General features: G+C 46.5%; 5 protein-coding genes across 5 annotated transcripts in view; 2 read left to right on the top strand and 3 right to left on the bottom strand.

The window, feature by feature from the left end:
- Window positions 1–9,263: 9,263 nt before the first annotated feature.
- Window positions 9,264–10,147, bottom strand: diras1a (DIRAS family, GTP-binding RAS-like 1a). Its single transcript, XM_070832813.1, has 3 exons — window positions 9,971–10,147; window positions 9,715–9,885; window positions 9,264–9,554 (listed from the first exon to the last, which is right to left on the bottom strand). The coding sequence occupies exons 1-3, from the start codon at window positions 10,106–10,108 to the stop codon at window positions 9,264–9,266; spliced, it is 600 nt and encodes a 199-aa protein (XP_070688914.1). The 5' UTR covers window positions 10,109–10,147.
- Window positions 10,148–25,886: 15,739 nt separating this feature from the next.
- On the top strand, window positions 25,887–48,484 carry apc2 (APC regulator of WNT signaling pathway 2). Its single transcript, XM_070831608.1, has 13 exons — window positions 25,887–26,027; window positions 27,530–27,620; window positions 28,509–28,860; window positions 29,669–29,777; window positions 30,447–30,560; window positions 30,835–30,909; window positions 38,568–38,663; window positions 39,437–39,842; window positions 40,378–40,476; window positions 40,561–40,700; window positions 41,171–41,365; window positions 42,207–42,421; window positions 42,934–48,484. The coding sequence occupies exons 1-13, from the start codon at window positions 25,887–25,889 to the stop codon at window positions 48,482–48,484; spliced, it is 7,584 nt and encodes a 2,527-aa protein (XP_070687709.1).
- Window positions 48,485–52,691: 4,207 nt separating this feature from the next.
- On the bottom strand, window positions 52,692–55,321 carry c6h19orf25 (chromosome 6 C19orf25 homolog). Its single transcript, XM_070832327.1, has 3 exons — window positions 55,191–55,321; window positions 54,476–54,652; window positions 52,692–54,230 (listed from the first exon to the last, which is right to left on the bottom strand). The coding sequence occupies exons 2-3, from the start codon at window positions 54,615–54,617 to the stop codon at window positions 54,049–54,051; spliced, it is 324 nt and encodes a 107-aa protein (XP_070688428.1). The 5' UTR covers window positions 54,618–54,652; window positions 55,191–55,321; the 3' UTR covers window positions 52,692–54,048.
- A 2,967-nt stretch (window positions 55,322–58,288) lies between these two features.
- On the bottom strand, window positions 58,289–66,826 carry reep6 (receptor accessory protein 6). The gene is made up of 6 exons (XM_070832977.1): window positions 66,694–66,826; window positions 61,747–61,840; window positions 60,408–60,546; window positions 58,691–58,859; window positions 58,472–58,606; window positions 58,289–58,371 (listed from the first exon to the last, which is right to left on the bottom strand). Exons 1-6 carry the CDS (start codon window positions 66,824–66,826, stop codon window positions 58,289–58,291), a joined length of 753 nt encoding a protein of 250 aa, XP_070689078.1.
- Window positions 66,827–67,828: 1,002 nt separating this feature from the next.
- LOC139202235 (tetraspanin-33) overlaps window positions 67,829–70,233 on the top strand; it is a 4,426-nt gene continuing 2,021 nt past the window's right edge. Inside the window, exons 1-4 of the mRNA XM_070831616.1 lie at window positions 67,829–67,885; window positions 68,861–68,918; window positions 69,404–69,528; window positions 69,603–69,677. Coding sequence (XP_070687717.1) covers window positions 67,829–67,885; window positions 68,861–68,918; window positions 69,404–69,528; window positions 69,603–69,677 — 315 coding nt within the window. The remainder of the gene's footprint in view (window positions 67,886–68,860; window positions 68,919–69,403; window positions 69,529–69,602; window positions 69,678–70,233) is intronic.

Genomic DNA, 70,233 nt, shown 5'->3' with positions numbered 1-70,233 from the left:
TGAAACCAGAAATGCAGAAATGTCGCCTGTGTTTTATTTTTAAAACAATAAAAAGTATTTTTATAAAGTTTTTCTGTTTGGATGTGATTTATTTGTCTGTGGAGGAAATGAGACGTCTGACGACTGCTGAGTCAGGACAGAGGGGACGAGTCTGTCTGTCTGTCTGTCTGTCTGTCTGTCTGTCTGCCAGTCTGTCTGTCTGCCTGTCTGTCTGCCTGCCTGCCTGTCTGTGACTCATGTTGACATTTGGTTGTTTTTGTTTCCCTCAGCAGGTGAATCAGCTGACCTGTGATGTCACAGCTCCACCTGGTGGTCAGCAGGTGAATCAGCTGACCTGTGATGTCACAGCTCCACCTGGTGGTCAGCAGGTGAATCAGCTGACCTGTGATGTAACAGCTCCACCTGGTGGTCAGCAGGTGAACCTCCACCATCACTTTCAGACCCTCTGAGTCTTCGGCCTGGTTTTCAGGTGTTTTTAAGGGTTTCCCACCTGCTCAGACTCCCAGCAGCCTCAGCGGCTCCTCTAAAGGTGGAGATCAGGTGTTTCAGGTCAACCAGACGCTTCACTGGTTTATTTATTAATCTTATACCGTTGCCATGACAACAGTCATCCCCCGTTATAACGAGGTGACGGCGTCTCTACGAGGGCTGCGATTGGTCGGTCTGGACGGCAGGTGTGTTTACCTGTTCTGTGGTCCTGCTTCAGGATCTGGTTACAACTGGTTCAGTGTCAGCAGGTCGGGGCTCCACTCCACACTCTGACACCTGGGTCAGGTGTGACCACCTGGTTAGCAGCTGGTTATCCCCTGGTTATCACCTGGTTAGCACCTGGTTATCCCCTGGTTACCCCCTGGTTATCACCTGGTTATCCCTTGGTTACCCCCTGGTTATCACCTGGTTATCCCTTGGTTATCCCCTGGTTATCCCTTGGTTATCACCTGGTTATCCCCTGGTTAGCAGCTGGTTATCACCTGGTTATCCCCTGGTTATCCCCTGGTTATCCCCTGGTTATCCCCTGGTTATCCCTTGGTTATCACCTGGTTGTCCCCTGGTTAGCAGCTGGTTATCACCTGGTTATCCCCTGGTTAGCAGCTGGTTATCACCTGGTTAGCAGCTGGTTATCACCTGGTTATCCCCTGGTTACCCCCTGGTTATCACCTGGTTATCCCTTGGTTATCCCCTGGTTATCCCTTGGTTATCACCTGGTTATCCCCTGGTTAGCAGCTGGTTATCACCTGGTTATCCCCTGGTTATCCCCTGGTTATCCCTTGGTTATCCCCTGGTTATCCCTTGGTTATCACCTGGTTGTCCCCTGGTTAGCAGCTGGTTATCCCCTGGTTAGCAGCTGGTTATCACCTGGTTAGCAGCTGGTTATCACCTGGTTAGCAGCTGGTTATCCCCTGGTTATCCCCTGGTTATCCCTTGGTTATCACCTGGTTATCCCCTGGTTATCACCTGGTTAGCAGCTGGTTAGCAGCTGGTTAGCAGCTGTCTCTGATCACTCAGACTTCCTCCTTCACATAAAAGTGACCTGAACCTCTCAAATAAAAAGTTAAAGGTCTGCAGTCTGCATCACCTGACAGATGCTGAATCATGATCCTGCACACACACTCTCTCTCACACACACACACACTCTCGCACACACACACACTCACACACACACACACACACACACACACACACACACACACACACACACACACACACACACACACACACACTTACTTCCCGGAAACAGTGAGAGGAGGGAAGGAGGCGGTGATGCTCGTCTCCTCACGGCTCTTCCCGGCAGTCAGACTCCTCACGAGATGCAGCGCACCATCACCACGGAGCGAGCTGATTGGCTGCAGCGGCGGGCCAATCAGTGAACAGCTCTGAAGTGTGTCGACCAATCAGACGCAGAGCAGAGACGAGGAAGATAGAAGAGAGGGAGAGTTCCCGTAATGGATGTCACAGACAAGGACAGAGTGTGAGAGAGAGAGAGAGAGAGAGAGAGAGAGAGAGAGAGAGTTATGGGACAGATCAATATTAGTGTTTCTGTGATAAGAGTTTGATTTGTGTTTGATGTCCTGCACACACTCACACACACACACTCACACTCACACTCACACACACACACACACTGACCTGAATTCAAGGAAACGGGACAGTTTGTTGTCAGGCGGCCTGAACTTTTTACTAAACTAAACAATCCTCGCCGTCAGTTCCCGGAGACGCTCCGTCCTCATCAGGACGAAGGACTTCCCGCCTGCAGAGCATTACATCACCGCCACCTCACATTTATCTGGATGTTTTCACCCAATATGGCGTCCGTGAGGCCGTGGTGGAGCTGCAGCCTGTAGGTGGAGGGAGTTAGCAACATTAGCCCATTAGCCGGTCTCCATGGCGATATAGTGGATCAATAATATCAGATCAGTTTACTCACAGCAAGGTTCAAACCTGGAACCTTCCTGTGTGGGTTCTCTCTGGTTCTCCAGGTTCCTCCCACAGTCCAAACACCTGCAGGTTACCTGGTGGCTCTAAACTGACCGTCAAACGTTCCACATCAGCGGCAGCCATCTTTGTAGTTTATAAACATACTGACAGGAAGCCAGAGCACCAGGAGGAAATGATGTGGGAATAACAGATTACGTTGAACGGAGGGAAATGCTAATCAGTGCTAATCGGTGCTAATGCTAATGTGATCGACGTGGTTTTAAATGATAAACGGTTTGCTGACATGAATCTATGTCTTTTAGATGCTAAGCTGAACTTTTAGCTAATGTGATCTACACTGTTTGGGCTAATAAACTGTTAGCTAACGTTAGCCAAACTCTTTAGCTGCTAAACTGAGCAGCTAGCTAACACTGTCTTCATTCTTTGAGCAGGTAAAGTGCTAACTAACTCTTTTAGCTGCTAACCTCATCACAACTGTTTAACCACCCTAAACTGAACGTGAGCTAACGGTTAGAGAGCAGAAAGAAGCTGAACCACCAGTCTATAAACTCTTTTAGCTCTGTTTTTGGTCTCCACCGCTCTCTGAGGACAATATGTCGCTCTGTAGCTGCTAAACGCTCCACGACATTTACCGTCTGTTGACATCGAGGCTTTAATAACCTCGTTTATAACCATTAATTAATCTAAAGTCACTGGTTCAGTTTTAGAAAATAAATATATTATAGTGTTTTCATTGTTTTGTTTTTCTTTGTTGAACGCTCCATTCTGATTGGCCAATTATTTATAACCATCAATCAAATCATTTTAAAATCTATATTTTATATCAAATTAAATGTTAATTTAAAATGTGGAGCTTTCTATCACATCACATGATCTTCCTCAGTGCTCCTTCAGTCCTTCAGCCTCTCCTCCACCTTTCAGTGATGTCTAACTAAAGAGTCACGTCTTAAAGGGCTATTACACCTCAGTGAAGCAGAAGAGCAGCAGAGGAGGAGAAAACACTGGATCCTACATTTCCCATAATGCATCTGGATGGAATATTTCATTTGGGCCTCCTTGCCTGGGAAAATCTCCCAGAATCCTTCAGTACATGACCAGTTGACAGGCTGACCACAAGATGGCAGCAGAGCTTTTTTATCTGTTTTAACAAGCAGAGATTCAGTTTACATGATTAATATTATTTTTATTATTAATATTTTCATTATGGCACACAGGTGCTGAAATTACCTTTAAATGGTATCAAAGTCCCACAATGCAACAGGAGAGAAAAACAAAGATCTTAAAGCTGTTGAGGAGTGTTTGCTCCCTGTTGGAAGCAGAGCTTTGAGCACACCTGTTCCCTCAGGTAGCAGCTGCCTCTGGTCCTGGTTCGGCCGTGCCGGACTTCCTTATTACCTGTGAAATGTGAACTGTTGAAATAATCTGGTTGGAGTATTGAACAGGTTGTGTGTTAAAGAAACAAGACTCCATTCAAAGTTTGTCCAAAATAACATCTGAGGAGGAAAGAAGATAAAAACAGCCTGAAATAAATAAATCTGACAGTGTTTCAATTACAAACCTGGTGTGAAGAAGCTTTAAAAGAAAAGACTGTCACCTGTCCCTGCACACGCCTGCCGGTCCCTCATCAGATCACCTGAACCGCGTTCAGCCCCTCAGGACATGAACCAGCACAGACCGTCAGCTGAATGTCTCCACTTAACCTGCAGCAGCAGAGTTCACTGAAACAATCAATTAATCAATAAGGGTCCTCTGTGTCCACATCCTGGTGTGTGAGTGACTGGTAGGTAGTAAAAGTGTTGGAACTGGTCCAGTAGATCACCTCAGCCAGCAGACACCAAACGGGCTGCAATGGCTGCAACGGGATCCTTTGGGACAACTGCACCTGATCACAGTAGGTCCACTAAAAGAGCTTGTTTGATCCACTGACAGGCTCAGAGTGTTATTCTAAGTGTGTGACAGCATCATGGAAAGGATCCCTACAGAGAGAGACCTGGAAGATCCTTTTGGTTTAACCACAAACAGCACACACACCAGACTACATTCACTAAAACAGGGATTTTAGCTTGAAGAACTTCAGTGTCATGCCTTGATCCTCTTTAAAGCTTCTTCACACCATTCGCACAATAACAGACTAACTAACCAATTGAGGTAGTGGTTGACCATTAACTGCAATGTTAAATTTGTATTTTTGTCAATGGAGTCTGGTGTCTTTGAATTTTAACATGTTATGTTCCTGCATCAGGTAATGAGGTGATCATTGTCATTTCATGTATTTCTGTTAAACTGTTTCCACCAAACGTAAATACAATATTGACGAGTTTGATCGTTTTTACTCCAGCAAGTAACCACACTGACAGGAAAGCCAGGAGCCAGTAAGTGCTAACTGAAGCTAATGCTTGTGCTAACTGGAGCTAATGCTTGTGCTAACTGGAGCTAATGCTTGTGCTAACTGAAGCTAATGCTTGTGCTAACTGGAGCTAATGCTTGTGCTAACTGGAGCTAATGCTTGTGCTAACTGAAGCTAATGCTTGTGCTAACTGGAGCTAATGCTTGTGCTAACTGAAGCTAATGCTTGTGCTAACTGAAGCTAATGCTTGTGCTAACTGGATTTTCAACTTGCTTGGTAACCACTTTCATGTCACTCGCTGTAATTTAGCATCTTCTGCCATCTTCTTGCGTCTTCGCAGTGACTCTGTATGTAATTGGTCCGGAGGAAAAATTCCCTTCATGTTCCCTTCACACCTTGAGACGGAGAACAGGTAGCCTGAGGAGAAAAACCACAGGAGCTCGGATGATGAAAGAAGTTTTATTACAGTTGATTTTCTGCTCAGCACTTCATCAGGATCATAAACTGAATGAAAACAGAGCCGACGTGGCCATTTGGTGAACTCGTCTCTTTTTAAAAGAGTCCTTCACAGACCTGGAGTCAGTTTAATGAAAGAAAAGGATCCAAATCGATGCAGCAGAACCTAAACTGTCGTCTCTTTCACAAACTAGGTCACTTCTCTCCAACCAACACGGTACGTCACATCAAGTCAGCTACAGTTAATTTACAACAAATCAGGTGCAATTAATTAGAAAAGGCAGATCATGAAGACTGGAACAGAGACCTCCTCTGATTGGTCGGGATCAGTCAGGACCCTCCTCTGATTGGTCGGGATCAGTCAGGACCCTCCTCTGATTGGTCAGGTTCAGTCAGGACCCTCCTCTGATTGGTCGGGATCAGTCAGGACCCTCCTCTGATTGGTCAGGTTCAGTCAGGACCCTCCTCTGATTGGTCGGGATCAGTCAGGACCCTCCTCTGATTGGTCGGGATCAGTCAGGACCCTCCTCTGATTGGTCGGGTTCAGTCAGGACCCTCCTCTGATTGGTCGGGATCAGTCAGGACCCTCCTCTGATTGGTCGGGTTCAGTCAGGACCCTCCTCTGATTGGTCAGGATCAGTCAGGACCCTCCTCTGATTGGTCAGTGAGCCTCTTCCTGGTGTATTTTCCTCTAAATGGACCATCACTGACAGTAAACTAGAGACTGAGAGCAGAAACTGTTCACTGAGCTGATAAATCAGGAGAGAAGTCGCCTCATTTCCTCATTGACTTCCATCCAATCAGACTTCTGTTTGGAGCCGGTGGAGTCGCCCCCTGCTGGACACTAGAGAGGAAGCAGCTTTAAGGCTCTTCACATCAAACTGACCTGTAGTTTATCGTTGTCCGTCCTGTGTCTAAGGACCAGGTGTAGGTGTGTCCTCTGTCCAGCTGTGAGACCTGTGACCTGTTGGTCTACGTTAAGGCACTGTGAAGCCTCTCCCAGACTCTTTACCTCTGAGGCCTCTCACGTCGCCGTTTCTTCTGTTTCAGCTGGAAAATGAAAACATTCGGTGACCTCCTAAACCATCTAGTCTGCTGTTATCTTGTATTTCTAATGTTTGTTATCATCTTATTACATTTTACATTCTGTTTTGTTTTATCAGTGTTTCACTATTTTGCAGTAATATTTATTTTCTGTAGCGTTTTATTTTTACTGTTACTCTTATTGCTGGTTATCTTTTTATTATTACCTGTCTTTTATTCTCATCTTACTCTTTTGGTCCATTAGTCAATTGATTGTAAAACTTTTAATTACTTTGAAAGGTGCTATATAAATAATTTGACTGATTGACTGATTGATAGTCTTCTCCTTCTTGAGGACATAGCCAGACTCCACACAGCTTCCCTGCAGACACGAGAACTCTGGAAACACCTGGAAACACCTGGAAACACCTGGAAACACCTGGAGTTCAAGTTAAAGTTGACCTTAAAACTGACCAAGTACATGAAAGCCATTTATGAATGTCAACCTTTTTAGAAACCATTTTCTACGTCTTCTCATCTAAAGCTGAAAATTCAGGGACGTCTTAAAGGTGAAGTTCTGAGTGAGCTCACATAAAGTCCAGTGTCCCTGCAACAGGAAACAAACAGCTGTTAGCGGCTAATGTTAGCCGCTAGTCCCCGGCAGCAGTTTAGCACAAATGATCAACGATCGCTCTCCAGACTTCACCTTTTTAATGCTACACCTTTAAAACCTTTCACTCACAAATCCCATAAAAGATTCCAGGTCATTCTGGGGTCGTTTAGCTTCATGTAGCAACACGAACATCAGAAGGATCATTGACCGAACATAAAGATGGAGTACATCACAGCCAGACTAAAATGTCTGGATCTTCCACGTGGGCCAAACTAAGAACTCAAAGCAGACGCCAAAAAATGTTTCCCAAAGATGATGTTTGTGATTTTCAGTGGTTCTTGAAGGGTTAATGATTCTGATCAGTTTGGTTTAAATGAGTTATTTGATGCTATAAAGTGGGCGTGTGACATGATGATTGACAGCTGACTCTAGCCTCCATCTTTATGTGCAGTCTAAAGAAAAGAAGCTGTTGAAAGGTGGATTTTCTCTCTTGTGACAGAGCTAGGCTAGCAGCTCCCCTTTTGTTCCCAGTCTCTATGCTAAGCTAGGCTAAACACATCCTGGACCTCTCTGAAACGTCTCGACTCTGGAGATGATTCCCAAAACCTCGGACTGTACCTTTAAATCATATGTACAGTTTGTACAGCTGCATGCCGGGGCGCCAGCAGCTAGCTGTCCATGCTAGCAGATGTTGTGTGCAGCACGTCTCCCGGAGGTGAGGACGGGGCGAAAGGCCGGCTTGTGCTTATGAAAGTCATCGAATCCTTCTGGAGCCTCCTGATGCTTCAACACGACAGCGTCTGTTGTTTCCACACTGCACTCAGTCCACCTGGGGGGCGGCTGAGGACCGCCAGCCGCCATGTTGGAGAGCAGAAAACATCCTGTTGTTCACAACCACCAAGAAGAGCGTGACGGAGGAAGGTCGTCTTACTAGATAAAGGAACACTTCACTGGTTTTCAGCCTCATCTGCAGCTGATTAATGGTTCCATCTGATCAATAAGTGGGGAAAAGTCAACAATCCTGAGCAGATTTCAAATATGAAACACATGCTCCCCTCCTCCACTAGGGGGCACTGCCCAACCTGAGTTAGGGGTAAAGCTTTGGTCCCTGGTTGGGTTCAGGTCTGGGTTCAGGTCTGGGTGTCTTGGACGTCCCCTCTGGACCGGCCGACAGTGAACCCAGTGTGTTCGGTTAGCCGAGCGAGCTAACAGTCCTGTGGGTGCAGGTTCATTTCTACTATACATTATATTATTTATAGAAACTGAGGGTTTGTCGTCAAAATATGCATAAACATCAAGAAGAAGAAGAAGAAGAAGAAGAAGCTTGTGCATAAGGACAGTTTTTCTGTCTTTGCATTCTGTCGAAGATGAGTCCTGTGACTGTAACGGTGCATCCATCTTGTGTGGAGCGTGTCTGTGATGCATACAGTCCACTGTGGCGTCCACCAGCCCCCCCAGGACAGTATCCAGGCTCTGAAGCCACTTTTACATCATCATGGCCAAACTGTGTGATTACTACAGTTGGGCCCAAAAGACTTTATGTCCACAGGCTCAACCTGTGAAACGACTCATTTCTCCTTCAGAGTTTGATCCATTCAGTCCGAGAACATTCGGAAAGTCTAGAAGAGCCGAAGGATTAAATAATTTCATCACCATTCCAGTTAGGGGGGGCTAACAGGAAGTTAGCGGGGTGCTAACAGGAAGTTAGCGGGGTGCTAACAGGAAGTTAGCCAGCTGAGCAGGCCTGAGGCTATAGTACACCATGCTCTATGAGGCAATGATGAGGATCTGGGTACTTCTATTCCCGGGAAGTCTAACTGTGGCTTCATGAAGCCCGGCGGCTCCGATGCTGGATCCAGGTCTCAGTATGGATCCTTGGATCCACTCGTGTAGCTAACAGGACACACGTGCAGAGTGTGAGTCCAACGTACCAGATTAAATAAAGCTAATGTAGAGCGCTCAGGCTGGGTCAGGTGCTGGACAGGTCTGTACAGAACTACATGTCAGCGTTTGCAATGAATCCTGGGAATTGTAGGAGCTGCTGAAACAAACTGGAGCTGGACTAGAAATGTACTGTTTCTGTCAGTTCTTCTGAACCTTCTCCAGGCAGGAGCTCGATGAGTCGGTGGAGTTCCTTCATCGTGGCGGCTAACGGTAGCAGCAGCTAGCTGGTTGGTTACATGTTTAAAAGTGTCTGCCGGCCTCCTGGTTTTGTTCCTCTGGGCTTCAGTGTTCAGGCAGACGGAGGAGGACGAGGACCACCGAAGGTAAAGACCTAATGTCCTCCGTCAGGTAGAGCTGGGGAGGGACGAGGGGGGGGGGTCTCATCAACGGACTCCCCCTCCCCCCTCCCGCATCTCTACAGCGAGTCCGCCTCCACCGTCGGCTCTACATGACGCTGCACTTCCCCTTGAGCTTGTCGGCTCGTTTCTGTTTTCCCGAGCGCTTGCCGTCGATGCTCAGGCTCATGTCCCTCTTCTTCTCCAGCGCCAGCAGCTCCTGGAATAGTTCCTTCACGTTGGAGTTCGTCTTGGCCGACGTCTCCATGAAGGCACACTTCCAGGCGGCGGCCTGGGCCTCGCCCTCCTTCATGTCCAGCTCGCGCTGCGCCGTCTCGTCGCTTTTGTTGCCCACGAGCATGATGGGAATGGACTCCACGGTGCCTTTGATGGCCAGAACCTGGAGGGACACAGGACCAGGTTAGCCAGGCACACACAAGCTAACATTGTGTTAGCTCATGTAAGCTAACGTTAGCTAAGCACACACAAGCTAATACACTGCTCTGAATTATCATGTGTTTAAAGCCTGAGGCTGCCGTCAGACATGGGAGGGCTGGGACCTGCTGGTAAATGGGTTTGAGCTCCTCCAGTGACTGGCGGCTGGTGATGGAGTAGACCAGGATGAAGGCGTGGCCCTTGGAGATGGAGAGGCGCTGCATGGCGGGAAACTGGTGGCTTCCTGTTGTGTCGGTGATCTGCAGCGTGCAGACGCTCTTATCACAGCTGATCACCTGCAGAAAGAAAACAGGTCCGATCAATAATGATCAGCCGTCAGAGGGTTTGACGGTGGATCTTAAAAACAGCGTTGGGTCCTGCCTGTCTGTACGTGTCCTCCACAGTGGGGATGTAGGTGTCTCTGAAGGTGCCTTTGACGAACCGAAGCACCAGCGAGCTCTTCCCCACCCCGCCGGCTCCAAACACCACCACCCGATAGTCGTTACTCTGCTCGGGCATTCTGGGAGTTGGAGGCCACCTGCTGCTCTGGATAGCTGACCTGTACACTGTGGAGGAGGAGGAGAAGAAGAAGAAGAAGAAGAAGAAGAAGAAGAGGAGAGGTTTTCACATTAGAAATGTTTGTTTCAGCTGTTTAAACTGATTCGGTCTCTGTTCTGCTTCTGTTCGGCTTCCTGAATGAATCTTTATGGAAACAGTGTGAGATCATGTTTATTATGAGGCTGTTTAAATAAAGATACACACACAGGAAACAGGAAGCTGCTGTCGTGTGGATGGACCTCCACGTCACCGTTCTTCTTCTGCTGTAACAAACTCTCTCTTCTGTTTCTCTTATCCAGGGTCTCCTAAACTCCCTGACTGCAGGTGTCCTGTAGATGAGACGTAAAACAACGAGCTGGACAGAAGATCACTAACGTTAGAGGAGAAGTGGGAGCTACAGGTCCAGGTAATCAGATTACTTTCCAGTCTTGAATAGGCTTTTTAATTCACTGACTGTCCAGGACCCCGACTCCCTCCAGGATCACCGAGGAGCCCATGACTCAGGTCTGTGGACGGAGCTGCAGCTCGCTGACATTTAAGGCCCGAGACACAAGGATGCTGCATCTGACGAGCGCCGCGTCCTCTCTGAGCTCAGAGCGACGGACGGGAATGAATTACAACGATGGAGCAAAGCCTCCGGGGGAGTTTCCCAGCATGCCGAGCTGTATTCCCCCTCAGGATGACGAGCGAGCATCGATCACACAGGCGCTCTGACATGATCTGGTTTTACACAGGAAATAAAATAAGAAATGACTTAAGAATATCAATAATAGGAATTTATTATTATTATTATTATTTTCTACACCAGCAAAAGGTCAAACAACACAAAATTAAACTTATTTTTTTAAACTTAGTTTTTATTATTAGAATAGAGTTTTATTAGTTTTACAGTATTGATTATTTTTCTGACTAATCGATTAATCGACTGCCTGTTGCAGCTCTACTCTGTTTTCCCCCTCAGAGAACTAAATATCTTTGGGGACAGTTGGAGGATTAAACGACACACCTGAAGACGTCACGTTGGACTATGATGATCATTGCTTTTCCCCCTCAAACTGACAGACACACCAGACTCCATGTAAAAAACCAGCGATTCTCAGCTTCAGATCAGCTGCTGCTGCTCAGACGTCAGCGCTCGCTCCTCATCTCAGCCACACGTTTAGACTGATAGAGCTCGTTAATCAATCTGAGCAGCACTCACACACACACACACACACACACACACACACACACACACACACACACCTGCCTCCTGATAGCATCCATTGTGTGGATGTAGCCATGGCAACACCTGAATGTAGTGTGATTTTGTGTGTGTGTGTGAGAGATGGTGTTGTCTGGTTGCCGTGGCGACAGGGCTCGGAGGAAAGAGAGAGAGAGAGCGAGACAGACAGACAGCAGAGATTTATACACTCACGGAGGAGCGCAAACATGTCATCATCAGCAGGGCCGTTGTCATGGTTACCTGCCTGCCCACCTCACGCCGCATTACTTCCTGTGCGGAGGCGGGCGGCAGGGAAAACACCGCCGAGCCTGCCGACAGCGTCAGAGCTACAGAAATAAACCAGAATAACACGAATGATTCCAGATCATTCTGAGCACTTAGACCTAATCACATCAGCAGGTAGTAGAATCACTTTTCTGTCGGTGAAATGCACCCTGGGAGTCGTAGTTCACTCTCTTTTCTGTAGCTTTAATACATTTCATCACAATGGTTCATCTTCTGTCAGAGGTACATTTACTACGGAAGTACAAGGTCGAGGTACTTGTACTATACTAGAGTATTTCATTTGATGTTACTTCCTTCTTACCAAACCTCAGAGGAAATACTGTCATTTATATAGCTCTCCATCAGCGTGACACCTTTAGGTCCAGATCACAGCTCTTCATTAGCTACTCTACGTTAGCGTAGCTGTTAGTTTAAACATGTAGCTGATAAACACCATCTCTTCCTCCTCCGATCAAACCATCCGTCATGTTGACCGTCATCAATAACACATATTTTGATTGGTCAGAAGGCTACAAGTCCCACCGCTGATGTGAAGACTGGATACATGTCTGAAAAATATGTAATAATGTTTGTGCTAACTGGGGCTAATGTTTGTGCTAACTGGGGCTAATGTTTGTGCTAACCGAGGCTAATGTTTGTGCTAACTGAGGCTAATGTTTGTGCTAACTGGGGCTAATGTTTGTGCTAACTGGGGCTAATGTTTGTGCTAACTGAGGCTAATGTTTGTGCTAACTGAGGCTAATGTTTGTGCTAACTAAGGCTCTCTCTGACGTGATCATTGAGCTCCATGTTTGATTCGCTGCCAGGGCTTCAGGACAGCCAATCAGAGCTCAGATTCTCCTCCAGGATACGTTCACTGACGCCGTCTCTGTAGGAAACCAGATCTATATAATATTTTCAACGGGTGAGTTAAGTGGAATTTCCCGACTGCTCTGCATCACTTTTTCTGTAACTCAGCCGAAGGAAAAATTGACTTTGCATAAAACACACCTGAAGCCTCAGCACGCTACAGAGCTCAGAGCAGAGGAGGCGGCAGGAAGTCAGACAGACAAACAGCAAAGAGAATCCGCTCAGTTTTCAAAATAAAAGCCCCCCTGCAGACTGTCAGTGGTATATTCCAGCAGCACATCAGTATTATTCTCTAATGGGGGGGGGGCACCAGGCCAGACGTCAGCCGCTCAGAGGGTTTTTAACACCATGACGACCAGAGGTTCATCTGGGATGGAGAAACACTCTGACTGTGACTTTAGCTGCTGTCTGTAGCTGCAGCACAACAAAGCAGGAAGTACATCCAAGAAACACATTTAAAGCAGCAGAAGAAGAAACGCGGCCTGTTTGATCCCGTTAGAAACACATTTAAAGCAGCAGAAGAAGAAACGAGGCCTGTTTGATCCCGTTAGAGACACATTTAAAGCAGCAGAAGAAGAAACGAGGCCTGTTTGATCCTGTTAGAAACACATTTAAAGCAGCAGAAGAAGAAACGCGGCCTGTTTGATCCCGTTACAAACATTTAAAGCAGCAGAAGAAGAAACGCGGCCTGTTTGATCCCGTTACAAACATTTAAAGCAGCAGAAGAAGAAACGCGGCCTGTTTGATCCCGTTAGAAACACATTTAAAGCAGCAGAAGAAAAACGAGGCCTGTTTGATCCCGTTAGAGACACATTTAAAGCAGCAGAAGAAGAAACGAGGCCTGTTTGATCCTGTTAGAAACACATTTAAAGCAGCAGAAGAAGAAACGCGGCCTGTTTGATCCCGTTACAAACATTTAAAGCAGCAGAAGAAGAAACGCGGCCTGTTTGATCCCGTTACAAACATTTAAAGCAGCAGAAGAAGAAACGCGGCCTGTTTGATCCCGTTAGAAACACATTTAAAGCAGCAGAAGAAGAAACGCGGCCTGTTTGATCCTGTTAGAAACACATTTAAAGCAGCAGAAGAAGAAACGCGGCCTGTTTGATCCCGTTAGAAGCTCCAACATCAGTTTAAGGACCAAACCAGCTGAACCTGAGCTGAAACTAAACTAACTAACTAATGAAAGAAGTTATTTAGTTATATATAAGTTTGACGGCTCTGGTTGGACTTTAATAGTTCTGATCTAAAACAGTATATTAATGAGGAGAACATTCTCTCCTGTAAGAGCTCCATCATGATGAAGATGAAGATGATGAGGATGATGGTGTTTGGCGGCAGTGACAGCCTCTCGTGCTCTCTGTCGTCACGACATACTTACACAACACACACGCACGCGCACGCACTGACTCGTTACCTGCTCATCACTCTGACTTAATGATATGGGCGGCTCGGGCACGCGCACCCGGTAGTGTGGATGAACGCGCACACACGCGCACAGTGATGAAATGAGAGCCGCGGCAGCACCGGGCCGGTCTGTGGGATCAGCCCGGCCACGGAGCTCCGGCGCCGGGCAGCCGTCTGTCCGCTGTCCGTGCGTGAGTGTCGGGGTGATGTGTGCGGACTCACCGAGCCTCCTCCGGCGGGTCCTCGGTGTCTCCGTGTGCGGGGCTGGTCTACTCTGGAGCGGCTGTGAGCATCCTGGACCCTCCGCTCTCTGACTCACAGCATCAGCATCATCAGCATCATCATCGGCGTCAGACCTGCTGCTGATCAGCACACATCAGCCTTCCTCCTCCTCCTCCTCCTCCTCTTCCTCCCTCCTTCTCCACCTCCTCCTCCCTCTACTTCAACGGCAAAAATAGGAAACACTTCCGCTTGGATTTTCAGAATAAAAGCCCCATATAATAAAACCTTCCGGTCTTGTAATCTTCCATAAAAGATATTCATCATTTCATAGAAATAATAATTTCTTTAAATAATAATTTTTTGGTTGCTGTGGCTTCAGTCTAATTTTACTTCTCATCAAATTCAACATCAGTTTGTGTTATTGTGTAACTGTGTGATGGTGTTTTAAAGGGTTAATTCAGACAACACAGTAACATACTGACTGATGGAGGCAGCAGCTCTAAAATCCCTGTTTTAGTGAATGTAGTCTGGTGTGTGTGCTGTTTGTGGTTAAACCAAAAGGATCTTCCAGGTCTCTCTCTGTAGGGATCCTTTCCATGATGCTGTCACACACTTAGAATAACACTCTGAGCCTGTCAGTGGATCAAACAAGCTCTTTTAAACAAAAAAAAAACAGTTGACACTTTTCTTTGTGTTTTGAAGCCCTGGTGAAATAAAGCTCACAATAACTGAACCATTTAGTCTGAAAATCCACAATACGGTAGAGGAAGTGTTATTTTCAGCCTCCTGCTCATCATCATCATCGTCCTCCAAAGTAAAAATACATTTTCCCTCCACAGCTTCAGCTCCATCAGCGTCACTCAGACATCACTGACAGATCACACAGAAGGTGTTTAAACCATGAAGGAGATTTAATCAACATGTTTTAGCTCCCTGTGCTAACTCCCCATTTTATTTACCGACGTTAACAAAGAAAATACAGCTTGGCAGAGGATGAGGAGTTATTCAGCTAGTGGACACTATGCTAGCTAACGTTAGCTTCTGTGTATTACTAACTAATCATGTTTACTAGCTAGTACAGACAATTGTTACCTATGCAGCTGTTAGTATGCTAACAGTTAGCTGTCAGTATGCTAACAGTTAGCTGTCAGTATGCTAACAGTTAGCTGTCAGTATGCTAACAGTTAGTGTGTTATTCAGCTAGCTGACACTATGCTAGCTAACATTAGCTGCTGTGTATTGCTAATAAAGATAAATGTAATAAAATAACTAGATTTTCTGGAGAAATTGAGGTGTGAATGCTTCCCTGCTGCCGCCCTCACTCTGCTCCTGACACCCTGCTCCTGTCCTCCTGCTCCTGTCCTCCTGCTCCTGTCCTCCTGTCACTCTGCTCCTGTCACTCTGCTCCTGTCCTCCTGCTCCTGTCCTCCTGCTCCTGACACCCTGCTCCTGTCCTCCTGTCACTCTGCTCCTGTCACTCTGCTCCTGTCCTCCTGCTCCTGTCCTCCTGCTCCTGACACCCTGCTCCTGTCCTCCTGCTCCTGACACCCTGCTCCTGTCCTCCTGCTCCTGACACCCTGCTCCTGTCCTCCTGCTCCTGTCCTCCTGCTCCTGTCCTCCTGACACCCTGCTCCTGTCCTCCTGCTCCTGTCCTCCTGCTCCTGTCCTCCTGTCACTCTGCTCCTGTCCTCCTGCTCCTGTCACTCTGCTCCTGTCACTCTGCTCCTGTCCTCCTGTCACTCTGCTCCTGTCCTCCTGTCACTCTGCTCCTGTCCTCCTGCTCCTGTCCTCCTGTCACTCTGCTCCTGTCCTCCTGTCACTCTGCTCCTGTCCTCCTGCTCCTGTCCTCCTGTCACTCTGCTCCTGTCCTCCTGCTCCTGTCCTCCTGCTCCTGTCCTCCTGTCACTCTGCTCCTGTCCTCCTGTCACTCTGCTCCTGTCCTCCTGCTCCTGTCCTCCTGCTCCTGTCACCCTGCTCCTGTCCTCCTGTCACGCAGCTCTGACGCCATCTGCTGGCTCAAACGTCACTAATGAGCGGGTGCTCGTCAGCTGTCTGGTTGCCATGGTGACAGTGCCCGCCGAGCCAGTCTGTTCTCAAAGGCAGATGTCAGCTGCGTGACACACGTCTGAAAATGCAGGTTTTACTCCACACGGTACGTGTCACGGCCATAAAGTACGGACCAGTGGAGAGAAGAGGGTCTGCTGAAGACCTACATGTAGTTTAAGGTCTGTATCTTGTGAAATGAGAGCTCTGGAGCAGGTAAGAAAAGTCTTTGTCTCTCCTTCCCTCCTTTTTTTCCCTCCGAGTTAACATGGCGGTCAATGAGGCGGCCGGTCCCGTCGCTCCGAGGCTCATAACGGGAGCTGCGTATGTTTCTGTGTGTTCCACAAGGACTATGTACTACTTTACCGACCTTTGAGCTATAAAGGTACCTGAGGGAGAAGCTGTCCGGACAAACCTGAGGGTCAAAGACTGAAAGCTTCCGGTGATTTTCCCGCTCCTCTCCGCTCAGCGATGACGTCACCGCTCCAGCGCGGCCACATACACACTCATGTAAAAGGAGAAAAAGGAGGGAAAAACTTTTAATTTTTTAAAAGGTGACCGTGATGAAATGGTGAATGGCACAAAGGAGGTGTGATGGTGTGCTGAAAGAGGACAAGAGGATGAACGTTTTAAAGCTTCAATGGAGTTTCTAGCTAAAAGCATGAAGGAGCTGTGAGGGCTAGAAGTCAGGTGAACACATCTCAGGTTTTGAAGCTGCTCTCCATTCATTCCTATGGGGACATTAGGACAGTGAGCAGAGGGGGGGGCATGACATATCAATCAATCAATCATACATGATAAATGACATGTATGTTGTGTTTAATACACCTGATCAGTGATATTAATGATGAAATGATCTGTGGTCATGTGATGTCATGTGATATCATGTGATGTCATGTGTCCTAACCTGGGGACAGACTCAGGTGTGGTCATGTGATCAAAGCTAATCCAGGAAGTGACTTAGTGAAGCTGTTGCTGCAGCAGCACAGACCTGTGGCGCCTCCCGGTGGCGGCCGGAGGTCCTGCACTGCACAGAGGAAACGCCCAGAGAGCTGTTTGGGGCCCCTGGAGATCTCTGACACTGGGGGCCCTGGAGATCTCTGACACTGGGGCCCCTGGAGATCTCTGACACTGGGGGCCCCTGGAGATCTCTGACACTGGGGGCCCTGGAGATCTCTGACACTGGGGACCCCGAGCAGCACCCCCAGTAACCCTAACCCTAACCGGCTCCAGCCTCCAGGCCCCCACTCATCAGGTTAGACAGACATTGTTATCAATAACGCTTCTGATCAAACAAATGACCAAAATAAACATTTACTAGGAGGTGATGAAGAGAAACACCAGATTATTGTTATTACAACATTATTTAAATGCAATAAAAAGCTATAAATACTTATATTGTTTAAGTTCATTCAAATTAATATTTTAGATTTTTGAATATATTTTTCATGTAATTCAATTCAAGTTATTTTTTAAAAACCAAACCACCACCCCCCCTCCTTCCACCCAACAACAACAAAATGTGTGATCAATAAAAGGGAGATTAACATTTTTAAAAAAGTTCACTGCAGTCAAGTTCCAGCAGCTCCTGTGTCCTGTTCTCTAAAATCCCTGTTTTAGTGAATGTAGTCTGGTGTGTGTGCTGTTTGTGGTTAAACCAAAAGGATCTTCCAGGTCTCTCTCTGTAGGGATCCTTTCTCTGTAGGGATCCTTTCCATGATGCTGTCACACACTCAGAAAAACACTCTGAGCCTGTTTTACCACCTACCAGTCACTCAGACAGCAGGATGTGGACAGAGAGGACCATGGGTAGAAACAGGGGAGTGACCCTTTAATATGTGTTAACATGTTATGTGTGCCTGAAATGAAAACACAGAGCAGAAGCAGAGAGAGGGCTGCAGCTACTGCGCACTCCTTCAGCAGCATCTCTCCTCCCTCCTCTTCCTCTCTGCTGCCCCTCCCTCCCTCCTCTTCCTCCCCCTCCCTCTCCCTCCTCTCCCTCAGTGATCTTCAGCTCTGCTCGGAGTCATGAGGTAAGGACCGACCGCTCCTTCTCTTCCAGCCTTTAGCTCACATATAGCTCACATTTTAACTCGGGTAAACCGTCCGGACCGACCCGGACTGGCCTGCCTGGGTCCGGCTCGGTCCGGCTCGGCTTGGCTCGGCTCGGCTCAGTCCGGCTCGGCTCGGCCCGGTTCTGCTGCTGAACGCTGCGCATGAAGACAATGAGGGTGTCTGCTGGGCGCAGAGGAGACGGAGGGTTTAAATGTCGGAGGGTTTCAGAGGGTTCTGCGGGTTTTTGTTCCCTCCATCTCTCCTGCGGGGTTTTGGGGCTGCGTCCTGTTTTTTGTCCTCCTTCCTGCAGGCGGAGGGATGAAAGGATGGAGGATAGAGGGATGGAGGATAGAGGGATGGAGGATGGAGGAGCTGATGAATCATAGATGTCGTCAGTAAAAAAACATACAGAGGTCAAACCCGAAAAGAGACTCTGAGCAGAAACAGATCCTGGGTTTCATCAGGTTTTACTGCTCAGACCACCAGACCAGGACTGGGCTCCTCGTACGGGTCTGCGGGTCTTGGTGCTGGTCTTTGTTCTGTTTATGGTTCATGTTTTCATCCTGATGTGGACTCAGATCCTCCTGGTTCTGGTGTACTGTCCCTTTAAAGGAAACACCTAGGAACTAAGAATATAATATAATATAAGAATATAATATATAATATAAGAATATAGTATAATATAATATTATAATAATATAGTATAATATATAATATAATATAATAATATAATATAATATAATACTGTTCTTCTGCTGCTTTAAATGTGTTTCTAACGGGATCAAACAGGCCTCGTTTCTTCTTCTTCTTCTGCTTTAAATGTGTCTCTAACAGGATCAAACAGGCCTCGTTTCTTCTTCTTCTTCTGCTTTAAATGTGTCTCTAACAGGATCAAACAGGCCTCGTTTCTTCTTCTGCTGCTTTAAATGTGTCTCTAACAGGATCAAACAGGCCGCGTTTCTTCTTCTGCTGCTTTAAATGTGTTTCTAACAGGATCAAACAGGCCTCGTTTCTTCTTCTGCTGCTTTAAATGTGTTTCTTGGATGTACTTCCTGCTTTGTTGTGCTGCAGCTACAGACAGCAGCTAAAGTCACAGTCAGAGTGTTTCTCCATCCCAGATGAACCTCTGGTCGTCATGGTGTTAAAAACCCTCTGAGCGGCTGACGTCTGGCCTGGTGCCCCCCCATTAGAGAATAATACTGATGTGCTGCTGGAATATACCACTGACAGTCTGCAGGGGGCTTTTATTTTGAAAACTGAGTGCTGTTTGTTCTTTCTTCTGCTGCAGTCTGAAGTGCTAGCCAAGTGTTAGCTAAGTGTTAGCCAAGTGTTAGCTGGACGCTTCTTTTAGCCTCTCTGGGGTCACAGAGGTTGAGGGTTCCAGTCCTCAGGTGGCCCAAAGTCCTGCTCACCAACATCGAGCTTGTTTCCTCGTTTCCTCATTTCATTGTTTTAATCTCAGCGGTCGTCAGACTGTCAGATTTGGTGTTTTTGTTCTTTGCTAACTAATAATCGGGACGTGTTCAGGGTTACAGCGCCACCTGTGGGTCCGTCAGGTTTGGCTGTGAGTCAGAATCAGTGAATCAGTGAACTCTTCCTTTTTGTGATTTTCAGCGTGAACATTTTAGTTTAATGGACGATGTTGGTTCATTTACTCTCCTTATGATGCGTTTTAGGAAACTCTGACGTCTGAGCGTCGGCTGCTGAACAGCCACACATTCAATGATCTACCAATATTAATATTAGCAGCTAAACACTCCTTAGTTCATCCATGTTTGATTTCCTGATGATGGTTCATCACTGACGGTCGACAGCAGCAGGCCCTTTAAGTGTCAGGTGTCAGAGTGTCCTTGAATGTACCAACAGGAAGTGTTTTTAAAAGGAGGCCCTGCTGTCAGCTGCAGCTGCACATGATGATCAGATTTAACACCAAAACAGACAAACCTCATAGATTATTTCTCTGATGATCAGCTGATCAGCAGGTACGTGGCGTCATGTGACTCTGAGCTGAGGAAGAACGTTTTAAAACTCAGATAACAGGATGTTTCCCTCAACTGATGCGAGAAGCATCAAAAGTAGGTCATGTGACTCTGATACCAGACTCCATTAACAAAAACATAAATTTTAATGCACAGGACACAGGAGCTGCTGGTCTGCTGCTGCCTCCATCAGTCAGTGTGTTTGTGTTGTTGTGCGACTTTGGTGTTTTAAAGGGTTAATTCAGGTCCAACACAATATTAGTGAAACACTCAATAACTCAAGCTAACTAACTGATGGAGGCAGCAGTAGATCAGCAGCTCCTGTGAGCTGAGAGCTATAATCACTGTTTTTGTTAATGGAGTCTGGTGTGATTTCAAGAGAGCAACATAACAGCTAAGACAAATAAGGCTCCGGATTAAAAACAAAAAGAATGTTTGAATGTGAGATTAATCACAGCCAGGGCCGACAGGATCTGTTTTCCTTCTTCCTCCTTGTTGTTTGTTGAAAGTGGAGCAACTGAGTTTTGCTTTTTTATTTTTTTTACTTTAAACCCTGAAAACAAAGGCCGATAATAATGTGACAGATGATATAAAAGCAGGAAGGAGCTTCAGGTCAGAGGGAAAAGAGGATTTTAAAGAACAAATGAGATGTGCCTGTGGGATGCTCCACCCTGGGTTCTGTCTGCAGGAGAGTCTCCCTCTAGTCTGTGAAGCCACCAGAAAAACAGTAATTTAACCTCCCAGAACAGAGGAGCTGCTGGTCTGCTGCTCCGCTGGTTAGTGCACTCGTGTTATTGTGTGAATTTGGTGTTAAATTGGATCCAAGACCATTAAAAACTAACGGATCAAGGCACGACTCCCATGTTCTGTGGGGTAAAATCCCTGTTTTAGTGAATGTAGTCTGGTGTGTGTGCTGTTTGTGGTTAAACCAAAAGGATCTTCCAGGTCTCTCTCTGTAGGGATCCTTTCCATGATGCTGTCACACACTGAGAATAACACTCTGAGGTGATCTACTGGACCAGTTCCAACACTTTTACTACCTACCAGTCCTTCAGACACCAGGATGTGGACAGAGAGGATCATGGGTAGAAACAGGGGAGTGACCCTTTAAGGCCGATCATTTTGCTCTCCAGACTTACTGATGTTAATGAGTTTATCATCGACCTGCACTGTTTCCCTCTCGAGCTTGTGTCTTTATTGTCGTGCATCCTGCTGCAGCTCGTCCTTCATTTTCTGTCTGTGAAAACTAAACTACTTCATCATGTAGGTGAACAAAGAGAGCCTCCATCACTCCCACCACCTGCTCTGCTCCTCCCCCCACATCCTCCCAGCCCTCGCTCTCTCTCTCTCTCTCTCTCTCTCTCTCTCTCCCCCTCCCTGCGCTGGGACTGTCTGGTTACCGCGGCAACCGCATCCTCCAGGCAAGGAGAGGAGGAGGAGAAAATGGCGTCTGTGAGTCAAACATTCGTGTCTGAAAACAGAGGCTCCGTGTTTCAGGGCTTTAAAACAGCAGGACGTCGTTCCATCATCATCCTGAAACCAGTGTGAGAAGATCATTGAAGTGTGTGACAGCATCATGGAAAGGATCCCTACAGAGAGAGACCTGGAAGATCCTTTTGGTTTAACCACAAACAGCACACACACCAGACTACATTCACTAAAACAGGGATTTTAGAGAACAGGACACAGGAGCTGCTGGTCTGCTGCTGCCTCCATCAGTCAGTGTGTTGGTGTTATTGTGTGACTTTGGTGTGTTACAGGATCAGTTTGGATCCAACACAATATTTGTGTGACTCACAATAACACAACCAAACCAACTAATCAAGGCAGCAGTAGATCAACAACCGCTGTGTTCTGTGAGGTAAAATCACTGTTTTTGTCAAAGGAGTCTGGTGTGTTTGAGGAGAGCGAAACATTGTCTGTTTCTGTTCATACCAAAATGATGTAAATGAATTAATGTGCCTCTCTATTGATCAGTTAATAGATGCTGATATCAGCTGATTGATCATCCGTCACTGCTCCTGGTTTCAGATAACAGATAATCACTGTTTTCCTTCGTCTCTCTTTCCTTTTTTCTCTCTCTGCTCGGCTCCTGTTTCATCTCTTCCCGTCGTCGTCGTCGTCCCATATTGGGGTCAGGCGCATCAGATCGCCCGTTGCCATGACAACCGCACTGTTAACAGGCTCAGTTAACGGTCGTTAAGTCTCCGTCTGATTCGTTGTCCTCCTGGGAGCTTCCACTTTTCTCTTTCCCAGCATGCTTTTCAGCGACTGCAGCACTGAGCTCTGTGTGTGTGTGTGTGTGTGTGTGTGTGTATGTGTATGTGTGTGTGTGTGCGATGACAAGAGAGGCAGAAAGAGCCATCACTTGATATAAATGTGTCACCATGGCGACAGTGGGGGATGTCGGCCCGTTACCATGGTAACAATGAACATCAATATGTCTGAGATTTTTGATGGAAAGCACACACACACACACACACACACACACACACACACACACACACCAGCTGAGGTCTGCAGTATCAGGGGCACCTTCACACACCTTTCTTCTGTATTTGTGAGGTCTTCAGTCTGAAGGTCAGTTAGAACAACACGTCTCCTACAAACGATGTTTCAGTTGGACTCTTCTGATTAAAGGGCCACTCCCCTGTTTCTCCCCATGATCCTCTCTGTCCTCATCCTGGTGTGTGAGTGACTGGTAGGTAGTAAAAGTGTTGGAACTGGTCCAGTAGATCACCTCAGCCAGCAGACACCAAACGGGCTGCAATGGCTGCAACGTGATCCTTTGGGACAACTGTTCAGTGTTCTGGTGTGTGTCGATCACAGTATTGATAATCTGTCTGTGGTGATCACACGTGTTCAGCAGGACTGAAGTTAGATGGAGTCAGGTCACGTGTTTCCTGACGGGACGTTAAAGGTTCACAAGTTTATCATTTATAACTCAGAGACTTAAGTGTAAATGTATAAATAATCAAGATCCAGTTACAGGAGAATCTGTGTTTTGAGCCTTTAAAGCTCATACTCTGGTATCCAAATTACTAATGAGTACAAAAAGTATTGGAACTGGCCCTGTTATATCACTCTGTTCAACCACACCAGACTACATTCACAAAAACAGTGATTGTACCTCAGAGAACACAGGAGCTGCTGGTCGACTGCTGCCTCCATCAGTTAGTTTGTTTGGGTTATTGTGTGTTATAGAAATATATTGTGTTGGATCTGAACTGACCCTTTAAAACACCAGTCAGACACAGACACACCGACTGATGGAGGCAGCAGCAGCTCCTGTGTCCTGTTCTCTAAAATCCCTGTTTTAGTGAATGTAGTCTGGTGTGTGTGCAGAGAGCGATAGAACGGCTGTTTGTGGTTAAACCAAGTTTAAGTTGCAGCCATTGCAGCCCGTTTGGTGGCTGCTGGCTGAGGTGATCTACTGGACCGAGAGGTAGATGGAGCGGATTTACCCTTTAATATGATAAAAAAAACTCTTTAAAAACACATAATTTAGTTTGTCTGTTGCGTTTCATATTTCATCAGATCTAAAATAATCTGGTTCAGTCCTGTAACCTCAGAAAACGTCCCGTGAATCAAACGACCATCTGGATCCTGTTTCTCCTCTCCTTACCCACAATCCCTCGGGGCTCGGCCCCTCATAATGAATGCAGCTCTGACATTTGCTGCACCGAAGCGTCTGAGCTCTGACTCGTCGTCTCTGCAGTGAAGGTCACGGTCAGACTCGGTCACATGAGCGTCCGTAGAGAGCGCACTGAGCATGTGCAGCTGTGACCCCGGAGCGATGACCTCAGCGCGTCACACGGCCTCCGCCTGAGCTCCACGCAGGGATCGATTTATCGGTTTATTTGCTGCTGGATAGACGTTACAGTCATCCTGGAGAAGAGTAAAACAGCAGATCAGTTAGTGAAGCCGAACAGCAGCAACCAGAATGTCTCCGGAGCTTCAGGACAGATTCAGTTTTATCAGGTCCTCATTTGAGCGCTGAAGCAGGTTTTTCTTGTAGTTCTGTTCTGCTGTGCAGACAGAACGTCAACAGGTTTCTTCTTAATGCTCCAAATCCACCAAATCTTTGTTTGCTTAACAAATCAAACCATCTGAGGATACTGTGAAGCTTCAGCAGTCTGAGGAGACCAAACAGGTGGAGATCCTCACCTGATGAACCTTAAACCTGCATAAAAACATCAACATCAGGTTACATGGATGCTGTATTTACAATATTTTCAATAAATAACATTGCTGTCAGGTTGTAGCCGTTAAATCGCTCTCTTCAAAGCCACCAGACTCCATTGCCAAAAACAGCGACTTTTCTTCACAGCACACAGAGGCTCCTGGTCTGCTGCTGCCTCCATCAGTTAGTTTGTTGGTGTTATTTTGTTGAGTTCGGTGTTTTTAAAGGTTTAGTTTGGATCCAAACTGATGTATTAAAACACCAGAGTCACAGCAACTAGACCAGCACCTCCTGTGCTCTGTGAGGTAAAATTGCAGTTTTTTTCAATGCAGTCTGGTGGATTTGAAGAGAGCGATGCATCTTCAGTTCCCCGTCCAAAAAAAGCTTCCTGACAGCAAGTTAAATCAGTGAAGATATTCTAAATACAGTGTCCACTGATGTTGATGTTTTTGGATGCCCCCCCCCCCTCCCGTCCACAGCAGTACGTTGCTTAGCGTCTGTGCTGACCTCCATCTTCTGTAGTAACACACTGACCATGGAGGAGGAGCTCAGACAGCCACACTTCAAATGATCTGAACTATTCCTTTAAGGTGTAAAAACCCTCATCATGCTTTAATTATTGTAGTAGAACAAATAAGTTCACGTCCAATTCAAAGTTTCCTCGTTAATATTGATAAAAAACATAATCTACATATCAATAATGTCATTATGTCCAACTATTGGCTGCTAATTACAGAACGAGCAACACGTTTGTCTAGAATCTGACGTCAATGGTCGTTAAAAGGTTAAATAAACGCATTAATAGAAGAAGTGCAGTTTAAACTGTTCAGTCTGTCGTTGGCGGACAAACAGAAACCAGAGTGACGAGTGGAAACGCCGACCTGTGATCAGACAGATTCAGGATCAGCTGATGGAGGCTGGAAACAGCCGCAGGAGAAACTTAGATAACATGTTATCTAACAGAGCGACGGTCAGTGAACTGAGCAGAGCAGCAACATCAAACTCAAACTGAAGTGACACATGGTTAGAGGAGGAGGAGGAGGAGGAGGAGGACATCTTGTTTCCTTCTGAATGTGAACAATGAGGAAAACAAACCAGGCAGAAACACAAAAGGCTGTTTTAGGGTGAATGAAACACCAAAAGCGTTGGTTCTCTAAAACGGCTGAAATCTGAATGGGATTTGGTGGGAGGAGTTTTCAGACTGGCTGAAGTTCATCCACACGTACGACAGAGCTCCTGCTCAGTTTGTGGTTTTATTCTCATCGTTGATTCTTCGCTTCAGTTTTATGGAGCTCTGGTTCTAAAATTCTTGTTTATTTGTTGATGTTGGAGTCTTATTTGCATCTTCACCAAACTTCATGTAAAAAACCTGTTAGATAAGTGTACTCATGTAAAAGGTGAGAGTGATGAAGCACACTGTGTTCGCTGGAATGTAAAGTCACCACCCTCCTCTTCCTCCTCCGCCTCCTGCAGGGGGCGCTCCAGGCTGTGAAGATGGCCAACGCCGTGGCTTCCTACGACCAGCTGGCCCACCAGGTGGAGGCGCTCCGCAAGGAGAACTCCCACCTGAGGAGGGAGCTGGAGGACAACTCCAACCACCTGTCCAAACTGGAGACCGAGACCTCCGGCATGAAGGTCAGTCTGGATGCACCAAACACCATCAACACCACCATCAACACCACCATCAGCACCATCAACACCACCATCAACACCATCAACACCATCAACACCACCATCAACACCATCAACACCATCAACACCACCATCAACACCACCATCAGCACCATCAGCACCACCATCAACACCACCATCAACACCATCAACACCATCAACACCATCAGCACCATCAGCACCGTCAGCACCACCAACCAATTTTTTTAATTTTGTAGTTTCTCGTTGAAGAACCTCTGTTCTCATTGTGCTGTTAAAATATAAACATGAACTTCATGATTTCTTTTTGTGCATGAAAAGTGTTCAAGTGATTTGTGTCACTGTGGAAAAATGAAAACATGTTTCAGTCTCAAATCTACGACATTCATATGAAAATAACCAACAAACACACTGAGAGAAAGCTGTGAAATCAGGCTAAGACCCAAAGCCATAAATCCTGTCAGCTGCACACACACACACACACACACACACACACACACACACACACACACACACACTCACGTGTCCAGATGCTGACAGCAGCTGGATTATCAGCCTGAGCTCAGCTGGTTTTATCAGAATCAGGACACTCTGCACACAGGAAAGATGAGCGAGGACGCTAACGCTAACGCTAGCAGCAGCTGGACGTGTTCCACCTGCAGCAGGTGAGTCTGCAGGAGGACATGAAGGAATAACCTCTGAAACCTGATCTGCTGCCTGTTTTACTGGAGTTCTTCCTCCTGTTTTGCTTGATGCTTGATGTCGGCCGATCTGCTCTGATCCGGTGAGCTGTGATCACCGTCGGGTTTAATTATCACTGAAACTGTAACAGGCAGAGCAGCAGGAAGGAGGAGGTTTAAATCTGAGTCCTGTCTTTACACAGAAAAGCTTTAAAGGGTAATTCTGGTGTTTTTAAACTTGGGTTCTATTTGTACACATCCTGGTGTCTGAATGACTGGTTGGTACTAAAAGTGTTGGAACTGGTCCAGTAGAAAGGATCCCTACAGAGAGAGACCTGGAAGATCCCTTTGGTTTAACCACAAACAGCACACACACCAGACTACATTCACTAAAACAGGGATTTTAGAGAACAGTTGCTGGTCTACTGCTGCCTCAATCTGTTTATTTGTGTTATTGTGTGACTTTGGTGTTTAAAGGGATCGGTTCACATCCAAACTAACCCTAACTAAACTAACACCAGAGTCACTCAGTAACACGAACACACTGACTGATGGAGGCAGCAGCAGAGCAGCAGCTCCTGTGTCCTGTTCTCTAAAATCCCTGTTTTAGTGAATGTAGTCTGGTGTGTGTGCAGAGAGCGATATAACGGCTGTTTGTGGTTAAACCAGAAGGATCTTCCAGGTCTCTCTCTGTAGGGATCCTTTCCATGATGCTGTCACACACTGAGGTGATCTACTGGACCTGGTTCTGGTGCCTGGAGGCTTCCTGTCCGTAAACGCCTCGTTGTTGCTCCTCTTCTGATGCAGGAAGTGCTGAAGCAGCTGCAGAGTAAACTGGAGCAGGAGGCGGGAACACTGGCCTCATCCGGGAGAAGCGACGTTCTGCACCAACTCAAAGGTCAGAAAAACTCCAGTTGGACATTTAAATCCTCTTCTCCTCTGTTGTGTCCAGACTCAGAGGAGCTGGTGTCAGTTGTAATATCCCTTTAAAGTCCGTCCCTGCCGAGGCTCAGAGCCTCCGCTGGGACCGATCATTATTCACACTGGGATGAATCGAGTCAATCAGCTAACTTGATTGGCTGCAGCTGGCTCTGCCTCGTTATAACTCGGTCCAGTTAAACCAGTAATTAATCATTCATGTCAATTAGTTCGTCTGGGCTGGAGCTCAGTGAACTGTGTGTGTGTGTGTGTGTGTGTGTGTGTGTGTGTGTGTGGCTCTGTAGCTTCATCTGAGAAATGTTATTGTCCACAATGTGGAACATTTCTTTGGCTTCACCACAAACAACATGAGGTCACAAATAGTAAAAAAACGCTCTCTTCAAGCACACCAGACTCCATTCACAAAAACAGGGATTTTAGCTCCCAGGACACAGGAGCTGCTGGTCTGCTGCTGCCTCCGTCAGGTAGTGTTTTTGTGTTATTGTGTGACTTTGGTGTTTTAAAAGAATATCAGTGTAACACACAATAACACAAACACACTGACCAGCAGCTCCTGTGTTCTGCTAAGTAACATGACTGTTTTTGTGGATGGAGTCTGGTGGCTTTGAAGCAGTGTTGAACCAACAGTTGCACATAAAGGTCCCATGGTGGATCCCTGAGGAACCCCACGGCTAATATTCGTATAAAGTTGTGAATCTGACAGGCTAACTGCTAACGTGCTAGCCAGCTGAGAACACTCATCAGTCTGAGCGTCTTTCTGTCTTCTCTCTCTCTCTCTGGCTGGCGGGTGAATGGATGAGTCCACTGATGGATTAACGACTGATTATTGATCCTCCTCCTCCCTCAGAGCTCCACATGGACCTCACCAACTACTACGAACTCAAGCACCAACCTCACAACCTGAGGCTGCTGACCGACAGCCTGGGAGGGACGGGGCTGGCGGGGGTTGGAGGGGTGGATCTGGACGACCGTCTGGCCCTGCCTCATTCGTCCTGCTCCTCCTCCTCCTCGGCGGCAGTGGGGAGCAGGGCCAGGAGTCCGCTCAGAGCGTCATCTCGTCTGAGCGCGGTGTCCGGGGGGGACACAGCCGTCATGTTGCCGCATCACTTCCTGGACGGAGCCCCGCCCAAAACGGCCGTGATCAGCGGGGCGGACGGACGCTTGAGCGACCACCACCTGGAGGAGCTGTACAAGGAGAGGTCAGCTCGCCCTCTAGTTCTAACGGTGACGGCGAGGATATTTGGTCTCCTCAAAGCCACCAGACTCCTCTGACCACAAACAGCCATTCTATCGCTCTCTGCACACACACCAGACTACATTCACTAAAACAGGGATTTTAGAGAACAGGACACAGGAGCTGCTGCTCTGCTGCTGCCTCCATCGGTTAGTGTGTTTGTGTTGTTGTGTGACTTTGGTGTTTTAAAGAGTTAATTCAGATCCAACACAACATCTGTGTTACACACAATAACACAAGCTAACTAACTGATGGAGGCAGCAGCAGACCAGCAGCTCCTGTGTTCTCTGAGCTAAAATCACTGTTTTTGTCAATGGAGTCTGGTGGTGTTTGTGTGACTTTAAAGGATTAGTCTGAGTCCAGACTAAAGCCCACTCACACAAAGCCCTGTGTTCTGTGAGGTAAAATGAAGGCTGTCACAGAAAAATTATGTTCAAACTGTCAGGACGCCGTTTTTTACAGCATGTAATGTTTTGAAGCTGCTTCACACGCTATAAAACACAATTTCTCAGAGTAACGAGCTCTTTCCTCTGTTTTTTAACAGTCAGCAAGTTCTTGTAAACCATCAGCGGTGGTTTTGGCAGGTTTTTATGACATTTTAATGTTAATCAGCGCCACAAGTGCTGTTTTACGACGTCATACACTGTGTTTAGCATAATATGCTGTAAAACACGGCGTTCTGACAGTTTGAAGGACTTTTTACAGCTTTTGTTTTAATAGCAAACAGAGTGTGAAAAGTGATTTGGCACTTTCTGCCTGTGTGCCGTCTGCAGGAACCTCCTGCTGGGGGAGATCGACCGCGAGGAGAGGGAGCGCTGCTGGTACTTCAGCCAGCTGGAGGCGCTGTCGCAGAGACTGGCTCAGCTGCCTCGCATCGAAACGGTGAGCGCACACACACACTCACACACTCACACACTCACACACACACACACACACACACACACACACACACACACACACACACACACACTGTGAAGTTGCCCTTAGGTTTGGTTGTTTTCCTTCAGTTAATCATCATGTCATATTGAAGAAGAGGAATGTACTGTAGGTTTCTCCAACATGTGTAGATTATTTTATGATATTTTATTTTACTTTTGTTAAATAGTGAATCATGATGCATTTTATCAGGCACATTTAGACTCTAAGGGGTAACTAAACTAAGAGTCCCTACAGAGAGAGACCTGGAAGATCCTTTTGGTTTAACCACAAACAGCACACACACCAGACTACATTCACTAAAACAGGGATTTTAGAGAACAGGACACAGGAGCTGCTGCTCTGCTGTTGCCTCCATCAGGTAGTTTGTTTGTGTTACTGAGTGACTTTTGTGTTTAAAGAGTTCAGATTCAATGCAATACTTGCGTAACAAACAACAACACAGACAAACTAACTGACAGCAGTAACCAGCAGCTCCTGTGTTCTGAGAGGAAACATTCCTGTTTTTGTCAATGTAGTCTGGTGTGTTTGAAGCTGGACCAATTTCAGATTGCTTTAGTTACTCAACCTCTGTGTTTGTGTGTGTGTGTGTGTGTGTGTGTGTGTGTGCTGTAGTTCTCTCTGCAGATGGATCTGATCCGGCAGCAGTTGGAGTTCGAGGCGCAGCAGGTCCGGTCTGTGATGGAGGAACGCTTCGGCACCAACGACGAGATGGTTCAGAGGACGCAGGTGAGACCGAGGCTGCTGATTGGACGCTCAATCACCCCTTCAGCCGCAGCAGACATTAAATTAGTCCGACCACACAATTATGTTAACAACAGATCAGAAATCCAAATGAAATAACTGTATCTTCATTTGTTTTAATTATATTGTTGACTTGTTGACGGGATGCAGCAGAGACAGCTGGTTGGTGGAAACAGAGAACATCTGGACATGTCTGAACTCTGTGTGTGTGTGTGTGTGTGTGTGTGTGTGTGTGTGTGTGTGTGTGTGTGTGTTGCAGATGCATGTTGCACGTCTGGAGCAGCTGGAGAAAGAGCTGCAGGAGGCCCGAGGGAGTCAGGAGAGCCAGTTACAGGTCAGACATATGGAATAACACACACACACATCACATACTGTCTGAGTGCATCAGCACAGAGAGAACAGCAGACGGTAAATATCAGTCAGACTTTTGTTTCAGAAGTAACTACATACTCTGATGTCTAAATGACTGGTAGGTACTAGAAGTGTTGGGATTGGTCCAGTAGATCACCTCTATATCACTTTATTCAAAGACACCAGACTCCATTGACAAAAATAATAATTTTACCTCACAGAACACAGGAGATGGTCTACTGCTGCCTCGATCGGTTCATTTGTTTCTGTTGTTGTGTATTACATAAACATTTTGTGTTTGATCCAAACTGACCCTTTAAAACACCAAAGTCACACAATAACACAAATACAGTGACAGATTGAGGCAACTTTAGACCAGAAACTGTGAGCTAAAATTGCTGTTTTTGTGAATGTAGTCTGGTGTGTGTGCTGTTTGTGGTTAAACCAAAAGGATCTTCCAGGTCTCTCTCTGTAGGGATCCTTTCCATGATGCTGTCACACACTCAGAATAACAAGTTCCAGTTCCAACACTTTTACTACCTACCAGTCATCCAGACACCAGGATGTGGACAGACAGGGGTAAAAAAACCTTAGTTCTCCTTTAACCTTTGAACTTCAGTCGTTATTTATATAATGGAAAGGAAAAACTCCCCTTTAACTGGAAGAAACCTCGGACAGAACCTTCCTCAGAGGGGGGCGGCTTTCTGACAGGATCCATACGAACCTGTGGGCCGTCCTGACAGAGCTGACCTCTGATTGGTCAGGAAGCTATCGCCGCTTATTTGCTGTGCGTCACCATCCAGTTTAACTGAAGCTCTTCTGTCAGAGTTTAAACCCTCCAGTCCAGTCTGGGACTAAACCTGCCGTCGTCGGGTCACTGCAGCAGTCGTTCCCAGTCCAACTCGACCTGACACAGCGACACTGAGCCGTCATAGGCCCAGACCCAGAAACCCGGGTACAGCGGCTCGGTGAAGGTGGAGGTGAAGGTGTGAAGGTGGACCATGGCATCCTGAGAGATGCAGTAGAAGGACAGAGATCCTGCTGACCAGTCCAGGTGCACCCCGACTCTGTGGGTGAAGGGTCGGGGTGCAGACGACCTGAACCTCTTGTTATCGTGGCACGGCGTGTAGCTTCCCTCCGAGCACTCCAGAGTCCAGGAACGCTCGTTGTGTCCCAGCAGGCAGCTCGCCGTGTCTCCGTGTCTGGAGATGCTGTTGTAGGTGACGCCGATGTCGGCGCCACCGCTCCACGCCACCTCCCAGTACACAGAGTCCAGCAGCCCCTCCCGACACAGGACCTGAGGGCAGCGCTCGAAGCGCTCCGGGTGGTCCGAGGCTCGATGGTCCGACCACACTCGTATCGCCTTCCTGTTGCAGTCGGTCAGCTGGAGCTCTGAGTTGGCGGTGTTGGGGTCAAAGGTCAAATAGCAGGCGACTGAGGGATGAAATGACGAGCAAGATTAGTTCACTCAGATATTAATGTTGATATTTAAGTCATTTATCCTATAAAAACTGTAAATCTGCTGCGTTCGGGCGCCGTGGTGTCTTTGGGGTTGAAAGTTGGTAGTTGCAGCTTTTCCGTATAAAAGACTGAATAATAGAAAATTAGATCCAGTTTTCTAAGGAAACAAAAAGTTGTAGCTTCTAACAAAGATTTAACCCAATTATAATCATACCAACAAATAATTAACATTATCCCAAGATGGCAAATTATATTTAAATAGAGCTTATTTAAGTTTCAAGGCAGGTCTTTTGAGATGTTTGGGCTGAAGGGGCTCAGAACGGCACAGAACTGGATTATTAGATAATTTTGATTAGATAATAATAACAAGGCAGTGACGCTGTGATCAATATCAGTAATGATGATCCAGTTTTCATGTAACATTCCCACCATGTTAATACTCGGTCAGAGTTAAACCTCTATGCAGATGATACTGTAAAGTTCATTTTAGACACAGAGGACGACACGTTGGAGAAATCTTGATACATGAAGTAAAAAGATATCAAATCAATGTGAGCTTACAGTTTTTGACTGACCACAAGTCTCCTCCGGGCTGAGTCCTGCAAGAGCAGAGATAAACACAACATCATTCAGCTCAACATGACGAATAACATTTCAGGTTTTACTGTCAACAAGGTGTTTCCAACCCTTTGGTTCAACTCACTTTGGGTCTCTCAGAGTTAAGAGACTGAACCCAGAAGACGAAGAATCCAAGGGATGAGTCTTTTTTTCTTCTTCTACTTCTTCTTTTACTTCTTCTTCTCTCCTCTCATCTTCTGCTGACACCACACATCTCTGCTCTTCTGTGGAGTTATTACACAGTGTTATATGGGCCGACCTAACCGAACTGTAGCTGTGGTTTCTCCATAGAGGCTTAGTTTTACTGTGAAAATGTCGGAGCTTACCTGCCCGTGATGTAGGAATTATCTCACTTTCTTGTGTTGTGTTAGTTAGATCTACTTCAAGGTGATCCAGTTCCTTCATCCCGTCTGTCACGTTGTTGTCGTCGGTCTCTTCGTTCTGCTCCTCGTCGTACGTTTGCTCCTCGTCCTTTTTAACTCCCTGACTGCTCTCTGCCTGCTGAGACGCCCTGTGGTCTCGTCTGAACAGACTCTTGAAGGGTTCATCAGCCCTGCCAGCTTTCATCTTGAAGCTGTTGGACGGTTCTTCCCTCGCAGCATCTCTGTCCTTTGAAAGACCGATTCGTAAGACGCTTGAGAGGTCGCCTCTCAGAAGAGTCAAGTCCTCTTTAAGAAAGCTCAGGCGGTTGATGGTCTTTTCCACAGCCTTCGTCTCTTTGTCCTTGGACGAGCTGATGCTGAAGACGCTGGTTAGATCTTCTCTAAACTGGTTGAAGTCCTCCTTCAGGAGGTTTAGCGTGCTGCTGGCAGTAGGACGGTTCTCATGCTCCGTCCTTGTGTCTTTGTCCCTGAACACTTTCAACACTTCCTCCCTGAAAAGTCTCAGCGGGCTTCTGGTCCTTCTGTCCCTCTGACTTACCTTAAGAAGGTCTTTCGTCCTCACGTTTTTATCCTTTTGACCTTCTGGGTCAAATTCGTCCTCTTGGAGACGAACTTCAGGTTCTGTCTGGTGTTTTTCCAGCGAATGCTCTGCAGTAACACTCATTTTCTATCTGTCTGTCTTTTCTTCTGTGAAACTTTCTTGTTGTAAAGTCGTGTTTTGAAGGTCTTTACTTCAGGTTCTCTGAGTCCTTTTCGTCACAGTGAATTGAGACTTCAGACGGTGCCTATATGACCAGAAAAATGTGGAAGTGAACAGGATTAGTAGCACGTAGTATTTGCACTTTGACAAATATAAAAAAATTTCCTTTTTCATTTGTGAACAACAGTAACAAAAGAATCACTGCAGAAATCACCTGTAAAGTCCTGTTTGTTTAACCAGAAACCACCAGACTCCATTAACAAAAGCTGTAATTTTACCTTGCAAAACACAGGACTTGCTGACCCTTTCGCTGCGCTGATCGGCTCGCTCGCTGTGACTATTGTGTTATAAAGGATTAGTTCAGATCAAACACAGCATTTGTGTCACACACAATGACACAATCAAACTAACTGATCAAAGCAGCAGCAGAGCAGCAGCTCCTGTGTCCTGTTCTCTAAAATCCCTGTTTTAGTGAATGTAGTCTGGTGTGTGTGCTGTTTGTGGTTAAACCAAAAGGATCTTCCAGGTCTCTCTCTGTAGGGATCCTTTCCATGATGCTGTCACACACTTAGAATAACACTCTGAGCCCGAGTCTGACACAATTTACTTTTCGTTAAACCAGAACAGACATTATACCGTTCTTAGCCACCAGACTCCATTGACAAAAACACTAATTTTACATGGCTTGTTTTACATTGGCTGCAGGAATTGGTGAGTTTGTTTATGCTATTGTGGGAATTTGGTGTTTTACAGGATTAGCTGGGATCCAAGACACCAGAGTTACCCTTTAAATTTGATGAATAAGATGAAGATAAACCAGGTCACAGCTTCGTCTGTTTTAGGCTTTGAGAGCAGATATTTTGCTGAATAAACTTTTTAGATAAAATACATCCTGTACGTTTGCCTCTCAGCTCTCACTGTCACGCTCAGGCTTGTTTCAGATTAATCTGGTTTCGGTTGATTCAGTTTCAGTCGTTCACACAGATCAGTCGGTGCTACTCACAGCTGCCTCGGGCTCCACGTTTGTGTCCTCTGAAAGCTCGACAGAGTGACTAAAAGACGTCTGCAGGCTCAGAGCTGCGCCTTTAATCTCCATCTTCCTCTGTGTGAAAAGGACGGTCGACATTCTTTAGTTTGGCTGAACATGTTTCTGGTCCGACCAGTTTGTCTCCATATTTCAGTGGCTGAAGTTTGCAGCCGTTTGACTCGTTTCTTTAAGGAAGGTCGAGGGGAAATCCTCCAGAGTGAGTGTTCAAGCCGCTCATCACATCTGTGAGCCGGTAGTTTACATTTCAGGGTCAAAGGTAGAACTAAGAGTAAAGTTGGACTTCAGTGTTTTCTTTAGCCATTCTTACTGTTTCATACTCAAAGCTTCCTACAAAAAGTGACAGCAGTGTTTTGTTCTCTGTCAGATTAAAGCTTGTCTGAGGTCAGTGTATGTACTGCTGTGGATGGGGGGGGGCAGGAAAACCTGATTTAGCCTCCTAAAAAAGGCCCACCTAAAAACCTCAACAGCAGTTCAAGTGGATAATATATCTAGAATGTTTTCACAACCTTACATGCATCAGACAGGCCTTTCTGATGTTATACCACTCTACACTTTCAAGGCTACCAGACTCCATTGATAAAAACATTCATTTTACTTCACAGAGTAGAGGAGCTGCTGGTCCAGCTGCTTTGACTTTGGTGTTTTAACACATTAGTTTGGATCAGAACTAATACTTTAAAATGCCAAAGTTACACAATAACACAAACAAATTGACCAACCGTAGCAGCAGCTAGACCAGCTACCCCTGTGTTCTGTGAGGTAAAATTGTCATTTTTGTCAATGGAGTCTGGTGACTTTGATGGATATAACGGCGTCAGTTCCCCGTCAGGAAGAGCTGACAGAAGAATGTAAAGCAGTGAAAATATTCTAATTACAGCGTCCACTTAAACTGATCTCAATCTTTAGCTGAAGTTATTTTGCCTACATATTTGTCAGAGGGATGCTGAAGATTATTTAGAGTTTAACGACCGATTGATTAACACGTGTTGGTTAAAGCTGCCTAAATAATATTCTGACACGCTGTGACATTTAAATATTCATGAGCTGTTGTCTTCTTCTGTGGTTAAATGAGCGTTAGTTGATGTGGGACGGCTTATTGGTTTGAACAGATCTGTGAAATAAAATGAGGAACAGTTCAAATGGGGTGAAGGGTTTCCTTCAAGCTGATTGGCCAGAGGAAGGTGGAGGGGCGGGGCCAGCCCTCATGAATAATAAACGATCTCAGCTGTGCTCATTAATTATTCAGCAGGCTGAACTCAGTGGGCGACCTTTGACCCACAAAACTGAATGAAGCATGAAAACAACTTTTACATTTCAAATGATTTTATTGATGAACACATTTACTTTTAAAATGAGTCTAAAATAAACTAAATTATATTTTTCATAACACAAAAAGTGTAAATCGCTTTATACAACATAAAAAACATTCATTCACAAATTAGTTAAATTATCCCAAGAATTCAGGAAGGCAGGAAGTTTAATTAGACCCTAATAATAATAATAATGATGACAATTATACATTAGGATGACAATTGAACCAGGAGGAGCACCATAATATAATATAATATATGATATGATATGATATGATATAATATAATATGATATGATATGATATGATATGATATGATATGATATAATATAATAATATATGATATGATATGATATGATATAATATAATAATATAATATAATATAATATAATATAATATAATAAAGTGCTGATGTGATTCTATGGGACTAAATATAATTAAATAGAACTAAAACTGTCTCTCAGGTGTGAAGATGTGTCTTTTCTTTGATTTCATGACCAATCAGTGAATCAGTCAGTGATCAATAATCAGATTAAGGACCTCCTCCTCTTCCTCCTCTTCTTCCTCCTCCTCCTCCTCTGTCGTTGCTATGGAGAAAAGCCCGTCCTTCCTGCCGTCTCAGAGCTGCGCTGTGATTGGCTGTTGCCAGGCTGCAGGGTTGGCACGCAGCGAGTCGGCTCGTCTTTTCTCTGCTCGGCTTCACCCCGAGAATAACAAGGAGGCAGACTGGGGGGGGGGGGCAGTCCTAGTCTTCACCTCGTTACCAGACCCCCTTAGGCACGGCTGAGACCGGACCCTGGTTCTGGTTCTGGTTCTGCTTTTGGTCTTGGTTCTGGTTCGAAACAGACCCACAGATCATTTGACCTGGACTGAGAACCAGTAAAGTACTGTGTTCCTACAGTAAAATACTACTAGTACACAGTAAAGTACTGTGTTCCTACAGTAAAATACTGAGTTCCTACAGTAAAGTACTACTAGTACACAGTAAAGTACTGTGTTCCTACAGTAAAGTACTACTAGTACACAGTAAAGTACTGTGTTCCTACAGTAAAGTACTGAGTTCCTACAGTAAAGTACTACTAGTACACAGTAAAGTACTGTGTTCCTACAGTAAAGTACTACTAGTACACAGTAAGTTTTGAACTATTCAAACCATTAATTTTCTGTCAGTCCCCTTATTGATTGACTAATTGATTGAGTGATGGATTAATAACTATCTTTTATAAAAATCAGAGTCTGAAGATCAATGAAGAGCCGTAAAAATGACAATATTTCCTCTGAGGTTTGGTGGAGAAGGAGAGCGAAGTACAAGTACTTCAGATTGGTACTAGTACTGCAGTGGATGTACTACAGTAGATGTACTGCAGTAGATGTAGTAGATGTACTGCAGTAGATGTAGTAGATGTACTACAGTAGACTTCCTTTCTCTCTGGCTGTTTCCTCTCGATGTGTTTGTTCGTTTTATCGTCTCGCCGGCGTCCATTTTGTCGTCATGTGAGCAGCCGGTTGTTTAATGGAGGTTTGGATCAGAGCCACACACACACACACACACACACAGAGGAAGCAAAATACTCAGGTTTCCTTTGTTAAGGAGGACGAAAATACACACTCACACTCACACACACACACTCACACACACACTCTCACATACACACACACTTCATTTGGATTCGGACTGAATTCCTCAGAGAGTCGTATTCAGAGCTTTCATCCCCCTTTTAACCATCCCGTCACCATGGCAACGCCTCGGGGTGTGATGTGCATGTCTGCAGATGAAGAGGAGTGTGTGTGTGTGTGTGTGTGTGTGTGTGTGTGTGTGTGTGTGTGTGTGTGGATTAGCAGCAAACTGAACGTTTTACAGTTTTTGTTTTTTGTCTCTAAATCTGTCAGGATTAATTTTTGGGTGAAATGTGACTTTAAAGAGGCAGCAGACAGGAAATTAGCCAGAATACAGAAAGACAGCAGTACTACAGAGTGCTGGGGTGCAGTACACACAGGTGACGGTCACAGTACAGGTGAATCTAGTACCAGACAAAATAAATCCAGAAATCATCGACAGATCACAAGATATTACAGTGACAGAGAATGTCCTCATGTTCCTCCTCCTCCTCCTCCTCTGCAGCTGTCTGGAGCTGAGAAGCCTCCTGCTGGAGAACCGGAGAACAACACATCATCAGCTGCTGCAGCAGGAACAGACGCTGCAGACGGAGGCAGCAAGGTGACACCTGAATGCACCACAGAGGGTCAATACAGTTTTAATAAAGGGCTTATAAAGGATAAATCCAGGCATTAATACAGGTGTTAATAAATCATTAATAGTAGTGCTAATTCAGCATTAATACTGGTTTAACCACAAACAGCCATTATATCGCTCTCTGCACACACACCAGACTACATTCACTAAAACAGGGATTTTAGAGAACAGGACACAGGAGCTGCTGCTCTGCTGCTGCCTCCATCAGGGAGTTTGTCTGTGTTACTGTGTGTTACATGAATATTGTGTTGGATCTGAACAAACCCTTTAAAACACCAAAGTCACACAATGACACAAACAGACTAACTGAGTGAGGCAGCAGTACAGCAGCAACTTTCATGTTCTACAAAGAAAAAATACAGTTTTTGTCAGTGGAGTCTGGTGTGTCTGAAAAGAGCAATACACCATCTCTGCTGGCTGAGGTGATCTACTGGACCAGTTCCAACACTTTTACTACCTACCAGTCACTCAGACACCAGGATGTGGACACAGAGGGTTAGAAACACCAGAGTTATACTCTCCCTTACTAACATGCCTTTAATGTGAGTGATGGAGGACAAACTGAAGATCTGAATGAAGATGCACCAGACTCCATTAACAAAAACATCTATTTTACCTCACAGAACAGAATCATTCCCTGGTCCACCAGGATACATACAGATTAGTGTTGTAGAACAGATAGAACAGTTTTGACCTCCTCTTCCTCTTCCTCCTCCTCCTCCTCCTCCTCCTCACAGGTGGAGATGGTCTTCTGGCTGCTCTCCATGCTCGCTAACAGAGATAAGGAGGAGATGTCTCGGACTCTGCTGGCTCTGTCCAGCTCTCAGGACAGCTGCATCGCCATGAGGAAGTCTGGCTGCGTCCCCCTGCTGGTCCAGATCCTGCACGAAGCTCCAGGTGGCGCCGGTGCACCTGGGGAGCCGGCGGCAGGTGGTGCAACGACGGGCTGCAGCCGAGAGGCCAAATCGAGAGCCAGCGCCGCCCTCCACAACATCATCTACTCGCAGCAGGATGAAGGCCAGGCCCGCCGGGAGATGAGGGTGCTGCACATGCTGGAGCAGATCCGCACCTACTGTGACAGCGGCTGGGACTGGATCGAGAGCCACGCCGGGACACCCTCACCCGGAGGAACCAAAACCACCGGTGAGTCAGGTTCCCTCTAAACCTGATGAAACCAAAACCACTATTAGGTCACATTCCCTATAAACATGAAGTTATGTTCCTACTAAATGTGAGCCAGAAAGTTCCCTCTAAACCTGGTAGAACCAAAACCACCAGTGGGTCAGGTTCTGTAAGAAAATGAAGGAACTTTAAGGAACTAAAACACAGTGGAGTATATTTCCCTCTGACCCTTGTGGAACCAAAACCAATGGTGAGTTGTCTTTAAACTTGAAGGAACTAAAACCAGTAGTGAGCCAGGTTCCCTAAGAACCTGAGGGAACCAAAGCAGCCAGTTGGTTACCGATAGAACCAAACCACTGATGAGCAAAGTTCCCTCTGGACCTGAAGGACTCATCAGTTATTTCCCTCAGCGGCGGTTTTGGTTCCTCCAGACTGACAGGTGGAACCTTTTAGCACATAAAGATGGTTCTAAAGATCGTTCTCTCACTCAGTAGATTTCTCTTTGAAGAACATTCGCTCAGACCTCACTTTCGGTTCTGTTCTCCGTTCTCTGCAGACATCCCTGAACCCGTGGACCCTCAGATCTGTCAGGCCATGTGTGCCATCATGAAGCTCTCCTTTGAAGAGGAGTACCGCCGCGCCATGAATGAACTGGGTTCGTCAAACACCTTCCAGTCTTTGGTTCTTCCCGCCGTCAGTGACACGTTTCGCTGAGCGTCGTGTTTCTTTTGTCCTCCAGGTGGTCTGCAGGTGGTCGCCGACCTGATCCACCTGGACCACGACATGTACGGCCTGCAGAACGACCCCATCAACATGGCGCTGCGTCGCTACGCAGGGATGGCCGTGACCAACCTGACCTTCGGAGACGTCGTCAACAAGGTACGGAGCCGGTTTAACAGTCCTCCAAAATAACTAGTACAATTACACAAGTACTATAGTACTACTTTTAAATGAGTATTCTTGTTTTAAAGTTCTTATTTATTCTGCTCCAATAACATCCCTGTTAGCCTTGGAATTAGCATTAGCATGTTGTTAGTATTAATTGTTAATAACTCTGTTTATAGCATAGCGTAAATGTTGGTTTGTTGGCATTAGCATGCTGTTAGCCTTGGTGTTAGCATTAGCATAGTGTTAGCCTCAGTGGTCTAAGGCTACCATGCTGTTAGCTGTAGCATTAGCATTAAAATCCTAATGACCTTGGTGTAATTATCAGAACTTTTTATAACAACGGTGTAAATGTTGGCGTGTTGTCACATTAGCATGTTACTCTCCGAGGCGTGAGTTTAGACTCATTCGGTCCTGTGTGTGTGTTTGATCTGGTCCTGGTCCTGGTCCCGGTCCTGCTCCAGGCCACCCTGTGCTCCAAGAAGAGCTGCCTGCAGGCCCTGGTGGCCCAGCTGGCCTCAGACAGCGAGGAGCTCCACCAGGTGGTCTCCAGCATCCTGAGGAACCTGTCCTGGAGGGCCGACATCAGCAGCAAGAGAGTCCTCCGAGACATCGGCTGCGTGTCTGCGTTGATGACCTGCGCCCTGCAGGCCACCAAGGTACCGCAAACACACCGATCACACAAAGAGTTCACAGCATCCTCGTGCTCGAGAGGTTTTCATGGATATAATCCTATCCTGTTTGGAGCATTTTAAGAGTTACATAATCACTGTTAGTGCTCTGCTGTAGAAACGTCCGCCTTAACTTTAATTTGCACCCTGGTGCAGCAGATGGCTGCTTTACCAAGAACGACTTAAATTCCCATTTTGATTTATGTGAGTGTGATGGTTGAAAAGTTCACTCACAGGAGTACAAGGATCAAATCCTGTGTGAGACCAACTATAATTTACATTCATCTATTTTCAGTTTATTTTCAGTGGCAGGTTGGTTTGGTTTAGGAGAAGTTTATGGTTTGGGCTAACATAAGTCAAATACCAATATAAAAGGCAGGTACATTAAGCCCTAAATATCTTCTTTCCAATATACACCTGGGTGTAAATAGCCGTAGTTGAAACAGCAACAAGGTAAAATCCCTGTTTTAGTGAATGTAGTCTGGTGTGTGTGCTGTTTGTGGTTAAACCAAAAGGATCTTCCAGGTCTCTCTCTGTAGGGATCCTTTCCATGATGCTGTCACACACTTAGAATAACACTCTGAGCCTGTCAGTGGATCAAACAAGCTCTATTTTACACACAGACAAACTAACTGATAGAGACAGCAGTAAACCAGCAACTCCAGTGTGTTCTGAGGTAAAATTACTTGGGTCTGTTTGAGTCTGGTGTCTTTGAAGAGACCCAAAATAGGTTGCAGGTTTGAAAATACAGAAGTTAGCCTTTGATTATTTTGTCTTCTGTTTGTGATGAGCCCGAATGAATCCTCTTCCTGTTTTGCTGGTTTTCCAGGAGTCGACCTTGAAGAGTCTCCTGAGCGCTCTGTGGAACCTGTCGGCTCACAGCATTGACAACAAGGTGGCCATCTGCTCGGTGGATGGAGCTCTGGGCTTCTTGGTCAGCACGCTGACGTACCGCTGTCAGACCAACTCGCTCGCCATCATCGAGAGCGGCGGAGGAATCCTTCGAAACGTGTCGAGTCTAGTGGCCACGCGAGAGGACTACAGGTGGGTCTCAGACACTCAAACACTCACCGTCACGTCGGGAAAGAGGTCATTTTGTGGCAGGAGTTTTCATTCTTAACACCGGAAATAGTTTGACAAAACTCAAGGGCCACTTGTTAGCTTTTTCTGGAGCCTTCTGGCACGTCTGATGGTCTTCAGTAGCAGATCATGTTTGCCCAAACTACAACATGAATTATCACATTGACGTGAGAGTGCAATGAATTGAATTTAAGTTTTTATGTTTCAGCACATTTATTACAGATAAATGATTACCGATCATTTCACAGAACACATGACGCTTCTACATGTTTTCCTACCGTTTTTCTCTTCAGTTTTAAGTCAGTTCATAGAAAAGAGAACAGAGACAGTATTTAATGTGATTCTATTCAGTTAAAAACACTAAACAATGCAGAGCAGAATCTACTAATCAGCCCGCACACACAGCTGCATCACGGTGTAACTACGCTTGCAAATAGCATCTGCATCAAAATGTCATTTGTTTTGTTTTTTCACAGGCAAATCCTCAGGGACCACAACTGCCTCCACACTCTGCTGCAGCACCTGCGCTCCCACAGCCTGACCATAGTGAGCAACGCCTGCGGGACTCTCTGGAACCTTTCTGCTCGAAGTCCAAAAGACCAGGAGCTGCTGTGGGACCTCGGGGCAGTCAGCATGCTGCGCAACCTTATCCACTCCAAGCACAAGATGATCGCCATGGGCAGCGCCGCAGCTTTAAGGAACCTCCTCACTAATCGACCTCTGAAATATAAGGACGCTGCGGTCGTATCCCCTGGCTCCTGCATGCCCTCGCTCTACATGAGGAAACAGAAGGCTCTGGAGGCAGAGCTGGATGCCAAACACCTTGCGGAGACTTTTGATACCCTTGAGAAACAGAGCCCCAAGCACCTGACCTTCAACAAGCCACTACGGCACATTGAGAGTCTGGCGAAGGATTACGCATCTGATTCTGGATGTTTTGACGATGATGAGGCCCCAAATATCTCCAGCAGTCTGGACACTGGGAGCTTCTCTATGCTGTCCATGTTCCTTACCAACTCTAACTTCCAGCAAAACCAGCCACGCAAGAGGGACGGTGAACCTGAGAGAGACGTAGACCCTCCTCAAGTGGTCGAGAAGAGACATGCACCTCCTGATGACGTGGTATCTGCTGCTGCAGAGAAGCTAGCTAAGAAGATCACCAACACGGTAGCGAAGATAGACAGGTTAGTGGAGGACATCACCATGCACACGTCCTCGGAGGACAGTTTTAGCCTCAGCTCTGAGGACCACCTGGCGGACTGGCCTTACGGACTGGATGAACTCAATGAAGCTCGAGCGAAGTCATGTTCCCCCTGTCGTCTCTCCGATACGAGCAGTTTGGCCCACAGGGAACGCCTCAGTCGAGCCCACGCTCTCTTGCGCCTTAAAACTACCCACACTAGCGTATCAACAGACAGCCTCAACAGTGGAAGCACCAGTGACGGCTACTGCGGCAGCAAAGACCAGATGCGACCTGCTCCGAGAGCTCTAATGATGCAACAACGACCCAACCAGCTTGATCTCAAGGTGGCTCACCAAGATTACCTTAACGGAGGATCTTGTGTCCTGAATGAGACTAACCAGCAAGATATTCCTGAGAGAGACTCCGTGGACAACAAAGACGTGAAAGCTGTGGAGCTCACAGATACAGACAAGAACCAGGATCAACCTGCACAAACACCTGTCAGTGTGTCCACTAAAGTCTCCTCAGACGTCAGCATGGCTTCAATTAAACTGTCTCCTTCCTATCAACAGGTCCCGCTCATTCAGAGTGTGGCCAAATTTGGGGTTGCAAAGACGGCCATCAACGTCCAGGCTGCCCAGGCTATGAGGAGGCAAGCATGGGTACCTACTGTGATGACTGGGGGGAGTATTACAAAGTTTTCTCCAATGACATCCACCAGAAGCCCGACCATCGGGACGATGGAGACGGTCCAGAAATACTCTGTGGAGAACACCCCGATTTGCTTCTCCCGCTGCAGTTCGCTGTCCTCCCTCTCGTCTGGCGACGGAGCTCTGGATGGACAAAGTGAAAATGAGCTGGAGAGCGACGCCTCTTTGGAAATAATTGAAGTGGAGGATGAGGGCGTGGTGAAGAGAGCCGAAGAGGATGAAACCTTGGAGGACCTGAGCGATAGCCAACTGCTGATGACGGACTCAAAAACCTTCCCCAGCAAGGAGACCAATCCCATCGAGATCCCCTGTCCTGCTAAAAGGGAAAAGGTGTTCCTTAGAGGAGCTTCACCGGCCATACTTGAAGACAGATCTCCCTCCAGTTCATCTGAGAACTACATCCACGAGACGCCTCTGGTCATGAGCCGCTGTAGCTCGGTCAGTTCACTGGGCAGCTTCGAGTCCCCCTCCATTGCCAGCTCCATCCAGAGTGATCCATGCAGTGAGATGATTGATGGAACAATAAGCCCTAGTGATCTTCCCGACAGCCCGGGGCAAACCATGCCTCCTAGTCGCAGTAAAACTCCATGTTGTGTTGAATCGAACGGACCAGAAACACAAACCACAGGAACAGCGGGCCAGTGGGAAAGCAGCCTGCGAAAGTTCATGGAGATCGCAGACTCCAAGGAGAGGTTTAACCTTCCTCCTGACCTGGACACCATGATCTACTTCACTGTGGAAAAGCCCACTGAGAACTTCTCTTGTGCTTCAAGCTTAAGTGCTTTACCTCTTCACGAACACTACATACAGAAAGACGTGGAGCTGAAATTGACCCCCCTACTCCAGCAAAATGATAAGAACCTTCCTTTCCCTGATGAGGATGAGCAAGGGCTCGACCACGGCGAGCGGTACAGTGAGGGCAACTCAGACGACGACATAGAGATCTTAAAGGAATGCATCAACTCAGCAATGCCCTCCAAGTTCAGAAAAGTGAGACCGGCCCTGATGACCACCATCCCTCCTCATATTCTCAATTCCCAGATCCGAAAGCCGATACATCTTCCAGTGTACATGATGCTCCCAAATGGCAAAACCCAAATCTGTCCTGGGAGGAGAATTGTCATCCCACAAAAGGACTTAAAACTTGATGACTCATCCTTCACTGATTCTGCAGAAGGTACACCTGTGAACTTCTCCAGCACAACATCGCTAAGTGACGAAACGCTCCAGTATCCGGTGAAGGAGAGGGGGGCTAAAGACTGCACAGCTAAAGGTATGAACAAACAGGATCTGCTGGATGATGAGGCAAAGAGGATCGAAGACTTGCGAATATTCTCACACTTCCACAAACCCAACAGGATGAACTACCCACCTGAGATCCAAATGAACCGAACGACCAAACACGTGATTCCTACTCAGAGGGTGCTGATGCAGAGCAAAGAGGTGGCCGACAGAGTGGCGAGCCAAAGAAATCGTGATCAGTCTCCTAACCAGCAAAAGAAGAGGCAAGGCCCAGTTAGGAGACTGGAGCTGCCCGTCATAAAGCAAAACAAAGAGGCCAACCTTAACGTGGGCTCACAGAAAGGAAACACAATCTATCGACAACTGACACGATCTTCAGAGGACTGCAACGGCTTCTACGATGACGAAAATGAAAAAGATGAACCAATGAAACGATCAAGTAGGAAACAGATCAGGGAAGCAAGCAAGAACACTCTCTCCCGGAGCATGACGAACATCGGCAGGATCGATTATTCCCAAGGAAAATCCAGAGGGTTTAACAGGATAAAACAGAACCTGATGAAGGACGAAACCATGGCATGTTACTCGCTCAGCTCCTCTCTTAGTTCACTGAGTGACGCCGAGTTTGAGGATCACAAATCGAAAGCCCAGCAGATATGGTACAAAAACAGACACAATAAAACACTAAATATGGTGCAACAAGCAAAGCCTATGACCATTCACAGCCAATACGAAGAGCCGAGCTCGCCGAGCTCCGTCAGCATGGATTCAGAAGACGACCTCCTCCAGAAATGCATCACATCTGCGATGCCCAAGCAGAGGAGGAAGCTTGCTGCCAGGAAGAAGAAGGCAGAAAACAATCAAAAGCAAAAGCAGAAGGCCTTCGATGGGTGGAACATAGATGAGGAGATGGATAGTGATGATACGGCGTGGGATAAAGATTCAGACCTCAACAGTGTTGAATGGAGAGCCATACAGGAAGGTGCTAACTGTGTTGTCACTGGACTGCAGGCATCAAAGTCTCAAGAGCCATCCTCTGAGGAGACAGAATCGGTCCTGTCGTTCATGTCCACCTCCAGCTTTACACCCAAAGAAAGGAAGTTTGCTAAAGACAAAAAAGCAAATAAACCTCTAGACTTCGCTCAGCGCAAACCAGTTCCAAACTTGCCGGTGGTTTTCAGGGGCAGGACGGTGATCTACACACCGAAAAAAGAGACCGCTCCATCACAAAGACCTCCTCCAAGGAAAGTACCAACTAAAACAGACGCCCCAAAGAACCCGAACCTTGCTCAGCACAGATCAAAGAGCCTTCACCGGTTAGGCCACCCCCAGGACACTGAACTCTCTTTGCCAAAGAGGAGCTCTACTCCGCCTCCAAGGATACCAAAGAGTTCATCCTCTGGATCGTCGCAGAGTTCTACACCATCCAGACAGTCGCAGAGGAAGATAACGTCGCCGACTCAGACAAACAAACCCATCCAGAAGAAGAACGCCACACCAGCCAGTAGTCCCCCTGAAAGAAAGGGACGCTCTCCTGTTGTGAATCAAAACGAAAAGTCCCCACCACCAAAAACTCAGAAGTCGCCTGTACGAATCCCTTTTATGCAAACTTCAGTGAGACCCAGACCGCTGTCACCTCTGGTAACCAACCAAACGACCGGCAGACAAACCAGTCAGGTCAACGGGAAAAGGGTGTTACCCTCCAACCGGTTTGAACTGGTCAGGATGACTTCTGTTCATTCAAGTGGCGGCGAGTCTGATCGCAATGGATTCTTGCGACAGCTGACTTTCATTAAGGAGTCAAAGACTGTGATGAGACGTGATGGCTCCGCACGCAACACACCTGGATCTCAGAGTGGATCTCAGAGTGGATCTCAGAGTGGATCTCCTCGTAGAGCGGTTCCCGGAGCATCCGCTGTCTTCCTTTGCTCATCACGCTGTCAGGAGCTGAAGGTGGCTGTTCAGACCCAGAGGAGGGTGCAAGTAAAGAGTCCGGCACCAGCACAGGAAGTCCAGAGGCCAGACCGTGGCCTTCACAGGCAGACCGCAACCTTCTCCAGGGCCACCTCCAGTGAGAGGGACCTGGCAGCGAGACGCCCCGGCAGGAGAACGAGCTCCGAAAGCCCCTGCAGGGTCGCTAAGCAAAACGGGCCGGGCCGAGCGTCTGGAGCCAGACAGCAACAAGAGAAGGAGAACTTTAAACGCCACGCCTCATCGCCGAGCATTAACATACTGAGCCGAGTGACCAGCCGCTCTTCCCTCCGCTCTTCATCATCTGATTCCAGTGGAAGAGCAAAGAGCGAGGACGACACCAAGAAGAAGGGGCAGAGATCTGCATCTCGGCTAAACGACAGAGTCACCTGGAGGAGGATTAGGGATGAAGATGTACCTCAGATCTTGAAAAGCACTCTGCCAGCCAATGCATTACCTCTGGTGCCTTCTCCTGACGGGGAAAAGCCAAAGCCACCAGCTCTTCCAGGGAAACTGCCAACCATTGTACTCGCGTCTCGCAAGACAAGTGACGCCACCGTCCAGACAGAAGATTTTTCCAACAAGACCAACTCGAGCACCTCCCCTTCAGTCGAAACAGCCCCGGCGGCCTCAGAGGAAGTGGCACGATTGGCGCTACTCAGAAAGATCAGCGCCACCTCGGTGGGCAACTTCCAGGACGGGGATTCAGACGGCTCCCTGAGGAGCCACAGCACCGTCTCTACGGGAACGTCGGACAGCCACGTGGGTGGAATCGTCCATTTCCGCCAAGGATCCCCAAGCAAGGCCGCCCGCATCACGCCATTTAATTACACCCCGAGCCCCATGGCCGCTAGCCTGCAAGACCCGCAGAGCCAAGCCGCCACAATCAACGAGAAGTCGGGGGAGAAAAGTGAGTCGTAGGACGTTTTAGCGGACAGCGTGGATGATACTGTGTTCCTGTAACTGACACTTAGCACTCAGGTGGACAGACTGGAGTCGGAGGGTGCTGGTTCCTATACCTCGGGTATTGACCCTTTACTTTCCCCTTTCATTGCATTGGAGTTTTTCCTCTCCGAACAATTGATCACAGCTTCCATCTACCGTTCACGCAGGGTTGGATGTATGCATTGAGACAGGTCTGACATGAAAAGACCACCGATACCTTTTAGAGATGCACTCAGAGAAAAACTTCCCCTGGAACAGAAGTGCATCTTTTTGTACTTTTTTTGTATTTGTAGAAGAACAGTTGCCTGGTAGAAATGTAGTGAAAACATACAGCAAAAGACAATGAACCTTCGGCACCATCGGTCCCCTGGACAAAATCAATAAAAGAACAATATTATGCAAACTTTTGAAGGACGACTCAGCCGGACTTTTACCTGAAGAAGGTACAAACGGTGGCGGACTGTTGACACAAACACACTGACATGTTAAGTCTTTTTTTACATACATACATCAACGCTTTGGGCCTTTGCCTCCTCACTCTACTGGATATGAACGCTGTTAATGCTTCCTGGTACATAAACAGAGCCCAGTGGGGTTGGGGGGGAAGTTTTGATAAAACATTACTTCAAATTAATACATAAATCACTGGATCCAGTTCAAAACCGTAACAATCAAAATGTAGCAAGAAAATTAAGTTATTTCAAATCAAATTATTATCTTGAGGGCATGAATGGCACTGATTATCGATGAACTACTAACTACCGACACGGACACCAGTGTCAGACAAGACTAAAATGTGGGATTGGTCTGTGCACCGGTATCGTTCACTCTATGAATCCATGAAAACATAAACGTAACCTGTGATCGCTCATTTACGCTGCACACGCAAACGGCAACAGTGTGATGCTAGCTAGTAACGCTAGCCAGAGCCGGCGACATATAAGTGTCAATATTTTACAGTATTTTACCCTGATGTAAAGCAGATTAGCTCACAGGCTGGAAATATATTAGCATTAGCATTAGCACTAGCACTAGCATTAGGCCTGCGGTATTATTCATTCCCAGATTTATCTTTTTCAGTTAAGACTGACTTCATTCTCTGATTGTACTCATGTTTTACAACCAGAGCCAGATCATGCAGCAGCCATATCACATCCATCCGTTAACGATAATAATATTTTATAATCGCTCTGGTACTTGGCACAAGTTCAGCTACTGGAATCGAATCTCTGTTATCGTCTCTAAATTAGACATCACAGAGTTGCTTTATATTGTGATATTATAGGACATTTTCTGTAGAAGTAAAGCTGTTTGTGGAGTAAACTAAACAGTCAAAGTCTGTCTGTGGTTAAACTCCTGTCCAATCACAGGATTTAACCACACTGGAGGAAACATCCTGCTAAACTCAGTACTTCTGTTACGCAGTGATTCATAAAATTGGCCAAATCCAAGCAGAGATATGAGGGGGTTGTTATCTCGGCATCAGTTTGAGGGGGTGATTTCCCCACATGTTCCCCCACTGGACTCTACTTCCATCCCTGCTGCAGCGTTCAGGATTACAGCTGACTGAGTGACTCCACTCTCTCCTGTACTCGGTGTCTTAATCCGTGTTGTAAATAACATGCACATATACAAACTCTCCACAGCTTCCTGGTGGGCAGAAGAATCTGTGTGTTGCTCCCTGACAGCATGCTAATATATCCACACACACACACACACACGCACACACACACACACCTGTTAACACGTGGACGCTGGTGTTGTGATTCAGCGGTAAAATCCTCTCCAGACGGTTACGGCTACTCGCCACCTGTATTCAAGTGCCGCTCAGACCTGCGATGCGACAGACCGCCAGCGCAGGGCGGAGGCGTTATATTCGTGTTTTTGCCGTCGAGAAACAAAAAGGTTGGATTGAGCGAAGTTACCCTCCGGACGTCTTTCTACACGTGTTAATATCTGCTTAACTGTGTTGCTGTAAACGTAGTGATAGGTTCGAGAAGAGTATAAAGATGATGAATATTCTCTGTAGTTGTACCATCACTCCTCCATGTGTGACCACAGGCAGCCAGCGAGCGTTAATCTGGGCTGTTTGTTCATGGGGACGAGGTTTTGTATTTACTTCCACCCTCCTGGATCCCCACAGCATGTTTTCAGTATGAATAAAGCCCAAGTAGCTCCCGAATGCAAACCTTTCAAGTCCCACTGCCCATTTTATGATGCATATATGAGCGCCGCTGCACCGCTGAGATCTACCGAGTCCTCTGAGTATCAAACACTCCCTTTATCTCCCTCACCGCTTTAGTTTGGTGGTTAATTTCACCATGAACTGTTTGGTCTGATGTTTCTGTCCAAAACCCCAAAATATTCCAGCTATTAGAAAGTAAAACCAAGAAAATCTGCAGATGATAAACTGGAATAACCACATTTCTGGAATTGTTGTTTGAAAACCTCAAACTAGCTGCTGATTAGTTTTCTGTCGATCAACCAATCAACTGATCTTTTAAAGGATTCTGAGATTTTGCAATGATGATGATGATGATGATGATGATGATTAATAAAATTGGTGCACAAATGAGGTTACAGAAAAATAAAATCTCCTTTTCTGAACATGTTAAACACATTTAAGTTAAAAACACAAATTAATTTTGGCCACAAAAACCTCAACATCGATTTAACTTGTTGATTAATCTGTCGATTACTTCCTCCAATAATCAATTAGGGTTACAGTTTGATCCATAAAATGCACGACGTCCTCAGAAATACTGACATTTAAGAAGCTGGAATCACTGAATTTAGACTCTTTACTGAAAGCGATCATGATGACAGTTGGTAATTTCTTTAATAGATCAGTCAGGTCAGTTTCACTTCCTCACCAACGAGCTGCTAATGCTTCTAAAACACAACCACAGAATTTAAAATGACTCCCGAACATCTTTTCATCAGGTCAGAATCCTTTTCGTTAATTCAGCCGACGGCTGTTTAGAAACTTTAGAAACTCGAGTGTTTGATACTCGGCAGACTAACTTTAGCAGCCCAGTCAAACAGGTGAAGTCAGGATGAAAAGATGGAAATAGTGTGAATGAGACGCACGGAGAACTCGGCTCCATGTTCAAAAGCCATCAGAAGGTTCTGGACGTTTGTCCGCCATCACTGCCGGCGGCCTCGTTCACGCCCGGCTGGAGACGAGGTTTTCACCGACGAGGAGTCCAAACTGACGCAGAACAGTTTTAAATAACGTTCACTGTGTTCTGCATTTAGTTTAAATTAATCTGAGGGAGCCTGTGAGCGAATCAGCTCACAAGACGGAAAAGTTGATAAATTTGAAGTGGAGTCTGGTGAGGAGAAAACCTCCCAGCCTGTCGGGTGTGAACGAGGCCACGGGGGCGTGTGGGCGGCGCCATGTGAAATAGGCAAAGCGACAGAGGCGTGTCATCATAAATGTTTTCATCCAATAAAAAGTGACGTGTTTCATTAAAGCTGTGTGTCGACTTTCCTTCAGACAGACACGAGTGTTTCTGCAGGTTTAACAACGTTATGGATTAAATTTAAGGCCGATTTCACATCCAAACGTTTAACAGAACCCTGAATGCACCGTTCTCTACTCACAGGTTCAGACCAGCGATCCTGAGCTGAACACTTCTACCTGTTCTGTTAGACACCATGTTGTTACAGCCTCATCAATACCCCTTTAAACACTCCTGTAGCATGAGACCTGGTCCCTCGTGGATTCCCCCAGGACTCCCTGACCACCAGACCGCAGTTCCAACTCGAACCTCTTTATTTTGAGCAAACACAACAGACTTTTCTCTCAGGGCGGTGTCCTGGCTTGTACTGCTTGTGTGTAGGGAGAGAGGCAGTTTACTAGGAGTGTTTCCAGGTGTGTTGGAGCTGATTACCTCTCTCCTGCACCATCTCCTGTCCTGCAACTCTCCCTGTTGCAGCTGAGCTCGAAACCAGCCCACACCTCCACACCTCCCAAAACACGTTTAGAAGTGAGACTGAAATCAATGCTCATAATGAAAGCAACATCAGCTTCACCATCCAATCAATATTTAAGATTTGTCGAATCATATGAAGACATTTTTAGTCCCGACATTCACATATTTGGACCTAAAGGACCTGCAGACAGAAAACAACATCATCGGCATACTGTGGTGCTTTTTATTTAGTTTTTGTTGTGAAACATTCGCAGACTCAATAACAGGCGTTCAGACCGAACATTTGAAGTGACACATGTACATAAAGTCACGTACTGCAGTGAGACCTGATTACTGTCTGATTACAGACGATATCTTTTAATATAAACTTCAGTGGCCAGAATGTAAAAGAGCTGTGAGACCAATCAGTGAAAGTCAGTGTTTCATCATGATGTTTCCTCTCTGTCCTCATCCTGGTGTGTGAGTGACTGGTAGGTAGTAAAAGTGTTGGAACTGGTCCAGTAGATCACCTCAGCCAGCAGACACCAAACAGGCTGCAATGGCTGCAACGTGATCCTTTGGGACAACTGCACCTGATCACAGTAGATCCACTAACTGTTCAGATCCAACAGAATATTTATGTAACCCACAAACCACCGGACCAGTTCCAACACTACCTACCAGTCATTAAGACACCAGGATATGAACAGAGAGGACTCAGGGGGAGAAACAGCAGACTTCTCCTTTAAACGCTTCTCTACTAACTACTCAGCCGTCTGTGCTCTGCACACAGGGAGGGATTAACGACATCGACCTGATCAGAGTAACGGACTCAGCAGAGACGCCATCCTGACGATCAGACGCTCAGCGCTTCAGAACCTTTGATGAGCAGAACAAACTGGATCCTTCACACAGACCTGAGGCTGACAGGTGCATCACTCTACTGTCCAGATAATCAATAATAATCACTTATTAATCACTCGTTCGTCAGGTAAAACACCAAAGACTTTTCTGTCCTTTAACTTGGACTGTTGGATTAGTTACGGAGTCACAGGAGCGCCAAAAACAACAGAATTAAATAAGTGTGGAATATCAAGACAAATGTAAAATATATGAAAGAACAATAAGAACAACATCCATTTTCCATCTATATATTTTTTAATCATACTCTTTAATATAATGTACCTTGTGAATTTTAAACTGTTATTTATCTATTTCTGAATGAATAAATTGGTTTTTAAAGATGTTAAACAACACTAGTGTCACTAGTGCTGAAAATTAATTAATGTTTTAAGGGTGTGATGCTTCGAGTCCAGGGACGACCCACAGGTCACAGTTCTACTTTTCATTCTGGCGCTCCTGAGCCTCCATAGCCTCCTTGTTTCAGATCAGCCTGTAGTTTTACTTTAGCGTCACGTCGCTCGTGTTGATATTTAGTTTATTGAGCGATGAGCTGAAAAGGTGAGCGGCTCCTTCTGTTGGTAACTAAAGTAAATCCTGCGTCAGTGTTTCTCTTCCAGTCGTCGGAGCTCCGACGGCTCCTGAAGGCGTCGACACCAACAGCCTGGTTCAGAGGTCACAGGTCGGATCCGGCTCAGGTCCTCAGGTGTGTTCGTCAGTTTGTCAGAGTGTTTGACCTTTGACCTCCACCACGGCGCTCTGCAGCCGCTCCCCCGCCGTCCTCAGCTCCTCCCTCTGCCGCAGCAGCCGGGCCCGGACGTCCTGCAGCCGCTCGTTCAGCTCCAGGTACTGACGGCACTGCTGGAACCTCGAGTCCACCTCGCCGTCCGGATCCCGGGACGGGTCTGAGGAGGGAACCGGAGAACCAGGCGGTAAAATACAGGAGAACCGGGAGGTAAACTACAGGTCATAAACATCTGGCGTGCTGGTTACTGTGTTCTCATTACTGTTGGTGGCTGCAGTGGTTCAGACGTTCTCAGTAGAACTAAAGTAGAACATTTGGAATATTTGGGCTTATTTAACGTGACAGACGACAGGCGGCCTGAGGACGTCCTCTGGTCCTCTGGTCCTCTGGTCCGTGACGGCTCACCTTGTCCGGTCTGCTCCAGGATGCTGAAGACCGGGTCGCTGGGAGCGGCTCTGTTGATGTCCTCCAGGATCTGGTCCACCGTGGGGGGTTCAGGGCGGCTGGGCAGAACCACCCGCTTCTTATTTTTAGAGCCAATGTTCATTCTGCTGGTCACTTGGGTCCTGCAGCGGCCACCAACTGTTCACAGAGATCAATAGATGAAATTTAATATTTATGACGTATTCACTGTCTACTAATTCAGCCAACAGCTTTCCCCAGACCTCTGTTAAATTATCCTTTAAATCAAGCTTAAATGATGTTTTACTGAGTGTAGGCAGCCAGTAGAACATGAACTAAAATACATCTCCAGATTACAATATGTTACTCTTCATTTCGGCATGAAACAATTGAACCAATAAGGACCTGTTTGAATACAGACTCAGTTTACATGACTTTAGCTCAGTAGTTTAACTGGCCTGCTCCTCTCAGCAGCAGTGCTAGCTAGCTAGCTAAATCTGTCTGTCCGTGGACATCTGTTACATCCCGGTAAAATCTTTCTAAGCTGAGTGTTAAAAAACGTCCTTGTGGTTTTCCTGACGCCTTCGGTGAGGACACAGTGAAGTGTTATATTTGCCGGTACGCTGTTATAGTTTAACTTTACAAACTCTTCTATGGAATTCGGCATACTGTTTGAGAGCCGCAGAAGGACCGGTCACAGCTGCTTGTCGGTGCTCACCGGTGTTGAGTCGTCTCCCTGAGAGACCGCGGGAGTCTCAGGTCCGATCCAGACCGTCTCCTGTCACCTGGACCGGACTACAGGACGGAGAAGGTCCAAACACTGCTGGGAAGCTGAAGGAGGCTGATAAACACGTCCCAAAGCTGGTGGACACACGCACGTCAACGTGTTACCTTCTACGTCATTACGTTGATAGTTGACGCACAGAGGTCCCGCCCCCAAGAGACGTCATAAGCTGTAGTCTTCCTCGGTGGATTTCTTTGGTGTAGATTTATTATCATGTTTTTAACTCTAACAGTTTATTTATGTCCAGTGTGTTTATATATTCTGACACACACACAGACTGGAGGATATTTGTTTCATAAAAACATAATTACATTGAATAATATAAAACCACATTTTATGAATACTTTAAAGACACAAATGAACATTTTTATGTAGATATATGGATATGTATTATGTATATATAATTAATAAGTATATAATTATACATGATGATCACAATGTCATTGTCATGTCAAAGTCATAATAACTTTATTTATATTCATAAACAGAACAAACAACACATTATATAAATAATAGCAACACTTGTAATGAAAAGAAAGAGACACACGGTGTCACTGATGAGAAGCACCTGAAGCTGAACACACCAGCCTGTATACAAGTGTGTGTGTGTGTGTGTGTGTGTGTGTGTGTGTGTGTGTGTGAGTGAGTGTGTGTGTGTGAGTGAGTGTGTGTGTGTGCAGTTGTTTTCCTCACTGAGACCATTTTGAGACTAGTCGTCCTCATGGGGACCAAAGCTGAGTCCTAATGAGGTCCTGGTGTTACTTTGTTTGTGTTATTTTGTGACTTTGCTGTTTTAAATGATTAATTCAAATCCAACACAATATCTGTTCAACACACAACAACACAGTAACACACTGACTGATGAAGCAGCAGCAGAGCAGCAGCTCCTGTGTCCTGTTCTCTAAAATCCCTGTTTTAGTGAATGTAGTCTGGTGTGTGTGCTGTTTGTGGTTAAACCAAAAGGATCTTCCAGGTCTCTCTCTGTAGGGATCCTTTCCATGATGCTGTCACACACTTAGAATAACACTCTGAGCCTGTCAGTGTTGGTTCAGGCCGACAGGTGTGGAGCTGCTCCACCTGGTGGAGGAGCTGCAGCCTGCTGGATGGGATGGATCAGTTTCAGGTGCTTCACATCTAAGAAAAACATCCCACTGACCAAAATCATTAATGAATATAAATAAATAAAAGAAGGAACCGTGTTGTAAAGTCAGAGAAATAGAACACATCTGATAGAAAAAGGAAATCAGTCTGTTTGACAGGAGGTGATCTTCTGGTTGGGATCCATAAGGATGAAGAGCGAAACCTTCACTCTGCTCCTCTTCCTCATCGAGGCTCCTCCTCTTCCTCTGATGCTATCTGAAGGACTGGAAAAACAGGAAGTCAGGAAACAGGTGATGCATTATTTCATATGTGTGTCATCAAGTCTAGACAGCAAGATCATTCTGAATATTTAGTTTATGGGGAACAAAAAGCATCTTCACTCCCGTCATTACTCAAACACACAGTCCTCCCCACACGCACAGCTACAGATTTCCACATAATCTCTCTTTTATACGGTCACGTGTAAATAAACACGACTACTTCTATCTTCTACATTAGTTTTTTTGTGGTTGACTTACCATCAGTCTACACTGACACTGACTTCATCCTGATGTGCAGACATAGTTCAACAGACACACCAGCAGTTAAACACAAGCACAGACTCACTACGACTACTGAACGTCTCCCTTTACATTTCTACAACAAACTACTTTTCATGAATTAAAAAATTTTTAAAATTTGACATCAAACAGGCTAAAACTAAAGGTTCACTAAATTCTAAAATGCATACTACTGGACCAGTTCCAACACTTTTACTACCTACCAGTCGTCCAGACACAGAGGACCCAGGTTAATCTATAAGGTGATCTTTTTGCTGATATTTTCAAATCAAGCCCCAAAAATATTGATAAAGGCATCCCACAAGGATCAATATTGGCTCCCCTGCTCTTTAATCTTTATGAAAATATTGTTTTTCCAGGAGAGGATCTCTAAAACTCTCTGGAAACTGACTGATCACAAACTTTCTCCGTGTTGGAGCGAGTATTTGTTGTGTTGTTGCTGCTGTTTTAAAAACCGTTAGCACTGATGCTGCTAGTCTACTTAAGAGCGGCAGGTTGGGGGGTGGAGGGTGATCGCAGCTCTCTGGTCTGTTCAGGTCTTGGTGGAGGATCCTCTCAGCTCCTCCTGCTGCAGCCAAATCTGCAGCCCAGCACCACCAAAGATAAAAGCTGCTTTACCTTTCAACCACAACGGCACTGATGTTCTACAAGGGTCACTGAGGTTTACGCTAAGTACCTTCACTCCACGTTCACTGTCTGTAGAACATACTACTAACACCAAACCACTTAACTTACCATATGGGTCAACCTAAGAAAGGCTGGAACAGGTGACAGGACAGCTGTGTTAGCGCTGTTAGCCCTCAAGAAGCTAATTAGCGCAAACGCTGGACATAGTTTTTACATTGACAAGCTTCTAAAACCAAATATTTTGTGAACCCTGGAAAAAGTTTGTTTCAGTTTCTAGTGACTTTAGCAGCCGTGATGCTAAGCTAATGGTTGTCCTGAGGGTTTCACTATTTTGCCCACCAAAGCCAAAATGCCAAAACTAAATATTTGATCAATATTTAGTTAAAACCAGAATTTCTTTCATCTGTTTTACCATTTAAAAGTATGATGCCATAGTAGTGTCTGAATACTGAATACTAAATGAAGCTAATGTTTGTGCTAACTGGATACTAAATGAAGCTAATGTTTGTGCTAACTGGATACTAAATGAAGCTAATGTTTGTGCTAACTGGAGCTAATGTTTGTGCTAACTGGATACTAAATGAAGCTAATGTTTGTGCTAACTGGGGCTAATGCTTTTCCTCGCTGACTCTCCTCGTCTCCTCGTGTCTTTCAAGTCGTGATTTTGCTCCTTCCTGTGTCTATCTGTGGAAACTTCACTTCCTGTTTGGTGGAAACACTGAACCTGAAGAGGCCGTGTGAACCTCAGGCTAAACCACAAAGCACAGGAGCTACAGCTGAGAACAGACCTGAACCCAGCAGGCGCTGCACATCTGCAGGCTCTAGCTCTATGTGAGCGGAGGGTCAGAGTGATGACACTGAGCAGGCGTCTGTTAGCCTACAGTAGCTTAGCATAAGGCCAGGGGGAACGGCTAGCATGAGGTTTACGTACTGGTCGATCCTCGCTCGGTTCTGATGGAGCGACTTTAGCTGCCGATGTACTCGGTAAACTTTTAGGTTCAGACTGAGTCCCCGGCGCCCTCGGAGTCACCAGAGCTTTACTCTTCACCAGCGTGGTCAGGACTGAGGACAGAGGGAGGGAGAGTTACAGCAGGTTTTTAAAACATGTGAAGCACTGGTGTGTCACCATCACGTCGGTGTCTGTACCGTCTCTGGTGAGGTTCTCAGCAGCAGTCATGGCCTTCCCGCCCAGGTTGCTCACCATGTTGTCCACCATGGCTTCGTGGCGGAGGAAAATGGGCCGAACTACTTTGTCGTAGATGACCTGGGAGCCGTTCCACGACATTGGAGCCATGCACCACAACAGGAAGAGACACTGGAGCCACGAGGACAGAAAGAAGTGGATTACTCTCCAGACAATACTGATTCATGTACGGCACATCCTGACATGGTTCCACACCTCCCACCACAGCTTCTAAAGCCTGAGTGTTTACAGTCAATTTAGAGTTCTGTTTTTTGAGTTCATCACTTTAAAATCATTAGTTATGAGAGGGTTACTCCACTGTTTCTACCCATGATCCTCTCTGTCCACATCCTGGTGTGAGAGTGACTGGTAGGTAGTAAAAGTGTTGGAACTGGTCCAGTAGATCACCTCAGCCAGCAGCCACCAAACGGGCTGCAATGGCTGCAACGTGATCCTTTGGGACAACTGCACCTGATCACAGTAGGTCCACTAAAAGAGCTTGTTTGATCCACTGACAGGCTCAGAGTGTTATTCTAAGTGTGTGACAGCATCATGGAAAGGATCCCTACAGAGAGAGACCTGGAAGATCCTTTTGGTTTAACCACAAACAGCACACACACCAGACTACATTCACTAAAACAGGGATTTTAGAGAACAGGACTCAGGAGCTGCTGCCTCCATCAGTCAGTGTGTCTGTGTTATTATGAGTTACAAAAATGTTATGTTTGATCTGAACTAACCATTTTAAATACCAAAGTCACACAATAACAAACAAACTGACTACCCACCAGCAGCTCCCATGTTCACGTGATCAAGGTAAAATCCCTGTTTTAGTGAATGTAGTCTGGTGCGTTTGAAGAGAGCGATGTAACGGCTGTTTGTGGTTAAACCAAAAGGTCTATCTCTGTAATTTAGACACCAAACTATGCACAAATAAAGCCCACGTTTAGAAACACAGGAATGATCCTTTAATGCATTTCTATGGTCTTGAGGAGGTTCAGCCATTGCTGTAGCGTCCATCTTTCCTCTGACAGCACAGCTTCGTCATCGCTGTTTTTCCTTTTGCTCCTAATTCTGGATCCATCACCTCCTGTGTGCCAAAAAGATTTTCCGCCCTCCTGCAGAACGTCCTCGGCAGCAGACTTTCATTTAGGTAAACAGGGTGAATCTATGACATCTCAATTAGGACCTGATGCACCTGATCACAGTGGGTCCACTAAAAGAGCTTGTTTGATCCACTGACAGGCTCAGAGTGTTATTCTAAGTGTGTGACAGCATCATGGAAAGGATCCCTACAGAGAGAGACCTGGAAGATCCTTTTGGTTTAACCACAAACAGCACACACACCAGACTACATTCACTAAAACAGGGATTTTAGAGCTGCTGCCTCCATCAGTCAGTGTGTTTGTGTTGTTGTGTGACTTCTGTGTTTTAAAGGGTGAGTTCAGATCCAACATAGTGACACAATAATAGACAAACTCCCTGACAGTAGACGGCAGTAGACCAGATATTCCTGCATTTTTGCAAGGTAAAATGACAGTGTCAGTGGAGTCAGGTTGTTTTGAAGGGAGTAATCTTAAAAGTTTATGTTGCAGCAATTGTAAAACCTTTTGTACCTGCCAGTCATTAGACACTGAAATATGGACTCATGGTGGTGTTATTCCTTGAGTGGCTTCTCACCTTAAAAGCGTAGTAGAACGGGAACCAGTAGAGGAAAATATCAGAGAAGAACTCGCCCAGGCTGAAGACACCATACACCACCCAGTACGTCAGCCATTTTGTGTCGTCCTCTTTGTTCGCACTTTCAATGGCTTTGATTCTGCAGGTACGAGGACACACGACCTGTCAGAGTCTCAGTCACACAGACACACTAACATGAATCTGTCATCACCAGAACCAACAGGTGTGACTCAGACAGAAGGTGTGTAAAGTCCAGTTCAGACCACAGATTCACAACCAGACGAGGTAAAACCTGCAGCTACGAGTGATGCAGGACGTTCTGAAAACAGTTTAGACCAACGGACGGGATGGTGGATCGTCTCCATGGCAACGACTACCTGCTGGCTTTTCAGGTTGTTTTTTTTTTGGCTGAATATAATTTGTAGCATCTTAAAACATGATTGAACCGCAGTGATGGTGAGTTTGCGGGTGTGTGTGTGTGTGTGTGTGGGGGGGGGTCGACTGTCTTATATAAAATATATATTAAATTCATTAATGTAAAACTGGTTTGGCTTCGTGCCCCTAAAATAAGCTAAGCTAACACAGGGTCAACACACACAGGGGACTCATTTCATACACGAGCATGTAGCATTAGCATTAGCATTAGCATTAGCATTAGCATATAGCATTAGCATGTAGCTTGGAGCCATTAAACTCTTCCATCAGGATGTTTTCAGGAGTTGCTCTGGATGACGTGGTGCCAGCCTGACCTCTGGGTCATAACCCGACACTACAGCAGTGCACTCTGGGACTCGTAGTCTCCACTGAAGGCGTCTCAGGCGGTTTTGGACGTTTGCGTGTGAAGCTGCTTTGTATCATATGGCGCTTTTCCATCACACAGTTTTAGCTCTACTCGACTCGGTTTGGTTTGGTTGGTTTTCCATTACAGTAGCCTCCTCAAAGTGGGGGGGTCGTCATAGCGAGGTGGGCCGAAACTCCTCTGACGTCATTTGTATGCGACACAACACACAACACAACTTAGAGCTCGTTGGACCACCGTGATGGTTTACATGCAAAACGCCCGGTCTGGTTCCAGGTTTTAAAAACGGAGGGTTTGATTCTTGTGAACGAGTCGCTCTCGTGACTCATCCAGTGACGTCACTCCCCGGCCAATCAGTGGCCTGCAGTCTGGTGACGTCACATTTTCAGCTCGACTCAGCTCACTTGGAACCCCAACAGAGGAGGAACTAAAATAGTACCTGGTACCAGGTAGTATCACCTGGTGGAGAACCAGAAAGACCGAGTCGAGTCGAGCCGAGTAGGTGCTGGTGGAAAAGCGCCATAAGTGAAACATACTCACGAGTAATAGGCTGGGTAGACGAAACCAATCAGGTTGCAGAGGAGGGAGGCACCATATCCATACACCAGGTAGAGTCCGGTCACTGAGACGGCACCTGGAGGCACAGGAGACACACCTGAGACACTGTGTGTGTGTTAGTTAGTCAGTGTGTCAGTGTGTAGTGGAGGTCTATAGTGTGTGTGTGTTAGTTAGTCAGTGTGTCAGTGTGTAGTGGAGGTCTATAGTGTGTGTGTGTGCTAGTTAGTCAGTGTGTCAGTGTGTAGTGGAGGTCTATAGTGTGTGTGTTAGTTAGTCAGTGTGTTAGTGTGTAGTGGAGGTCTATAGTGTGTGTGTGTGCTAGTTAGTCAGTGTGTCAGTGTGTAGTGGAGGTCTATAGTGTGTGTGTGTGCTAGTTAGTCAGTGTGTTAGTGTGTAGTGGAGGTCTATAGTGTGTGTGTGTGCTAGTTAGTCAGTGTGTCAGTGTGTAGTGGAGGTCTATAGTGTGTGTGTGTGCTAGTTAGTCAGTGTGTCAGTGTGTAGTGGAGGTCTATAGTGTGTGTGTTAGTTAGTCAGTGTGTCAGTGTGTAGTGGAGGTCTATAGTGTGTGTGTGTTAGTTAGTCAGTGTGTCAGTGTGTAGTGGAGGTCTATAGTGTGTGTGTGCTAGTTAGTCAGTGTGTCAGTGTGTAGTGGAGGTCTATAGTGTGTGTGTGCTAGTTAGTCAGTGTGTCAGTGTGTAGTGGAGGTCTATAGTGTGTGTGTGCTAGTTAGTCAGTGTGTCAGTGTGTAGTGGAGGTCTATAGTGTGTGTGTGTTAGTTAGTCAGTGTGTCAGTGTGTAGTGGAGGTCTATAGTGTGTGTGTGTTAGTTAGTCAGTGTGTCAGTGTGTAGTGGAGGTCTATAGTGTGTGTGTGTTAGTTAGTCAGTGTGTCAGTGTGTAGTGGAGGTCTATAGTGTGTGTGTGTTAGTTAGTCAGTGTGTCAGTGTGTAGTGGAGGTCTATAGTGTGTGTGTGTTAGTTAGTCAGTGTGTCAGTGTGTAGTGGAGGTCTATAGTGTGTGTGTGCTAGTTAGTCAGTGTGTCAGTGTGTAGTGGAGGTCTATAGTGTGTGTGTGCTAGTTAGTCAGTGTGTCAGTGTGTAGTGGAGGTCTATAGTGTGTGTGTGTTAGTTAGTCAGTGTGTCAGTGTGTAGTGGAGGTCTATAGTGTGTGTGTGTTAGTTAGTCAGTGTGTCAGTGTGTAGTGGAGGTCTATAGTGTGTGTGTGTTAGTTAGTCAGTGTGTCAGTGTGTAGTGGAGGTCTATAGTGTGTGTGTGTTAGTTAGTCAGTGTGTCAGTGTGTAGTGGAGGTCTATAGTGTGTGTGTGTTAGTTAGTCAGTGTGTTAGTGTGTAGTGGAGGTCTATAGTGTGTGTGTGCTAGTTAGTCAGTGTGTCAGTGTGTAGTGGAGGTCTATAGTGTGTGTGTGCTAGTTAGTCAGTGTGTCAGTGTGTAGTGGAGGTCTATAGTGTGTGTGTTAGTTAGTCAGTGTGTCAGTGTGTAGTGGAGGTCTATAGTGTGTGTGTGCTAGTTAGTCAGTGTGTCAGTGTGTAGTGGAGGTCTATAGTGTGTGTGTGTGTTAGTCAGTGTGTTAGTGTGTAGTGGAGGTCTATAGTGTGTGTGTGTGTGCTAGTTAGTCAGTGTGTCAGTGTGTAGTGGAGGTCTATAGTGTGTGTGTGTTAGTTAGTCAGTGTGTCAGTGTGTAGTGGAGGTCTATAGTGTGTGTGTTAGTTAGTCAGTGTGTCAGTGTGTAGTGGAGGTCTATAGTGTGTGTGTGCTAGTTAGTCAGTGTGTCAGTGTGTAGTGGAGGTCTATAGTGTGTGTGTGTTAGTTAGTCAGTGTGTCAGTGTGTAGTGGAGGTCTATAGTGTGTGTGTGCTAGTTAGTCAGTGTGTCAGTGTGTAGTGGAGGTCTATAGTGTGTGTGTGCTAGTTAGTCAGTGTGTCAGTGTGTAGTGGAGGTCTATAGTGTGTGTGTGTGTTAGTTAGTCAGTGTGTCAGTGTGTAGTGGAGGTCTATAGTGTGTGTGTTAGTTAGTCAGTGTGTCAGTGTGTAGTGGAGGTCTATAGTGTGTGTGTGCTAGTTAGTCAGTGTGTCAGTGTGTAGTGGAGGTCTATAGTGTGTGTGCTAGTTAGTCAGTGTGTCAGTGTGTAGTGGAGGTCTATAGTGTGTGTGTGTTAGTTAGTCAGTGTGTCAGTGTGTAGTGGAGGTCTATAGTGTTCCTGTTGTTCTGGATCAACATGTTCTCTGTCTTTCTTTAGTCTCCTCTGATGAACAACATGTCTGAAGTCTTTTCTCACTCATTCTGCTTTAGTGACTTCTGGAACCTTCTAGCTGAGGTTGGACACATTTTAGGGACATGAAGAAGAAGAAGATCCTCCAAGAGACGACGTCAGCAGAAGAAGGAGCAGCAGCGAGGACGCAGCGTTTGGATCACAGGCTAAATCAAACCTGTTCCAGTCAGACCTCCACATTTAAGTATAAACTTTGAAAAGAGAAGAATATCTGATCTTTAAATTCATCAGATCACTTCATTAGCTTTTACTCTTTGTATTTCACCTCCACGTTCATCTATTCAGCTCTCTTAGTTCCTGCCCTCGTATTAATCAGAAGTCGTGACCATCAGCTAAATGAACTGTTAGTAACTAGTTTTACAGCTAAAATCAGGATTAGTCCGAATCAGGGAGCAAAATCTAGACGTTAAAATGTCCAAGAGTCAGAAGAGTTAATCCACAGCACTTTGTTCTCATATGAAGCTGAGACGTGGACGCCTGCAGGGAGACGGACATCAGACTTCCTGTGGGGGAGGACGGGAAACCTCCCGAACTCCACGAGGACTCTGCCGCTGACGGTGCAGATGCTCGGATCGTCCCGACCTGAGCGCCGTGCTGCTGACAGGAAGTACAAGGGTTCCTACCTCTGATCAGCTTACGTGGCGGTCCACTCATGGAGGCCGGTCTGCTCTGCTGTCTGTCCCTGTGGATAATCTGCTTTAGCTGCAGCAGCAGCAGCAGAGCGGGGGCCACTGTGCACCAGGCACTGCAGTGACATCATGCCAGCCTGCTACTGATCCGGGCAGCAGTCCGTGTGAATGGACTGCTGTTCACCGCTCAGCACATGTGCTGTGCTGAGTGCAACACGGAGCGAACTCCTCATCATGTCAGAGCACCGCTGAGCCCTTAAAACCTCCCCTCAGCCCCCCTCAGCCCCCATGAGGCCAGGAGTTACTCTTACATAATATCTTAGATAATAATGCTCCACACACCTGAAATAACCCTCAGTGCTTTTACAACGGGGCTTAAAACCTCTGCTTCTATTAAAGGGACACTCCACTGTTTCTACCACTGGTTCATGTTTTCACTGGTTAGATCCTCCTCCACTCACGGAACTGAACTCCAACATAAAACCAGAATCATGTTCAGCTTCTCACTTTCAGAACAAACCAAACTCTGTTCAGAATCAAGCGAATGAAAGTCTGTGTCTCTCTAATATGGCCGACACACAGATGCACAGCGGCAACTTACTATAGAGCAGACCGCCATCAGGTCATCACCAGACACACTGAAACAAACCAGTTTAAACTAAAACCGCTCTGACTCAGAGACGCTGTGGAGTCGGTGTCTCCAGGATTAAATCTCTCATCACTGATCTCTGATCTGGTCCCACCAGGTCCTCAAAAAGATCCTGATAGAAGAGTTTTATAGCTCAAGCTACATGCTAATGCTACATGCTTGTGTGTGAAATGAGTCCCCTGTGTTGTTGTTCCTGTGTTAGCTTATTTTAGGGACACGAAGCCAAAACAGTACTTAAATAAATGATCAGCTGGAGGTGAGCTGTCAGAGCACAGAGCTAATGCTAACTAGCATAGCGTTAGCTGAGCAGACCTGGAGACTCACTGAGGTAACCGGGTGTCAGTAGGACCCTCTGACCACTGGGGGGTCACTGAGGGACCCCTCTGACCACTGGGGGGGGCACTGAGGGACCTTCTGACCACTGGGGGGGTCACTGAGGGACCCTCTGACCACTGGGGGGGTCACTGAGGGACCCTCTGACCACTGGGGGGGTCACTGAGGGACCCTCTGACTACTGGGGGGGTCACTGAGGGACCCTCTGACTACTGGGGGGGTCACTGAGGGACCCTCTGACCACTGGGGGGGTCACTGAGGGACCCTCTGACTACTGGGGGGTCACTGAGGGACCTTCTGACCACTGGGGGGGTCACTGAGGGACATTCTGACCACTGGGGGGGTCACTGAGGGACCCTCTGACCACTGGGGGGGGCACTGAGGGACCTTCTGACCACTGGGGGGGTCACTGAGGGACCTTATCGATCAGCTGGATGCTGCAGGATGAAGGACGTGACTGACGGTGGATCACATCCATCTCTTCATGTCTCTGCTCATTTTCTCATTGACTTCCATCTGAAGTTACGTCTTCTTCTTCTTCTGTGGTGGTTTAAAGCAGAATCGGCTCCACCTGCGGTTGATCTCCATCAGCCAATCAGCTCCTGACGTTCACGCAGCAAAAGCGGACGCAGAAATTCATGTTTTACTGTTCTGAACTGTTCTAATTTTGACGAATCCTGCCTGATGTATTTACCACAGGACCAGAGACCAGAGGGTCATTAAGGGGCCTGTATCTGCTGAGGAAGACTATGAGCCCCGCTGAAAGCTCAGGAACACAAACTAAGTCGACCTCATGTCAAGATGTTTCTCAGTAAACGTCGTTTGGATGGTTAAACGGAGGCCTGTGTGCAGGCAGCAGCTGTTCACAGGAGGATTAACTGAATCCTCTTCGGTTCCCCTCTGACACGCAACAGGACGGGAACAGACGGGCCGGACCGAAGCCGAGCGGCGGCAGAACCATCAGGAAGACGTGGAGGAGGAAGGGATGGGAGAGAACATCAGCTGAGGAACAAGGAGAACAAAGCTCACGTACCCACTGCGATGATCTTCTTCTTTATCCCCGTCTTCTCCTCCACCTTCCCCAGGAAGTCCGTCAGCACGTTCTTCTCGTTCAGGAACTTATCGGCTCGGTCTGCGATGGACGAGAAGATGTCCAGCAGGCCCATGGTCCTCAATCAGGTCCTCAATCAGGTCCTCAAACAGGAGAGGAGTCAGGAAGACGACCGGCGGTGGAGAGGAAAACACAGCAGAGTGTAATCCACCTGAGAGCAGCAATCTGCTTTACTGAGGGGGGGAGGAGGGAGGAGGAGGGAGGGGGGAGGAGGGTCAGAGGGTTTTTATAACAGATGGGACACGTTAAACCATCATCAGAGGCTTTAATTTATCGAATTTTAAAGAAAATAATCATCACCGTCACCATGACAACAAACAGGTGAACAGGTGTCATTTAAAAGACTGTAAACTAAACTTTCAGCCAAACGTCGGCTTGGTGATGGAGGTCAGCACCGTTTATTCACAGCAGGAAGGTTCCAGGTTTGACCCTTGACCCTTCCTTCACAGGTGATCTAATGTTCCTGTGTGTTTCCACTGTGTTTTACCTGAACTGTGTCTGAAAGGTGCTACACTAACAAAGTGTGATGGTCGTCTGTCTCTGTGTATCAGCCCTGTGATTGGCTGATCAGTCCAGGGTGACCCCGCCTCTCACCCACAGTCAGCTGGGATTGTCAGTGTTAGCATACTGACAGCTAACCATTAGCATACTGACAGCTAACAGTTAGCATGCTGACAGCTAACATTAGCATACTGACAGCTAACAGTTAGCATGCTGACAGCTATTGTTAGCATACTTGTGTACGTATCATTTATAATTATCTATGAGCTAGTAAACATAATTTAGTAGCAGTCATCCTGTTCAACCTGTTCATATTCTGAATCATGTGATGAACACTTCAGCCTGTAGAGGGCGCCAACAGGACGCCTGTAAAGTCAGCAGATGTGATGTAGTTTGACAACAACAGGCCTCTTCCTCTTCCTCCTCCTCCTGATGAAGGCTGACGGGGGGGCGTGCCGTGGATGATCTTGACAGGAATGCGTCCTGCAGGCCGCCACACGCCTCCTGTCAGCAGACACCAAACCTCTTCCTGTCTTCCTGTGAAGGAGCGATGAAGATGAGGGGCTACAGAGCCATCAAGTACACTCTGTTCGTCTTCTGCTACTTCTTCTGGGTGAGTCTCTCCTCTGTCTGTCCGTCCGTCTGTAAACCTGCTGCACACACAGACTCACTGCAGGCAAAGCTTTGAGTGTTTCCACTCACAAACCTGTAAACACTTCATATGAGCTGATTTCACACTGCACAGCTGCACCTGATCACAGTAGGTCCACTAAAAGAGCTTGTTTGATCCACTGACAGGCTCAGAGTGTTATTCTAAGTGTGTGACAGCATCATGGAAAGGATCCCTACAGAGAGAGACCTGGAAGATCCTTTTGGTTTAACCACAAACAGCCGTTATATCGCTCTCTGCACACACACCAGACTACATTCACTAAAACAGGGATTTTAGAGCTGCTGCTCTGCTGCTGCCTCCATCAGTCAGTGTGTTTGTGAGTTAAGTGTTTTAAAGGGTGAGTTCAGATTCAACAGAATATTTTTGTAACACACAGTAACAGAAACACACTACCTGATGGAGGCAGCAGCAGACCAGCAGCTCCTGTGTTCTGTGAGCTAAAATTCCTGTTTTTGTGAATGGAGTCTGGTGTGTGTGCAGAGAGCGATGTAATGGTTGTTTGTGGTTAAGCAAAAGGGAATTTGGTTAAAAACACCAAACATTATCCCTTAAATTCAGAACTGGTTCTAGGCAAACTCACAGACCATACAGGCAGACTGTGGTAAAATGACACATAACTGTTACTGGTTGGGGACCAGGTTTAAAAATACCAGAGTTACCCTTTAATTTCTTAGAAAGGCTCTTTCATACGACTAGTATGGATGGATTGATGTATGGATTCTTAGTAGTTTTCTTGGCTTTGTAAGTTGACAGTCAGTCACTTTGTCAAACAGCTCGTTCGAAGGTGAAGGTGAAGTGCCAGACCTCAGATTCCTCCACCTGTACCTGCAGAAACACGCACAACACGTGTGTTTTCTTTTCTCATCTCTGCAGGTCTGTGGTTGAAACGTCGTCTCTTTCTGTTTAACTCTGCAGGTTGTGAGCGGCGTCCTCACGGCGGTGGGGATCTACGCCAAGATCGCCAAGGAGAGAGGTTGGCTAACACATCAGAGCAACAGGCTGCAATAACTGGGTGTAATGGCCCTTTTCCAGGCTGAACTTTACTTCAACTAGTACTACTAGTCCTTCTGCAAGAGTTCTCAGAGTTTTACAATCAGGGACTGTTGTGGTTCATCGTTAACGAACCTGTTGGAAGATGGAGGAGACCAAAACAATTATCTTCTACACAAGTCTGTCGCTGAGCAGCAGCTCAAACGTTCTGCTGTTGTAGTGTGACTAGCTCGTTAGCGTTAGCCTCGAGGAAGACTCAGTAGGTAGAACTATCTAACCATATCTAACCATATCTAACCATATCTAACCATATCTAACCATATCTAACTATTTCACTTATTGACGCTGTGCATCACTGAGCCACAAAAAGTTAATCTGAACTCAGCTTTTACTTGTGTGATGGTGTGAATCCACCTGTGTGCGTGTGTGTGTGTGTGTGTGTGCGTGTGTGTGTGTGTGTGTGTGTAGATGTGGTCGACACCCTGACCGTCGATCCAGCTCTCCTGTTGATCATCGTCGGCTCCGTGATGTTCCTCGTCACCTTCCTGGGATGTTTCGGGGCGCTGCGTAACGCCACCTGCCTGCTGAGGACGGTACGGCGGCTCTGATGTCGCTCACCTGTCGTCTGCTCTGTGTGTCGCTGATCTTCTGCTGCTTCCTCCTGCAGTTTCTGGGGATCCTGGCGACCGTCCTCCTCCTGCAGGTCGCCGCTGGAGTCGTTGGATACCTCTTCACCGACATGGTAACGTCACCCCAGAAACAGACTGCTAACTCAAACTAAAGCACCAAACCAGTTAAGAAGAGAGACACCCACTTCCTGTACCTGTTAGGTGTTGTTTGCCCCCCCCCCAAGCTGTCATTCTGCACCCACTGCACCTGAGCTAGTTAGCATGGAAGCTAACAGGCTAACAGCTGTTTGTCTGTCAGCCTGAACAACAGCTGACTACAGCCTGCACTGACCTCCAGTCTGACTGATGCTAAAACAGTAGAAACACCTGTTGTCGTTGTTAGCCTACATGCTAGCTAGCTTTGCACTTTTTTTAAGCTAACAACAAAAACATCAGTCAGACTGCAGCTCAGTGCAGGCTGGAGTCAGCTGGTGTTCAGAAAGATCATTGATAGATCATTGATAGATTATTGATGCTCCCACAGCCCCGTCTGCTTCCTTCCATCCACACCACCTTCGCCTCCAGGAGGCCACGCCCACTCTGGAGACAGGAAGTGGGCACCATCTCCACTCGTACAGCCTGTAGTGAGACATCTGTAGTTATAGAGGATCTGTGAGCAAACATAAACCA

The sequence above is a fragment of the Pempheris klunzingeri genome, chromosome 6 (assembly GCF_042242105.1).
Source record: "Pempheris klunzingeri isolate RE-2024b chromosome 6, fPemKlu1.hap1, whole genome shotgun sequence".
In the NCBI taxonomy this organism is placed as follows: Eukaryota; Metazoa; Chordata; class Actinopteri; order Acropomatiformes; family Pempheridae; genus Pempheris; species Pempheris klunzingeri.
Note: the sequence above shows the minus strand (reverse complement) of the source record. Positions and strands in the feature narration are given on the sequence as shown.

Coding starts and splice junctions, on each gene's coding strand:
- diras1a (XM_070832813.1), bottom strand. CDS start 10,108: ATGCCCGAGCAGAGTAACGACTATCGGGTGGTGGTGTTTGGAGCCGGC. Junction 9,886..9,970: donor TGGAGGACACGTACAGACAG/GCAGGACCCAAC, acceptor TTCTTTCTGCAG/GTGATCAGCTGTGATAAGAG. Junction 9,555..9,714: donor TCAAACCCATTTACCAGCAG/GTCCCAGCCCTC, acceptor GTGTCCCTCCAG/GTTCTGGCCATCAAAGGCAC.
- apc2 (XM_070831608.1), top strand. CDS start 25,887: ATGGCCAACGCCGTGGCTTCCTACGACCAGCTGGCCCACCAGGTGGAG. Junction 30,910..38,567: donor GTCAGGAGAGCCAGTTACAG/GTCAGACATATG, acceptor CCTCCTCTGCAG/CTGTCTGGAGCTGAGAAGCC. Junction 40,477..40,560: donor CCGCGCCATGAATGAACTGG/GTTCGTCAAACA, acceptor TTTGTCCTCCAG/GTGGTCTGCAGGTGGTCGCC.
- c6h19orf25 (XM_070832327.1), bottom strand. CDS start 54,617: ATGAACATTGGCTCTAAAAATAAGAAGCGGGTGGTTCTGCCCAGCCGC. Junction 54,231..54,475: donor CCTGGAGCAGACCGGACAAG/GTGAGCCGTCAC, acceptor TTCCCTCCTCAG/ACCCGTCCCGGGATCCGGAC.
- reep6 (XM_070832977.1), bottom strand. CDS start 66,826: ATGGGCCTGCTGGACATCTTCTCGTCCATCGCAGACCGAGCCGATAAG. Junction 61,841..66,693: donor GAAGAAGATCATCGCAGTGG/GTACGTGAGCTT, acceptor CTGTGCCTCCAG/GTGCCGTCTCAGTGACCGGA. Junction 60,547..61,746: donor GTCTACCCAGCCTATTACTC/GTGAGTATGTTT, acceptor TCGTACCTGCAG/AATCAAAGCCATTGAAAGTG.